The sequence below is a fragment of the Oncorhynchus mykiss genome, chromosome 16 (genome assembly GCF_013265735.2).
Source record: "Oncorhynchus mykiss isolate Arlee chromosome 16, USDA_OmykA_1.1, whole genome shotgun sequence".
Classification (NCBI taxonomy): Eukaryota; Metazoa; Chordata; class Actinopteri; order Salmoniformes; family Salmonidae; genus Oncorhynchus; species Oncorhynchus mykiss.
In genome coordinates this window covers 72,963,485-73,035,573 of record NC_048580.1, presented here as the reverse complement: position 1 = coordinate 73,035,573, position 72,089 = coordinate 72,963,485, and the positions used below count along the sequence as shown (strand labels likewise).

At 43.9% G+C, this 72,089-nt stretch overlaps 2 protein-coding genes across 2 annotated transcripts; both read right to left on the bottom strand.

Moving 5' to 3' along the window:
* Window positions 1–3,824: 3,824 nt before the first annotated feature.
* Window positions 3,825–8,680, bottom strand: LOC110492601 (glutathione S-transferase Mu 3). The gene is made up of 8 exons (XM_021567028.2): window positions 8,309–8,680; window positions 7,687–7,762; window positions 7,534–7,598; window positions 7,365–7,446; window positions 7,066–7,163; window positions 4,790–4,885; window positions 4,541–4,651; window positions 3,825–4,347 (listed from the first exon to the last, which is right to left on the bottom strand). The coding sequence occupies exons 1-8, from the start codon at window positions 8,342–8,344 to the stop codon at window positions 4,252–4,254; spliced, it is 660 nt and encodes a 219-aa protein (XP_021422703.1). The 5' UTR covers window positions 8,345–8,680; the 3' UTR covers window positions 3,825–4,251.
* Window positions 8,681–15,723: 7,043 nt separating this feature from the next.
* On the bottom strand, window positions 15,724–68,447 carry LOC110491160 (AMP deaminase 2-like). Its single transcript, XM_036947747.1, has 18 exons — window positions 68,167–68,447; window positions 38,676–38,800; window positions 38,376–38,506; window positions 37,963–38,031; window positions 35,857–35,968; window positions 35,390–35,576; window positions 33,719–33,866; window positions 33,429–33,518; window positions 32,948–33,077; window positions 32,390–32,584; window positions 31,806–31,937; window positions 22,974–23,137; window positions 22,464–22,590; window positions 21,532–21,695; window positions 20,303–20,423; window positions 19,830–20,003; window positions 17,605–17,715; window positions 15,724–16,026 (listed from the first exon to the last, which is right to left on the bottom strand). The coding sequence occupies exons 1-18, from the start codon at window positions 68,270–68,272 to the stop codon at window positions 15,820–15,822; spliced, it is 2,493 nt and encodes an 830-aa protein (XP_036803642.1). The 5' UTR covers window positions 68,273–68,447; the 3' UTR covers window positions 15,724–15,819.
* Window positions 68,448–72,089: the final 3,642 nt, after the last annotated feature.

Sequence of the window (72,089 nt, the reverse complement as noted above, 5' to 3'; positions counted from 1 at the left end):
TGATATTAAATAGTTATAACATTGTAATTATATAACTATTCTATTGCCATTACATATCTACTACATTGTGTTTCTCTGTCTAATTTGCATTGATATTGCATTGTTACTACATTGTTATAGCATTGTTAATCTTCTTTCCTGCCCCAGTAAGGATGCATGTGATCTATGACTTCATGGCCAGGAACCACCAGGAGCTGAGCATTATGAAGAGAGAGGTGGTCCAGGTGGGTTGGGGTTGAACCACCAGGAGCTGAGTATTATGAAGAGAGAGGTGGTCCAGGTGGGTTGGGGTTGAACCCCCAGGAGCTGAGCATTATGAAGAGAGAGGTGGTCCAGGTGGGTTGGGGTTGAACCACCAGGAGCTGAGCATTATGAAGAGAGAGGTGGTCCAGGTGGGTTGGGGTTGAACCACCAGGAGCTGAGCATTATGAAGAGAGAGGTGGTCCAGGTGGGTTGGGGTTGAACCACCAGGAGCTGAGCATTATGAAGAGAGAGGTGGTACAGGTGGGTTGGGGTTGAACCACCAGGAGCTGAGCATTATGAAGGGAGAGGTGGTCCAGGTGGGTTGGGGTTGAACCACCAGGAGCTGAGCATTATGAAGAGAGAGGTGGTACAGGTGGGTTGGGGTTGAACCACCAGGAGCTGAGCATTATGAAGAGAGAGGTGGTCCAGGTGGGTTGGGGTTGAAATACCAGGAGCTGAGCATTATGAAGGGAGAGGTGGTACAGGTGGGTTGGGGTTGAACCACCAGGAGCTGAGCATTATGAAGGGAGAGGTGGTCCAGGTGGGTTGGGGTTGAACCACCAGGAGCTGAGCATTATGAAGAGAGAGGTGGTCCAGGTGGGTTGGGGTTGAACCACCAGGAGCTGAGCATTATGAAGAGAGAGGTGGTACAGGTGGGTTGGGGTTGAACCACCAGGAGCTGAGCATTATGAAGGGAGAGGTGGTCCAGGTGGGTTGGGGTTGAACCACCAGGAGCTGAGCATTATGAAGAGAGAGGTGGTACAGGTGGGTTGGGGTTGAACCACCAGGAGCTGAGCATTATGAAGAGAGAGGTGGTCCAGGTGGGTTGGGGTTGAAATACCAGGAGCTGAGCATTATGAAGGGAGAGGTGGTACAGGTGGGTTGGGGTTGAACCACCAGGAGCTGAGCATTATGAAGGGAGAGGTGGTACAGGTGGGTTGGGGTTGAACCACCAGGAGCTGAGCATTATGAAGGGAGAGGTGGTCCAGGTGGGTTGGGGTTGAACCACCCGGAGCTGAGCATTATGAAGGGAGAGGTGGTACAGGTGGGTTGGGTTTGAACCACCAGGAGCTGAGCATTATGAAGAGAGAGGTGGTCCAGGTGGGTTGGGGTTGAACCACCAGGAGCTGAGCATTATGAAGAGAGAGGTGGTCCAGGGGAACAGTCATAGCAGTGAATGTCCAATCCAAACCAGAATCAAAACAACAAAATTGATGGGTGGTTTTCAATACTAGAAAAACATGTCAGTGAAAAAAAGTATCTTGTTGACAGACATAGCTGGCCAGAGGACAGTCATCATGTAGGATTAGGTTATGGCTGCTGCAATTAGTGGAAAATAAACTCTTAGTGGTTAATAGAAGAGAAAAAATGCATTATAGTCATGTTTGGTATGTGTATTCAGGTGTAACTGTTGAGCGTGAAAAGCCCAGCAGCATTGCAGTGCTTGACACACCCAAACAGGTTCTCTGGGCATCTACTACCATACCTCGTTCAATGTTTGGTCTTGTCCATTCAACCTCTGAATGGCACACACACAATCCATGTCTCAATGTTTAAAAATCCCTCTTTAGCCTGTCTCCGCTCCTTCATTTACACTGATTGACGTGGATTTTCTAGGAAGGTTTTCCACTAGATGTTGGAACATTGCTGCTATAACAGCCTCCAGTCTTCTGGGAAGGCTTTCCACTAGATGTTGGAACATTGCTGCTATAACAGCCTCCAGTCTTCTGGGAAGGCTTTCCACTAGCTGTTGGAACATTGCTGCTATAACAGCCTCCAGTTTTCTGGGAAGGCTTTCCACTAGATGTTGGAACATTGCTGCGGGGACTTGCTTCCATTCAGCCACAAGAGCATTAGCGAGGTCGGGCACTGATGTTGGGTTGATGAGGCCTGGCTCGCAGTCGGCGTTCATAAGGTGTTCGATGGGGTTGAGGTCAGGGCTCTGTGCAGGCCAATCAATTTATTCCACACTGATCTTGACAAACCCTTTCTCTATGGACCTCGCTTTGTGCACGGGGGCATTGTCATCCTGAAACAGGAAAGGGCCTTCCCCAAAACTGTTGCCACAAGATTGTGAGCACAGAATTGTCTACAATGTCATTGTTTGCTGTAGCGTTAAGATCTCCCTTCACTGGAACTAAGGGGCCTAGCTTGAACCATGAAAAACAGCCCCAGACCATTATTCCCCTTCCACCAAACTTTACAGTTAGTGCTATGTATTCTCCTGGCATCCGCCAAACCCAGATTTGTCCGTCGGACTGCCAAGCAACATCAATAAGGTATCATAGCATTCACCTGGTCAGTCTGTCAATGAAAGGTGTTCCTAATATTGCATGCACCGAGTATGATTTCTTCTTCTTCTTCTTCTAGGTAATGGACAAGTCGGGGGCAGTGGTGGAGAGTCCGTAATGAACGTGGTGAGGAGGGTCATGTTGCCAAGAATGTTCTGGAGACTTCTGGATGGAAGGGAACTCTGGGACGAGGGCTGAGGAGGTGTGATTCCCACCAGTCCAGATCTCCAGACGGTAAAGAATGGCTGGAGTACAAGTCCTTCTCCAAAATGTAAGACATCACATGCACTCTTTTTAACCACACAAGCAAGCAACTGACAAATGAGGGAGCAGTAAGGTATGGCGTTTTCTCCTTGGGAGGACTGCTTACATTGAAACTAGTCTCAAGGAGCAGGGACATGGACTAGAACAAGTCTACAGACCAGAGGTAGAGGAGGACTCCTAAATAACCTGTAATGTTGTCTATTGCTATGGATGACCAGAGATGACATGTTCCGTGCTGAACGGTGCGGTTCGTAGCCTGGCCGTGCTGAACGGTGCGGTTCGTAGCCTGGCCGTGCTGAACGGTGCGGTTCGTAGCCTGGCCGTGCTGAACGGTGCTCTCCTCCTAGGGATGACCAGAGATGAGGACGATGTGTTCAGAAGTGTTCGTTCAGCTGCAGGCCATCAAGTCCCCCATAGCATACAGGCCCACACATAGTAAAACTGTACAACACGGATCGAGCAAGCTACATTTATCTAAGGGTTTGGGTGTGTTTCGGGTCATTTCTACTTCTGACAAATTCAAGATAAACAAAATACATCTGTGAGGGAGATAATGACAGCCTGGTCTTTCCCCCGTCTTCGTTTGCAGCTTGCCAGTGAATCCAACAGCTATGGCCCTTATAATGGTCGTCAGACTGACTCGTCATAAAGAACCAAGAGTCTACGGAGGGAGAACCATTTAAACCTCATAATTTTGTACACTTACACTTATTTTGTCAGTGCAGTCCGTAGAATGGAGTGATGACTAAGCAAAATAAACGGAGTAGCCAAATAGAGAACTACTTTGTTAGTACTCCTAGCCACCTGTGAGCCCATGTTAGAGCATACAGTTTGAGTAATTCTGAATATCCACATTTCCAAGAATCAAATTGACAAGCTTCAAAGTGTCGTCAGTGTTCACACAGTGGTCAGATATGCAACAGTTTCCCTTTTGCACTTGAACGAATGTATTGTACTCATCATCAAAACAATATCCTTTGCATAGTCGGGTAACATTATCCTGAAAATAAAGTGATGACACTGACATTTAATGAAATCATTTTTTATTAACTCAAGGTTCTAATTATCACTTTAAAAACATTTCTGCTTTTAGTTTCCAAAAAAAAAAAACCAAAAAGATACAAAACAAAAATCTTAAGTCAGGACAGTAAATTATTTTAGCCATTCAAACATCTAACATTAGTTGCTCACTCAATTCCAAAGATTATACATTTTCCTCCATGCCAATACTCAACCACAGGCAGCCAGATTCTGATATTTTGCCACTAAAAATAGGATTAAAGAACAGAATTGGGCTGCCTGTGTAAAAACCTTAGAGTAGCTAGTCTATTAAATGGTTAATTCAGCAGACTCCTAGATGTCTTATCGGGTCCCATGACCCCAGTGGGTGCAGAACTAACTCTCCTAATATCTAAAAATCATACGATTTATGTTTTTCCAGTCATTGGTTTCTTTACTCTTTCTTGTTGCCCCACTTGGCCATCTTGTTATTGACAGGAGTCTTTATGAAGAGGCTCGACTTCATGTAGGCTGCAATCTTCTCCAGAGCCTGTTGAGACAGACAATACAGCGTCAAGTCAATGGAGTCAACAACTAAAGTTTAAAGCCGGCGGGTGTCATCTTATTCTGTGTAGATAACATTTTTTATCCTTCAAATTGAAAAGGGAACCCTGTCAGTTACAATGGGCTTTAATAAACAGGGAATCATAATAATCCCCAATATACAAAATGACAATCCTGACCTCGAAGCGGTCTACAAGTTCCTGTAGGTTCTTGAAGTCGTCCAGGCACTTGGAGTCAAACATTATATGTTGATCCAAAAGCTCATACATGATGAAGTCCACAAAGGTGATCTGGTTGAGGGGGAGCAACAGAGCAATTATTTATTCTCCAGAGAGGTGGTGAGTATTTTATCCTGGCCGGCACCATTGGTGCGTTTCGTGTCTCACTACTTAACAGTGCAGTGACTAGCCAATAGAAGTGCATCCTACCTTGTCACCAGCAAACCACTTCCTGGTTCCTAGGAACTCTGAGAATTGCTTCAGTGTTCCGGGCAGTCTCTCTGTGTAGCCTGGCTTCATCTTGTCCTGAGGGAGAATAGAGACGGGGACTTATACTCCAAACGATCTAGGGTCACTCAGTATCAAGATGAGTCTTGGGAAATGAAAATTAGAACATAGGAAGGTATTGTACTGCTATGAAAATTGGGTGAGTAGCACGAGGTCCTTATAGCGGGCTGCAAACCCAGATCACATCGAAACAGCAAAATCCATAATCACGAGAGATCCATAGACGGGTTGGTTGTTTAAACAAAACAGACGTGAGAAACTATGGGGCAAAAAAAAAAAAGACTGGGTTGGTTTAGACTGTTGACCCTTGTCTCAAATACATGGTTACCAGTTGTTGGTTAGCTAGCTAGTGAATTTGCCACAGTAGCATGGACATGAAGTCACTCAAAACAAAACTCTCAAAAAAAGAGCCACAATATCCCACACGGCAGTTTCTTCTCATGCTTGGTGGCCATCCAGAATCACAACACAAACTTCTGCCCCATTTAAGCGTGCGCATTGTCTGTGACGTTGTCAGCTAACTGTTATGGGATTTTTTTAATGAATAATGACTAAATGAGGTGTGTTCATTAGGAAGGGGTTATATGGCATGTACCTAGGAAGAAAGGAATGTATGTGGGGGTCGAAGGAGAACGGAGAATGGCATTAACCGGTTTGAACAGGCCTGGCTGTAAATCTGTTGAGAGAATAGGACAGGGAGAGCCCCTCCAGAGCTCTGGTATCTGGGGGAGCCTGGAACTGTCAGCTGAGTGGTTATAAACTGTGGTGAGACTCAAGAGAAAATCCCTGTGTTGGTGTGTAAGTTAGGATGGTATAAAAGGAATGTATTTGTGTAACAGTATAATTTTTAAACCGTCCCCTCGCCCATACCCGGGCGCGAACCAGGGACCTTCTGCACACATCAACAACTGACGCCTACGAAGCGTCGTTACCCATCGCTCCACAAAAGCCGCGGCCCTTGCAGAGCAAGGGGAACTACTACTTCAAGGTCTCAGAGCAAGTGACGTCACTGATTGAAACGCTATTTAGCGCCCACGCTAACTAAGCTAGCCGTTTCACATCCGTTACACTCACCCCCCTTTTGACCTTCCTCCTTTTTCCGCAGCAACCAGTAATCCGGGTCAACAGCATCAATGTAACAGTACAAGTTTAGACCGTCCCCTCGCCCATACCCGGGCGCGAACTAGGGACCTTCTGCACACATCAACAGTCACCCTCGAAGCATCGTTACCCATCGCTCCACAAAAGCCGCGGCCCTTGCAGAGCAAGGGGAACTACTACTTCAAGGTCTCAGAGCAAGTGACGTCACTGATTGAAACGCTATTTAGCGCCCACGCTAACTAAGCTAGCCGTTTCACATCCGTTACATTTGTGTAAACTGCAGAACTCTCGCAAATAAATCTGGATCTGATCAATTGTGAGCTGGGAATTCTGTCTGTTTTATTGAAGACCAGAACTTCACAACCTCTGGGTATCAGACAGATAAAGATAATTGGAGTTTATGAACATCAATTACAAAAATTACTGAACACTACCCCATCTATATCGTATGCAATATATTTTAATGCCACTCTTGGCATTCTCTCAACCAGCTTCATGATGTAGTCACCTGGAATGCATTTCAATTAACAGGTGTGCCTTGTTAAAAGTTAATTTGTGGAATTTCTTTCCTTCTTAATGCATTTGAGCCAATCAGTTGTGTTGTGACAAGGTAGGTGTGGTCTACAGAAGATAGCCCTATTTGGTAAAAGACCAAGTCCATATTATGTGGTTCCCACCATGAAGCACGGAGGTGTGTGGTTCCCACCATATATATATATATAATATAATATATAAATAATAATAATAATATATATAAATAATATATATATATAAATAAATATATATATAAATAAATAAATATATATAAATAAATAAATAAATATATAAATAAATAAATATATATAAATAAATATAAATAAATAAATAAATAAATAAATAAATATATATATATATATATATATATATAGTCAATGGTAAGTGCAAACTAAAATTCCATAATGATGAAAAGTTTAATTTAGAAAGTGAGTTGAAATAAGTCTTGAGTGATGGGTCAATGTCCAAGGCTGTGACTTACAAAGTCTATTGGTCGCCAATTATCAAGCGAGTATTCGGAATGATATTAAAGAAGCCAGTCGAAGTGTAAGGTTGTCACTTACAAAGTCTGTGTAGCACAGAATCACAAAGCCGTTCCGGAAGTCCATCGCCTGATTCTCAAGAATGTCCACACGAACCTTCTCGTCGTCACTCTCTCCACCTACCAATTTTTTTTTTTTTAATCACAAAAAGACAATATAACATTTATATTCTCAACTAAAAACTTACAGAATAGAGATATGGCAACTCTGTGGTCTTGTCATAGCTTAGCTGTGTGTGTGTGTGTGTAAAGTACTGTGTTGTAGAACTACAGCAATAATGCCACCCTGAATGGCCTGATTGCAGTTTTATCACACAGTACAGAGGTTGTGCTTGCGTGCGATGTATCTCATGATGGCATTGCTCTGGACAATCTTCCTGTCTCCGTCCTCCAGATAGGGCAGCTAGGGGAAAACACAGCAACAGTCACAGGTGGTATGGTAGCAGCGGGTGTGTGTATGTGTTCAGCATATTATACGTAGGCTACTTACGTTGGGGAAGTCCATGCCCAGTTTGTGCTTCTCATCAAACCAGCAACTTTTGTCATAGTTTGGGGCTACAGGAGACAGAAAGTTAGAACTTGAATGTTCTCAACTTTATATTTTCTTCCCTTTAGGAATATTCAACAAATTAAAAAAATGTACCTTCTCCGCAGGTGTAGAATTTGTCCTCATATTTAGTGTCAGTGTACTCCAGGAGCAGACGAATGGGCTGAGCAAGCTATTTAGAAAGAAAAATATGGCACGTAAACTTTTCTGCCAGAGGTCCTCACAAATAAAAGGTGAAATAAAAATAAAATATAATGGATGAGACAGTGCGACTATACTATGAACATTTAAAATAGCAGGTGTGTGTGTGTGTGCTAAATCTAAAATATTTCATATTGACAATCTGATATACTGACGCGTGGCGATTCCGTTTGAACACATTTCAGATTAACTGACAACTTTTTTTCCCCCTCTGGCAAGCAATTTCTAACAAAGTAAACACGTGTTGCAAGTCGGCAATTTATAGTTACATAACACACATTTATCTTCGAGTCTTTGAAATGTATAACACAATAGAAAATGTCTCGATTCAAACAATTAGACTGCATGACAATAATTGTATCCAACTATTATGAACAGTTTGAAATCACGCCCGAATATTGGAAACAAAGTACCGTGACTATAACCTACCACTGCAGGCACACAAATTAATGGGAAACCGCTGTTCATACCAACTGTGCAACTTGCGTGCAGAAAAACAAATAATTGTATTCCTTACCCCGCGAATATCCCAATAAGCCAATTTCATTGCCATGTTGTATCTTTTCACGACAAAGGTAGCACAGACTACAGCACCGAGTTTATTGCAAACACAGACGAACAACGGCGTTAAAATGAGTCGTCTGCAGCAGCCTGTCGAGGCTTTATACGCGAACCTTCACTGTGTGGAATGAGAAAAAAGTACTGCTGTTCTGCCAGCAGCACAAACTATGACGTCACTTTCGTATGGTAATATTAACCTTCAAAAATAAAAGCCCGCATTTCAAAACAAATAAAAACAACAAATAACAAATGTAAATAAGCTTCCAACAATGAAAAAAATACAACGTCGACACTGGTATGTTGAGAATATTGTTCTGTAGAGAGAAAATACACAACAGGGTGTCTACTAAGCAATTAGGAAGGGTGCTGGGTTGCACAGCATGCTGCTGGTTTTTGTATCCCATGTACAGTCTATTACTGTATTTTGAAAGGGGCAGAAAACGAAGTGCTGCTGGATATGTACAACACAGTCCCCCTCCAAAACTACACATATTTGGTTAGTAGAGACCCTACTGAGTCTTTCCCACCCCACTTTAGCTGAGACAGATAGAAATAACAGTTTTCTCTCTACAAGCCAATAACCATCCCAAATGTATTGGTGGAGTAAGGACTCACCAGTACTCTGTATTAAACCCCGTTGCCCAGCAAAAGAGACACATTTAAGTTCTGCAGACTATTGAGTCATTCCAATTTGATATATTTTGCATTTTATTAAAAGTGTATTTCTTTAAATATAGCCTACACAATAGCTTTCAACATTCCAGTATTTTCTGAGGTGGTTACAATGCTGTGAAAAACAGTTGTCATGGACTACTACTAAATAGATATTCCCGAAGTTTAGCATGTCTTTGCAGGGGGACTCTTATTTTGAGAAGAAAAATCCGCGATGCTACCAGCATAATATTCTGCTGCTAGGAGAACGTTAATCGAAAGGTTCATGTAGGCAGCCTACCGTTACTCCTTAAGGTTCAAGGACCTTGTATGTTATTTTCAGAGGTAGACTGGCTCTGGCAGCCAAAACAGCTAAATACTCCATCTAAACGTGAATCCATTCTCAATTGTGATACGATTCTAGAAACATAAAGCCCTTTACTTTCCTATCACATCAAAAATAATAATAATAAAAGCTAGATATACACTTACTGTACACTGTTTTAACCTGCTTTATCACAGTTGCAGAAGACAGTGTTTTTCAGTGACATCACATTTCTGGCGGCCATTCTTCCATTCCACACAGACACACAGTTCCCTCTGTCTTCCATCTGTCTTCCACAAGCATTCACTGTAACATTGAGATATGGCATTGTGGGAACACTAACCCAAACCCTATAAAGCTGTGTATCAATTGAAAATGTTTTCTCGCTAATATCGAAGATAAGGTCCTTATGCTGCATGTTATAATGTCCAGACCGAGCACCGGGGCTTTAAACAAAACTCCCCCATTCCCGAAGACACCTTCGTCCAAATGACTCTTATGTGTTTTTAATTTAATTGAATTTCACCTTTATTTTACCAGATAGGCTAGTTGAGAACACGTTCTCATTTGTAACTGCGACCTGGCCAAGATAAAGCAAGGCAGTTCGACACATACAACAACACAGAGTTACACATGGAATAAACAAACATAAAATCAATAATACAGTAGAACAAATCTATATACAGCATGTGCAAATGAGGTAAGATAAGAGAGGTAAGGCAATAAATAGGCCATGGTGGCGAAGTAATTACAATATAGCAATTAAACACTGGAATGATAGAATGTGCAGAAGATGAATGTGCAAGTAGAGATACTGGGGTGCAAAGGAGCAAGATAAATAAATAAATACAGTATGGGGATGAGGTAGATTTGATGGGCTATTTACAGATGGGCTATGTAGAGGTGCAGTGATCTGTGAGCTGCTCTGACAGCTGGTGCTTAAAGCTAGTGAGGGAGGTAAGAGTCTCCATCTTTTGTGATTTTTGCAGTTCGTCACTGTGATAGACTGCATCCAATTTGTTGAGTAGAGTGTTGAAGGCTATTTTCTAAATGACATCGCCGAAGTCGAGGATTGGTAGGATGGTCAGTTTTACGAGGCTATGTTTGGCAGCATGAGTGAAGGGATTTGAGATGTTTGATGTGAGTCTGGAAGGAGAGTTTACAGTCTAACCAGACACCTAGGTATTTGTAGTTGTCCACATATTCTAAGTCAGAGCCGTCCAGAGTAGTGATGCTGGATGGGCGGGCAGGTGCGGGCAGCGATCGGTTGAAGAGCATACGTTTAGTTTTACTTGTATTTAAGAGCAGTTGGAGGCCACAGAAGTGTGATGTAACGGAATGCAGAGATGATCAAGGGCTCCATGTAAACTACCCATTGCAGTTGCCTTTCTACATTTCTAAAGTCTTTATTAGTTGGGAAAAAATTGGACAATTTTGTAATAGTTTTTTTTATTCACGTAAATGTCTATTTATTGTCCTCAGAGCACCTGGCTGTCTTGTTTACATACAGAATGCGAGTGCACCTGCTGACTGGACACAATCAAGGCAAAATCTATGAATTAAAAAAAGCTAATCTGAGAGTAATCCTCGATATAATGTGGCATTACCATATAGCCTCAGGCCCCCAGTGCTGTATTATGGGTAACTGCATACCATAACCCAGCGTCGTCCGGGTTAAGAATTTGTTCTTAACTGACTTGCCTAATTAAATAAAGGGTCAATAAAAAACATAAATCGATACATGGAGTGTGTCTGAAAGTGGGTGTGTCAACAGCAGTGGGAGGATCAACAGAAGTGGGCGTGTCAACAGCAGTGGGAGGATCAACAGAAGTGGGCGTGTCAACAGCAGTGGGAGGATCAACAGAAGTGGGCCTGTCAACAGCAGTGGGAGGATCAACAGAAGTGGGCATGTCAACAGCAGTGGGAGGATCAACAGAAGTGGGCGTGTCAACAGCAGTGGGAGGATCAACAGAAGTGGGCATGTCAACAGCAGTGGGAGGATCAACAGAAGTGGGCGTGTCAACAGCAGTGGGAGGATCAACAGAAGTGGCCGTGTCAACAGCAGTGGGAGGATCAACAGAAGTGGGCATGTCAACAGCAGTGGGAGGATCAACATAAGTGGGCGTGTCAACAGCAGTGGGAGGATCAACAGAAGTGGGTGTATGGTAAGCATATCAGGTAATTAAGCAGATTTGGCCAGTCTAACCAATAATGGAGAGCTGATGTTACACCCACTGATACACACGTCGCTGATGAGCCACCAACTTCTTGTGCAACGCCCACTTTCAGACACTCCAAGGATGCAGTTTCCCATACTTGGAGCATACGGGTCAAAGTTGGTGTCGTTTGATGTCATTGGGAGGAAGGAAGCCTAGTGGTTAGAGCGTTTGGCCAGTAACTGAAAGGTTGCTAGATTGAATCCTCGAGCTGACAAGGTAAAAATCTGTCGTTCTGACCCTGAACAAGGCAGTTAACCCACTGTTCCTAGGCCGTCATTGTAAATAAGAATTTATTCTTAACTGACTTGCCTCGTTAAATAAATAACAATTTCCTCAAACAGTCTGAGGAAGAGGCGAAGCGAGAGACTTTACTTCCACAAAAATGAGACCACGAAGTGAGTGATTTTTTTATGGAGGTCAATGAGAGTGTAGGTCAGTATGGTCAACAAAAAATGTAATTGCTAATTTGCTACGCGAGGCTCATTTGATGGAATAGAAGTTTCGAAATGAATCACACACTTCAACAACTGCAATGAATTCCTGTGTCTTAGAGAAATTTATTTACGAGATAAAACAAACAAACAAACAAACACCAACTATAAATCAACAACAAATATTGAACCAAGTCAGACGGTTTTTCAGTCCACAGTTATTGGGAAAGTAAATGCAGATAACAGTCATCCATACAGTCTGAGGTGTGACGCTAGTTTACCTTGGGCACGCAAGTCTGAAAAGAGACCATTACGAAGCTACTGTTGATACAAAACTATGATGAGTGTGATCACCCTTCATTTTGGGACATGTCCATAAGTTTTATGGAAACACAGACAAATATATCAGGTATTATGGATTGTAAAACAGATATGAAACGTGATGCCGTATCTCCATCTAGTAGATGATTCCAATCTTGTAGCTTTATTTTGTATTGTAGGCTACGCAGGACACTGATCCGAGATCAGATAGAGAGTTGACATTGTAATGCAATGAAATGACATGATGAGATATGATACAGTCACTATAATGAAAGACTATTGTCAGGATGAATCTGAGACGAAAGATGAGTTACCACAGCACCCGCTCCAGTAAAAGGTCTTTACGCCACCCTGATGTAAAACTAGCCTGAAATCCAGAACCTGTTTTGTGCTAACGTTCCACTCATTTGTACATGTTGTTTGGTATGACAATAAGTGGCAATGAATGGAATGTTAGCACAAAAAGACTGGAATTCACCAGGCTAGTATAAAACCATAAAAGGCTTAACAAATATTGCCAGAAATATGTAGTTGTTTTTTAAATACCGGCAGACATTTTTTACATTCTAAATTCATATGTAGCCTATATTCACTTGCAAATAAATACATTCAGAAATTATATCACAGTAGTGACAAGGAAAGGTTTGACAGTAAGAATGATGAAATCAAAGATACAAAGGAAAGTCACAATATCAGATAGCGCAAAAACAATCTTAATCAAAAACAGGTAATTTTGACAGACAGAAATGGGTTTGTTCTCTAATATTGCATTGCCCAGATCTCTTCCATGTCGCACACCACACAATTATTTATATCAAACCATATCTGCCAGTAAAGTCTCTGCAAAGATTTTCCTTAAAAAAAAAAAAAAATGGTATTCTCTACTCTGTCCTGTGAATGATAGCGTCTCTTGCAACCGTCTTGGTTCCTCAGGACTGAGGTCTGTCCTCCTCCCTGCTTCTCCTTCCTCTTCCCTGTGCCTCCTCCTCCCTCCTCTTCCCCCCACTCTTCCCTGCTCCTCCCCCTCCCTCCACTTCCCTCCTCCTCCTCCCACTCTTCCCTGCTCCTCCTCCTCCCTCCTCTTCCCTGCTTCTCCTCCTCTTCCCTCCTCTTCTTCCCACTCTTCCCTCCTCCTCCTCCTCTCCCCTGCTCCCCCTCCTCTCTCCTCTTCCCTGCTCCTCCTCCTCTCTCCTCTTCCCTGCTCCTCCTCCTCTTCCCTGCTCCTCCTCCCAGGGCCGTAACCAGGGTTTAAGCTCTAGAGAGGTCGGGAAGGGCCCCCCCCCCACCCGGGAAATAAAACCCTTTGCCTTGATGACAGCTTTGCACACACTTGGCATTCCCTCAACCAGCTTCGCCCGGAATGCTTTTCCAAAAGTCTTGGAGGAGTTCCCACATATGCTGAGTATTTGTTGGCTGCTTTTCTTTCCAGGTCATTTGATGCAGCACTCCGTTACTCTCCTTCTTGGTAGAAGCTGGTTGAGAGAATGCCAAGAGTGTGCAAAGCTGTCATCAAGGCAAAGTGTGGCTACTTTGAAGAATCTGAAATATAAAATACATTTTGATTTGTTTAAACACTTTTTTGGTTACTACATGATTCCATATGTGTTATTTCATAGTGTTGATGACTTCACTATTATTCTACAATGAAGAAAATAGTACAAAATAAAGAAAAACCCTTGAATGAGTAGGTGTGTCCAAACTTTTGACTGGTACTGTAAATATAATATACTGTAAATATACTGTAAATATAATATACTATAAATATACTGTAAATATAATATACTGTAAATATAATATACTATAAATATACTGTAAATATAATATACTATAAATATACTGTAAATATAATATACTGTAAATATAATATACTGTAAATATAATATACTATAAATATACTGTAAATATAATATACTATAAATATACTGTAAATATAATATACTATAAATATACTGTAAATATAATATACTGTAAATATAATATACTATAAATATACTGTAAATATAATATACTATAAATATACTGTAAATATAATATACTGTAAATATAATATACTATAAATATACTGTAAATATAATATACTGTAAATATAATATACTGTAAATATAATATACTATAAATATACTGTAAATATAATATACTATAAATATACTGTAAATATAATATACTATAAATATACTGTAAATATAATATACTGTAAATATAATATACTATAAATATACTGTAAATATAATATACTATAAATATACTGTAAATATAATATACTGTAAATATAATATACTATAAATATACTGTAAATATAATATACTGTAAATATAATATACAGTAAATGTACTGTAAATATAATATACTGTAAATATACTGTAAATATAATATACTGTAAATATACTGTAAATATAATATACAGTAAATGTACTGTAAATTTAATATACTGTAAATAGACTGTATATATTTTTTTTGTTGAAAAAAATGACCTGCGTCCGGACCTCTCTGTCCTCATTTGTAGTTACGACCCTGCCTCCTCCTTCCTGTTACTCCTCCTTCCGCTTCCTTCCTACACCTGTCCCATATGAAGGTTGCCCTCCTCCTCCCTGTTACTCCTCCTCTGCTCTTCCTCCTCCCTCATCTCTCCCAGTAGACAGACTCCATACACAGACTCCCCTCCTCTCTGTCCCTCCTTTCCTCCCCCTAGACAGGCCCCATGTTTGTTTGTCAATTGGGGTGTGTAGGGTGAATACGTGGTCTGTCGTACGGTAATTTGATAAAAGCCAATTTGACATTTGCTCAGTACATTGTTTTCACTGAGGAAATGAACTAGTCTGCTGTTAATGATAATGCTGGGGATTTTCCCAAGGTTGCTGTGGACGCATATCCCGCATATAGTTATTGGGGTCAAATTTGTCTCCACTTTTTTGGATTGGGGTGATTAATCCTTGGTTCCAAATACTGTGGAAGATGCCAGAGCCAAGGATGAGCCCATATATAGACTCACCTCCTCTCTGTCCCTCCTCTCTCCCCCTAGACAGGCCCCATAGACAGACCTCCCTCCTCTCTGTCCCTCCTCTCTCCCCCTAGACAGGCCCCATAGAAAGACCTCCCTCCTCTCTGCCCCTCCTCTCTCCCTCTAGACAGGCCCCATAGACAGACATCCCTCCTCTCTGCCCCTCCTCTCTCCCCCTAGACAGGCCCCATAGACAGACCTCCCTCCTCTCTGCTCCTCCTCTCTCCCCCTAGACAGGCCCCATAGACAGACCTCCCTCCTCTCTCCCCCTAGACAGGCCCCATAGACCTCCCTCCTCTCTGCCCCTCCTCTCTCCCCCTAGACAGGCCCCATAGACCTCCCTCCTCTCTGCTCCTCTTCTCTCCCCCTAGACAGGCCCCATAGACAGACCTCCCTCCTCTCTGCCCTTCCTCTCTCCCCCTAGACAGGCCCCATAGACCTCCCTCCTCTCTGCCCCTCCTCTCTCCCCCTAGACAGGCCCCATAGACAGACCTTCCTCCGCTCTGCCCCTCCTCTCTCCCCCTAGACAGGCCCCATACACAGAGTCCCTTCCTCTTCTGTGATGGCCTCCAGCTCGTCTGTGCGGATGGCCTGGGTGATGAGGTTGAGTTCTTCACACATGGTCTCGTAACGGTACGCCACACGGATGTCAGGGACGTTGGTGCGTCGGATATCGTTTCCTTCCTGCCCCTCCTTGATGTAGTGAGGGCCCAGCCAGTAACTCTTCACCTAAGGACAGAAAGTGGATTGAGGAAAAGTACTGTAACTTGTCAGGTGATTAAACGAGGTTTCCTCCAAACAGATCGTGTATGACCGTGGGAAATAGTATTAGTGTGTGTTAGAGATGCATTGATTGGTTGCAGGCTGTTCCAGGCATTACGAAGAGCTGTTGATCTGAACAGACCTAAGCAAAGTCTGTCAATCTCAAACATACACATAGCCTTAGGAACAGGCTAACTAACAGTAGGAACAGGCTAACAGTAAGAACAGGATTACAGTAGAAACAGGATAACAGTAGGAACAGGCTAACAGTAGGAAAAGGATAACAGTAGGAACAGGCTAACAGTAGGAACAGGCGAACAGTAGGAACAGGATAACAGTAGGAACAGGCTAACAGTAGGAACAGGCTAACAGTAGGAACAGGCTAACAGTAGGAACAGACTAACAGTAGGAACAGGCTAACAGTAGGAAAAGGCTAACAGTAGGAACAGACTAACAGTAGGAACAGGATAACAGTAGGAACATGATTACAATTGGAACAGGCTAACAGTAGGAACAGGATAACAGTAGGAACAGGATTACAATAGGAACAGGCTAACAGTAACAACAGGATTACAATAGGAACAGGCTAACAGTAACAACAGGATTACAATAGGAACAGGCTAACACTAGGAACAGGCTAACAGTAACAACAGGATTACAATAGGAACAGGCTAACAGTAGGAACAGGCTAACAGTAACAACAGGATTACAATAGGAACAGGCTAACAGTAACAACAGGATTACAATAGGAACAGGCTAACAGTAACAACAGGATTACAATAGGAACAGGCTAACAGTAGGTACAGGCTAACAGTAGGAAAAAGCTAACAGTAACAACAGGATAACAGTAGGAACAGGCTAACAGTAGGAACAGGCTAACAGTAGGAACAGGCTAACAGCAGGAACAGGCTAACAGTAGGAACAGGCTAACAGTAGGAACAGGATTACAGTAGAAACAGGATAACAGTAGGAACAGGCTAACAGTAGGAACAGGCTAACAGTAGGAACAGGCTAACAGTAGGAACAGGATTACAATAGGAACAGGCTAACAGTAACAACAGGATTACAATAGGAACAGGCTAACAGTAGGAACAGGCTAACAGTAGGAACAGGCTAACAGTAACAACAGGCTAACAGTAACAGAAGGCTAACAGTAGGAACAGGCTAACAGTAGGAACAGGCTAACAGTAGGAACAGACTAACAGTAGGAACAGGCTAACAGTAGGAACAAGCTAACAGTAGGAACAGGCTAACAGTAGGAACAGGCTAACAGTAGGAAAAGGATAACAGTAGGAACAGGCTAACAATAGGAACAGGCTAACAATAGGAACAGGCTAACAGTAGGAACAGGCTAACAGTAGGAACAGACTAACAGTAGGAACAGGCTAACAGTAGGAACAGGATAACAGTAGGAACAGGCTAACAGTAGGAACAGGCTAACAGTAGGAACAGGCTAACAATAGGTAAATAATGTAGTAGGGAATAGATGCTCAAGTAAATAATGTAGAAACTTGATAATGCAGTGGTTAATGATAAAAGTAGTACCTTATGGGAGAAACCGCTCATCAGAACACTGTTCCTGGCCAGCTCACACATGTCACAGGAGCTGAGCTTCCACACCTGAGCAGCGATGCTGTACTCCTCCATCAGAGGCTCCTGGAACGGGACAGCGTACAGTAACAGTAATATGTCATACGTTCCATCCTGATAATGACATTCAGCCTGAGGAAGGCCCGGAACACCCAGCTCTTGGAGTCAGGGATAGGAGGGCCCCAGCATTAAGGGCCCCAAGCATGGAATCATGAATATGTAGTCTGTTCACTTCCATATACTTATTTATTTACTTTATTTATTCTCTCTTAGAACACGGTCTATTCTCCACAGCTACTTATCTACTCATCAGAACACGGTCTATTCTCCACAGCCACTTATCTACCCATCAGAACACGGTCTAGTCTCCACAGCCACTTATCTACCCATCAGAACACGGTCTATTCTCCACAGCCACTTATCTACCCATCAGAACACGGTCTATTCTCCACAGCCACTTATCTACCCATCAGAACACGGTCTATTTTCCACAGCCACTTATCTACCCATCAGAACACGGTCTATTCTACACAACTACTTATCTACCCATCAGAACACGGTCTATTCTCCACAGCTACTTATCTACCCATCAGAACACGGTCTATTTTCCACAGCCACTTATCTACCCATCAGAACACGGTCTATTCTACACAACTACTTATCTACCCATCAGAACACGGTCTATTCTCCACAGCTACTTATCTACCCATCAGAACATGGTCTATTCTCCACAGCTACTTATCTACCCATCAGAACATGGTCTATTCTCCACAGCTACTTATCTACCCATCAGAACATGGTCTATTCTCCACAGCTACTTATCTACCCATCAGAACATGGTCTATTCTCCACAGCTACTTATCTACCCATCAGAACATGGTCTATTCTCCACAGCTACTTATCTACCCTCCAGAACATGGTCTATTCTCCACAGCTACTTATCTACTCTCCAGAACATGGTCTATTCTCCACAGCTACTTATCTACCCTCCAGAACATGGTCTATTCTCCACAGCTACTTATCTACTCTCCAGAACATGGTCTATTCTCCACAGCTACTTATCTACCCTCCAGAACATGGTCTATTCTCCACAGCTACTTATCTACCCTCCAGAACATGGTCTATTCTCCACAGCTACTTATCTACCCTCCAGAACATGGTCTATTCTCCACAGCTAATTATCTATTCTCCACAGCTAATTATCTACCCTCCAGAACTTGGTCTATTCTCCACAGCTACTTATCTACCCATCAGAACATGGTCTATTCTCCACAGCTACTTATCTACCCATCAGAACTTGGTCTATTCTCCACAGCTACTTATCTACCCATCAGAACACAGTCTATTCTCCACAGCTACTTATCTACCCATCAGAACATGGTCTATTCTCCACAGCTACTTATCTACCCATCAGAACATGGTCTATTCTCCACAGCTACTTATCTACTCTCCAGAACATGGTCTATTCTCCACAGCTACTTATCTATCCATCAGAACATGGTCTATTCTACACAGCTACTTATCTATCCATCAGAACACGGTCTATTCTCCACAGCTACTTATCTATCCATCAGAACACGGTCTATTCTCCACAGCTACTTATCTACTCTCCAGAACTTGGTCTTTGCACAAATACAGATGATGCTCCTTTCCAATAAATATTGCGGTTCTTATTCTGATGATCGATGCTTTATTGCCATTTTGACAAATACCAATATTCTCTCTCTTATCCATAATAATGTCATCATGTAGCCTAACCTAGCCGCCCTGTATCTGAGAGCTGTTGTCTGGAGCTCAGGCGCCAAGACCCGTGTAGAAACGTTTGCTGTGTAACATCAGTTTTTTTAAATCAGTAGAGATGAAAATGCGATGGAAACATTATTGAACATATATTTTTATTCGGTACATGAAAACTGAAGAGAAAAAGTACATTGTTTGCACTACGTCATTACTGATTTATATCAGAAACAAGTCAGTGTGGTGGAAACACCTCCGCCGGTGGAAAAATGCGCATGTTTTCTTTATGTAAATTTTTTAAGAATATTTTCATGAAAATCAGTTGCCAATTGGATGGAAGTATTTCTAGCTAGTGACATGACACCATAGACATGTAATATAGCATATATTTGCATACCGGTATTCGTAGCGTTTATTTATATACATCGTTGGGGTTCACCAACCTTAGTGAAGTGGAACTGCAGAGGATCGTCAGTGGACAGGGACACCATGAGTCCTCTGGACAGATATTCAGGCAGAGGGTTACGGTGGTAGCTGAGGAACAGGCTGTTGTTGCTGAGAGGAGACATGGCGATGCCGATCTGAGCCAGGTAGTACAGGTACTGCAGCACAGGGGCCTGGAGGGGACAGGGGGGAAAGACATGGTGATACACTATGTGTTCTTGTTGTGGGGCCGTTGTCCCCATGGAAACGTTGTTGATAGAAAAGAACAACCAACCCATGAACCATATGCTTTGGAACATTTACAGTAGCCGCCATGTTTGAAAGGCACCAGATGGTCACAAGCTCGTACTGTACTTGACCGAGGCCTTGTCCCCATTGGAGTGTGGGAAATAGAGAGGATTGTGGCGGCTGACAAGTGTGCGTGTGCGTGTGAGTGTGAGTGTGCTCGGGGGATTGAAAGGAGCAGCAGTACCTTCCTAAGCAGTAGTCCGTGGGAGATGTTTTCTGACAGCATGAAACCTGACACCAGGTGATGGATAGGCCCCGCCTCCCCACAGTGAGGACGCAGCACCAGGGTGTTGAAACCTCTCTGCCTAGGACACACACAGAGAGCTGGTTCATTGAGATAGATAGATAGGCCTCCCGGGTGGCGCAGTGGTTAAGGGCGCTGTACTGCAGCGCCAGCTGTGCCATCAGAGACTCTGGGTTTGCGCCCTGGCTCTGTCGTAACCGGCCGCGACTGGGAGGTCCGTGGGGCGACGCACAATTGGCCTAGCGTTGTCCGGGTTAGGGAGGGTTTGGTCGGTAGGGGTGTCCTTGTCTCATCGCGCACCAGCGACTCCTGTGGCGGGCCGGGCGCAGTGCGCGCTAACCAAGGTTGCCAGGTACACGGTGTTTCCTCCGACACATTGGTGCGGCTGGCTTCCGGGTTGGATGCGGGCTGTGTTAAGAAGCAGTGCGGCTTGATTGGGTTGTGTATCGGAGGACGCATGACTTTCAAACTTTGTCTCTCCCGAGCCCGTACGGGAGTTGTAGCGATGAGACAAGATAGTAGCTACTACAACAATTGGATACCACGAAATTGGGGAGAAAAAGGGGTAATTATTATTATTTTTTTTTATAAAATAAAAAAAGATAGATAGATACCCTCATGTAGGTTTACACCAGGGGTCTCCAACCCTGTTCCTTTCAACCCCAGTTTGAACTAACCTGATTCAGCTTATCAACCAGCTAATTATTAGAGTCAGGTGTGCTGGATTAGTGTTGGACTGAAAACCTACAGGAACATGGTTAGACTCAACCTCCAGGAACAGGGTTGGAATGAAAACCTACAGGAACAGGGTTGGAATGAAAACCTACAGCAACAGGGTTAGACTCAACCTACAGGAACAAGGTTGGAATGAAAACCTACAGGAACAGGTTTGGAATGAAAACCTACAGGAACAGGGTTGGAATGAAAACCTACAGCAACAGGGTTGGAATGAAAACCTACAGGAACAAGGTTGGAATGAAAACCTACAGCAACAGGGTTGGAATGAAAACCTACAGGAACAGGGTGGTAATGAAAACCTACAGGAACAGGGTTGGAGAGCCCGGATAGAGAGTCCTAGCTACCGTTCCCACATATAGCCAGGTGTTTACAGTGATAATGCTAGAATCAGTGTAAATGGTACAGTGCTGCGTTGTCATGTAGTCCCCTACCTGCGCAGGTGGTTGAGCACGGTCATGTTAGCGTACATATAGTACAGGTAGTAGGCATAAGGAGGGTTGTCTTCTTCAGTCCAGTTGACTGGCAGAGGACTCTCCATGTTGAAGCAGTGATGCTCTGGTTTAGACTCGTCGTCGACACTGTCGAAGCCCACCACCTGAACACACACACACACACACACACACACACACACACAACATCGTCATCGTAATCATCATTGTCGACGTTATCATCTTCGTGTTGATCATGGTCGTGTTTGAGAGCATCAGTTTAGGTCAGTCGCTGGTGACGGACTGAGCTGACTGACTGATATTGTGAAGTGCAGATCTGTCGGAAATTGATGTTCTCAAACGCGACCAGTGTCTCAGAGAGGTTTTCTGCTCGACTACCCTCCGTGGAGTCGGAAAACAACCGGAAATTACAGATTTTTCTGCTGCAGAGTAGCCTAGTGGTTAGAGCGTTGGACTAGTAACTGAAAGGTTGAAAGTTCAAATCCCCGAGCTGACAAGGTACAAATCTGTCGTTCTGCCCCTGAACAAGACAGTTAACCCACCGTTCCTAGGCCGTCATTGAAAATAAAGTATTTGTTCTTAACTGACTTGCCTAGTTAAATAAAGGTAAAATAAATTTCAGGGGAAATGGAATGAGAGCCTGTGATGTCACTTCCTCTTTTGAACGTTAACAAGGCGGCACTCCATCTTAACTCCTCCCCCCACATGAACTGGATTGGTTGAACAGTGCAGAAGACAACCTCCCCCACACACAGTTTTTTCCCCCCCTCCTCCGTCAGGACCAGAAAGATAACCAAGCTCAGGCATTTCTTTAAAAACCTGCTACGTTAGCTTACTGCTAGACAAAAGCCGTAATAAACCGATCCAAAACACACGTTTCTCTGAACCCACTAAACCAACGGTTGTTTACTCACGTGCTGTAGGAAGAGGTGCAGCTCACGGTGATTGGTGGGGTCGATGGTGACCTCAAACAGAGGCATGAAGATGTTCTCCAGCAGCTCTTGGAAGTTGGACAGCTGCTTCTTTGTGTGGTACACATCACTGTGGAGAGAGATAGAGAGCATGCAGGTCTGGTCACCTTTGTGTGGTACACATCACTGTGGAGAGAGATAGAGAGCATGCAGGTCTGGTCACCTTTTTTTCAGATTTGTATTGGGTTTTCAGGTCAAATTAAAAAGAATGACGGTTCAGTAACAATAATTAGGTACTTTCACAGTAATTCAATGTTATCTGGCAGCTGGCTTGACTATAGCTGTGTGGAAGGACTGAAGCACTCTAACCTCTGTCTATTACGAACATGAAAATATGTTGTTTCATTCAGAACAGTGTGGAAGAAGTGGGAACACCAGACAATTGTTGAATGGATGAAAGCAGTAGTAACAGAGATGGTATATAATGTTGTAAGAGGCTTTGGTGGTACTCACAAGAGTCGTGGCACCTGCAACAGCCAGCGTACGTTGTTAGAGTAGACTTGGTGTTTGACGGCCCACTGGGCCAGCTTGTCCCATTCGTCCCTCTGTCGGCCGTAGATGGACAGACGCAGCTCCACGTTCTGGTATTTACTCTCCTCCAGGTCAGCCATCACTTCCTGACGGGGTGCAGAGGCATACAATAGTCAGCAGGGGGCACTAAAAACTAGTATAGAACATTACTACTAAAATACAACATAAAATACAATACAACATAACCACAATACAGCAGGACTACAATACAGCATTACTACAATACAGCATTACTACAATACAACATACAAAACAGCATTACTACAATACAGCATTACTACAATACAGGATTTCTACAATACAACATACAAAACAGCATTACTACAATACAGCATTAATACAATACAGCAGGACTACAAAACAGCATTACTACAAAACAGCATTACTACAATACAGCATTACTACAATACAGCAGGACTACAATACAAGATAACTACAATACAGCATTACTACAATACAACATACAAAACAGCATTACTACAATACAGCATTAATACAATACAGCATTACTACAATACAGCATGACTACAATACAGCATTACTACAATACAGCATGACTACAATACAACATACAAAACAGCATTACTACAATACAGCATTACTACAATACAACATACAAAACAGCATTACTACAATACAGCATTAATACAATACAGCATTACTACAATACAGCATGACTACAATACAGCATTACTACAATACAGCATGACTACAATACAACATACAAAACAGCATTACTACAATACAGCATTACTACAATACAGCATTACTACAATACAACATACAAAACAGCATTACTACAATACAACATTACTACAATACAGCATGACTACAATACAGCATTACTACAATACAGCATGACTACAATACAACATACAAAACAGCATTACTACAATACAGCATTATTACAAAACAGCATTACTACAATGCAGCATTACTACAATACAAAATACAATACAACAGTATTACAATACAGCATCAGTACAAAACAGCATTACTACAATACAGCATTACTACAATACAAAATACAATTCAACAGTACTACAATACAGCATTATTACAAAACAGCATTACTACAATACAGCATTACTACAATACAACATTACTACAATACAACAGTACTACAATACAGCATTACTACAATACAGCATTACTACAATACAGCATGACTACAATACAGTATGACTACAATACAGCATGACTACAATACAGCATTACTACAATACAACATTACTACAATACAGCATGGCTACAATACAACAGTACTACAATACAGCATGACTACAATACAGCATTACTACAATACAGCATTACTACAATACAGCATTACTACAATACAACATTACTACAATACAGCATTACTACAATACAACATTACTACAATACAGCATGACTACAATACAACATTACTACAATACAGCATGACTACAATACAACAGTACTACAATACAGCATGACTACAATACAGCATTACTACAATACAGCATTACTACAATACAGCATTAATACAATACAGCATGACTACAATACTGTCACGACTTCCGTCGAAGTCGGCTCCTCTCCTTGTTCGTTCGGCGTTCGACGTCACCGGCCTTCTAGCCATCACCGCTCCATTTTTCATGTATCCATTTGTTTTGTCTTGTTCTCTGCACACCTGGTTTTCATTCCCCAATCAATTCATATGTATTTATTCCTCTGTTCCCCATCATGTCTTTGTGTAGGATTGTTTGTGTTACGTGTATTATTTTGATATTGTGGATATTATTACTTGCGTAATTGTTGGTCTATGTTCTGTGTTTTGGGCACATTTTATGCTACTTTGTGCTGTCATTTGGACCGGAATAAAAAAGTGCGCCTATTCACTACACTCTGCTCTCCTGCACCTGACTTCGCCTCCGACACACCCCTAACAAATACAACATACAAAAAAGCATTACTACAATACAGCATTATTACAATACAGCATTACTACAATACAGCATTACTACAATACAGCATTACTACAATACAGCATTACTACAATACAGCATTACTACAATACAGCATTACTACAATACAGCATTACTACAATACAGCATTACTACAATACAGCATTACTACAATACAGCATTATTACAATACAGCATTACTACAATACAGCATTATTACAATACAGCATTACTACAATACAGCATTATTACAATACAGCATTACTACAATACAGCATTATTACAATACTACATTACTACAATACAGCATTACTACAATACAGCATTACTACAATACAGCATTACTACAATACAGCATTACTACAATACAGCATTACTACAATACAGCATTACTACAATACAGCATTACTACAATACAGCATTATTACAATACAGCATTACTACAATACAGCATTATTACAATACAGCATTACTACAATACAGCATTATTACAATACTACATTACTACAATACAGCATTATTACAATACTACATTACTACAATACAGCATTATTACAATACTACATTACTACAATACAGCATTACTACAATACAGCATTACTACAATACAGCATTATTACAATACTACATTACTACAATACAGCATTACTACAATACAGCATTACTACAATACAGCATTATTACAATACTACATTACTACAATACAGCATTATTACAATACTACATTACTACAATACAGCATTACTACAATACAGCATTACTACAATACAGCATTATTACAATACTACATTACTACAATACAGCATTATTACAATACTACATTACTACAATACAGCATGACTACAATACAGCATTACTACAATACAGCATTATTACAATACTACATTACTACAATACAACAGTACTACAATACAACATTACTACCAAGGACTCCTGATATATCCAGGAGTTATAAGTATAATTTGTTGTCTTTATCAGTTGTGGTCTAGTACTGTCTCTTTGCTAGCTAGGTCCATCTACTTCAAGCGCTGTCTGTCTTCCCAGCAGCCTACTTGTGTGAACTGCTGACTGCTCATAACTTGCAGATGATTGTTGACACATCAACCAGACATTAAGGGACAGGGTAAATTATGACTGTTGTTGTTTTGGTAATCAGTGTCAACAGATGATTGTTGACACATCAGCCACACATTAATGGACAGGGTAAATTATGACTGTTGTTGTTTTGGTAATCAGTGTCAACAGATGATTGTTGACACATCAGCCACACATTAATGGACAGGGTAAATTATGACTGTTGTTGTTTTGGTAATCAGTGTCAACAGATGATTGTTGACACATCAGCCACACATTAATGGACAGGGTAAATTATGACTGTTGTTGTTTTGGTAATCAGTGTCAACAGATGATTGTTGACACATCAGCCACACATTAATGGACAGGGTAAATTATGACTGTTGTTGTTTTGGTAATCAGTGTCAACAGATGATTGTTGACACATCAGCCACACATTAATGGACAGGGTAAATTATGACTGTTGTTGTTTTGGTAATCAGTGTCAACAGATGATTGTTGACACATCAGCCACACATTAAGGGACAGGGTAAATTATGACTGTTGTTATTTTGGTAATCAGTGTCAACAGATGATTGTTGACACATCAGCCAGACATTAATGGACAGGGTAAATTATGACTGTTGTTGTTTTGGTAATCAGTGTCAACAGATGATTGTTGACACATCAGCCACACATTAATGGACAGGGTAAATTATGACTGTTGTTGTTTTGGTAATCAGTGTCAACAGATGATTGTTGACACATCAGCCACACATTAATGGACAGGGTAAATTATGACTGTTGTTGTTTTGGTAATCAGTGTCAATGGCGGTCTCGTTGTCAAAACTAAGACCTTCGCCCGAAACAAAGACGGTTTTGCAGAGAGTTGTTCGAGAAGGGAAAGAGAGAGTTGTTCGAGAAGGGAAAGAGAGAGTTGTTCGAGAAGGGAAAGAGAGAGTTGTTCGAGAAGGGAAAGAGAGAGTTGTTCGAGAAGGGAAAGAGAAGGAATGCTCCGACACCACTCTATCAGTATCTTACCTAATTATTTTCAGATTCTCTAATTTTGCTATTTTGAAGCTTTGGCATCTATGTATGTGTTTTCAGTCTCAGCTCGTTCCTCACCCTGTAGGCTGTGAAGAACCTCCCACCATGTTGGCTGCAACCCTTCTAATTTAATGCACACAACCCATGTTCAATTCCTGGTCTCCGGGCAGGGTTTGGAATTGCTGATCTGCGGTCAAGAACGCCAAGTTCGTCTCAGCCCATGTTGCCCTTCAGTCCCTAGACTTTTTTGGCCCTGAAGGAGACATGTCTTCATGACATCTATGTATGTATCTTCATGACATCTATGTATGTGTTTTCAGTCTCAGCTCGTTCCTCACCCTGTAGGCTGTGAAGAACCTCCCACCATGTTGGCTGCAACCCTTCTAATTTAATGCACACAACCCATGTTCAATTCCTGGTCTCCGGGCAGGGTTTGGAATTGCTGATCTGCGGTCAAGAACGCCAAGTTCGTCTCAGCCCATGTTGCCCTTCAGTCCCTAGACTTTTTTGGCCCTGAAGGAGACATGGACCAAGCCAGAGAACATTGCTCTTTCTTCAGCTGCTCTCTCTTCATCTGACCCCACAGAGGGTGGTGGAACAGGCCTGCTCATTTCTCCTAAGTGGGACATGTTTCTCTGTTCTCCCTCACTCACCTGTCCATCATTGAAATTCCATTCTGTCACTATCCCTTGTCCACTCAAGATTAACATTATTTTCATCTATCACCCACCAGGTGCCCTTGGAGAGTTAATAAATGAGCTTTACACCTGGATAAACTAATTTCCTGATTATGACTTACCGCTCTTCGTACTGGTCGAGTTCAACCTCCCAACGTCTGCCTTCGATGAATTTCTTTCCAACTCTCTCTTCCCCTCCTTGCCTCTTTTCACCTCTCCTTTTCCCAGTCCCCTCCCACTTTCCCAGTCCCCTCCCACTTTCCCTGTCCCACTCCCACAAGGCAGCAATACGCTTGACCTCATCTTTACTAGAGGCTGTTCTCCTACTAATCTCACTGTAACCCCCTCCAGGTCTCTGTTCTCCTACTAATCTCACTGTAACCCCCTCCAGGTCTCTGTTCTCCTACTAATCTCACTGTAACCCCCTCCAGGTCTCTGTTCTCCTACTAATCTCACTGTAACCCCCTCCAGGTCTCTGTTCTCCTACTAATCTCACTGTAACCCCCTCCAGGTCTCTGTTCTCCTACTAATCTCACTGTAACCCCCTTCTAGGTCTCTGATCCTGATCACTACTTTGTTTCCTTTTCTTATTCCCTTTCCTCCAAACCTAACCACTCAGCCCCTACCCAGATGGTCATGTGCCGTCAAAATCTTCTCTCTCCCACTACTCTCTCCTCTTCTAACCTATCATCTCTCCCTTCTGCTAAATCCTTCTACGTCCTGTCTCTTGAATCTGCCTCTTCAACCCTACTCTCCTCCCTTTCCGCATCCTATGACTCGCACGGCCCCCTTTCCTCCAGGCCGGCTCGGCCCTCCCCTCTTGCTCCGTGGCTGTGACACATTACGAGCTTACAGAACAGGGCTACGGGCAGCTAAGCGAAAATGGAGGAAAATTAAACTTCCTATCATCCAATCAAACCCTCCTCTCTACCTTCTCTTCCTCTTTCTATCCTCTTCCTCTTTCTATCCTCTTCCTCATTCTATCCTCTTCCTCGTTCTATCCTCCTTCTCTTTCTCGCCTCTTCCCCTTTCTAACCTCTTCCTCTTTCTCGCCTCTTCCCCTTTCTAACCTCTTCCTCTTTCTATCCTCTTCCTCTTTCTCTCCTCTTCCTCTTTCTATCCTCTTTCTCGTTCTATCCTCTTCCTCGTTCTATCCTCCTCCTCTTTCTCGCCTCTTCCCCTTTCTAACCTCTTCCTCTTTCTCTCCTCTTCCTCGTTCTATCCTCTTCCTCTCTCTCTCCTCTTCCTCTTTCTATCCTCTTCCTCTTCCTATCCTCTTCCCCGTTCTATCCTCTTCCTCGTTCTATCCTCTTCCTCTTTCTATCCTCGTCCTCATTCTATCCCTACATGTCAAGCCTCTAACCCTAGGAAACTCTTTTCTACCTTCTCCTCCCTCCTTAATCCTCCCCACCATGTACTCTCACTACTGGTGTCCCCGAGGGCTTAGTTCTAGGCCCTCTCCTCTTCTCTCTATACACCAAGTCACTCTGCTCTGTCATATCCTCACATGGTCTCTCCTATCATTGCTATGCAGATGACACTCAACTACGTTTCTCCTTCCCCCCTTCTGACACGCAGCTGGCGACAGTCATCTCTGCGTGCCTGGCAGATATCTCAGCTTGGATGTTGGCACACCACCTCAAGCTCAAACTCAACAAGACGGAACTGCTTTTGCTCCTGGGGAAGGCCTGCCCACTCAAAGACTTTCCATCACGGTGGACAATGTCTCGCTCCTGTAGGTTTATGCTCTACAACATCCGTAGATGTCACGCCTGCTCCCGATTCCCCCCCCCCCCCCCCCCGGCGCTCGATGGCGCCAGGCTCCCCAGCATTGCGCACTCCTGCCATCATAATTAGGCACACCTGACTTCCCCCCTCTGTCACGCGCATCAGCGATTATTGGACTCACCTGGACTCAATCACCTCTGTCATTACCTTCCCAATATAGGTCTGGTTCCCTGAGATGGCTGACGTTTTACATTCTCCTAACCAATTGTGCAATTTTGTGTAAATTCTTTTTTTTACTTATTGTGTACATAATGTTGCTTCTACTGTCTCTAATGACTGAAACGAAGGTGAACTACTCACCGCAGATCGGAAGAAACGTTTTCCTTTAGCGAGTCTGACGAGAAGGATATCCTGCTTTCACTGGAACAGATTATTTCCTTTTTACATTGAACCTTCACTGACTTGCCGAGTTAAATAGAGAACAAATTCTTATTTAAAATGACGGCCTACTGGTGAACAGTGGGTTAACTGCCTTGTTTAGGGGCAGAACTACATATTTTTACCTTGTCAGCTCGGAGATTCGATCCAGCAACCTTTCAGTTACTGGCCTAATGCTCTAACCACTAGGATACCTGCCGCCCCATAAGGTCCACGCCTTCTGCGTGAAGAAAAGACGCCGGAAAAGGGGACGCAGATCGGGGATCCTTCTGAGAATCTGTAGGCGAGCGAGTAAACTACTAATGTCTTCCATTCTCCTTGCTAACTTACAATCATTGGAAAAATAAAATTGATGACCTACTATTAAGATTATCCTACCAACGGGACATTAAAAACTGTAACATCTTATGTTTCACCGAGACGTGGCAGAACAAAGAAACAGACAATGTAGTGCTAGCGGGATTTTCCGGCAGAACAGAGACGCTACCTCCGGTAAGACGAGGGGTGAGTGTCTTTTTGTCAATAACAGCTGGTGTCTAATATTAAAGAAGTCTCGAGGTATTGCTCACCTGAGGTAGAGTACCTTATGATAAGCTGTTGACCACACTATCTACCAAGAGAGTTTTTATCTGTATTATTCGTAGCTGTCTATTTACCACCACATAGCAAAGCTTACACTAAGACCACACTTAATGAGCTGTATACGGCCTTAAGCCAACTCTATAAGGCCATCAGCAAAGAAGAAAATGCTCAGAAGCGAAACTCCTAGTGGCCGGGGACTTTAATGCAGGCAAACTTAAATCAGTTTTACCTAATTTCTACCAGAATTTCACGTGCAACCAGGGGGAAAAAAATTATAGCACAGACTGGAATATGTCCTGGGATTCATCCAATGGCATTTAGGAATACACCACCTCAGTCCGCATCAAGCTAAAGGCTAGAGCTGCCGCTTTCAAGGAGCGGGAGACTAATTCGGACGCCTATAAGAAATCTAGCTATGCCCTCTGACGAACCATCAAACAAGCAAAGCGTCAATGCAGGATTAAGATTGAATCCTACTACACCGGCTCTGACGCTTGTCAGATGTGGCAGGGTTTGAAAACTATTACGGACTACCAAGGGAAACCCAGCCGCGAGCTGCCCAGTGAAGAGCCTACCAGACGAGATAAAAATATTTTATGCTCGCTTCGATGCAAGCAACACTGAAGCATGTACGAGAGCACCAGCTGTTCTGGATGACTGTGTGATAACGGTCTCGGTAGACGATGTGAACAAAACCTTTAAACAGGTCAACATTCACAAAGCCGCTGGGCCAGATGTATTACCAGAATGTGTACTCAAAGCATGCGCGGACCAACTGTCAAGTTTCTTCACGGACATTTTCAAAACTCTCCCTAACCGAGTCTGTAATACACCTACATGTTTCAAGCAGACCACCATAGTCCCTGTGCCCAAGGAAGCAAAGGTAACCTGCCTGAATGATTACGGCCCCGTGGCACTCACGTCGGCAGCCATGAAGTGCTTTGAAAGGCTGGTCATGGCTCACATCAACACCATCATCCTCCCGGAAACCCCAGACCCGCTCCAATTCGCACACCGCCCCAACAGATCCACAGATGACACAATCTCGATCTCCAATCACAATCTCACACCGCCCTTTATGTTGTTTTAAGCTCCATCGCGATTCTCTACTCTTCTTATGATTTGAACACTCGGAACACTCTTTCTCTTGTGGAAACTCCCTCCAACACAAATCACCAAACGCTTTTCATTTCAGATGGGGATTGTGAAAGTTTACACATGAGGAGAAAGGGTTGAGAATTGTGACGCAACTATTGTTTACTAGGTTAAGGTAGAGGGCATGTACAGTATGCTGATTATACCTTGATGATGTGTCCGAAGTATTTCCCTTCTACGTGGTTGTCTGTCTTGATGAAGATCTCTCTCAGGATGGACTCGCCGATGGGGTTGTATTTGGCGTTGAACTTGTCAAAGCGATGGAAAGTGTTACGGTCCTGTGAGGAGAAAGGGGACAGTTCTCAGTCAATGTCTCACTCTTTGATGTCGCTGCCAAGCTGTCACGTCAGAGAGTCATCTGTCTTTAAAGTACAATTGTCAAAAAAAAAAAAAAAAAAAAATTAACGACTGTTAATCCATCCTTTTCCTGAGATCTCTTCATTGATCTTCCTGTCTCCTCTATGCTTCCTCTCTTAATATAGGAACCAAAACCAATATAGTATAAACAGAGAGGATGAAGGAGAGGTAGCTACAGAAGACTATCGACATGCACCCTCTCCCTCTCCCTCTTCTTCTCCTTCTCCCTCTCCCTCCTTCTCCCTTCTTCTTCCTCCTTCTTCCTCTCCCTCTCCCTCCTTCTTCCTCCTTCTCCCTCTCCTTCTCCTTCTCCCTCTCCCTCTCCTTCTCATTCTCCCTCTCCCTCTCCCTCTCCCTCTCCAGCACTACTCACAGCGTGCATGTCCAGTGTATCCACACTCAGGTCGAAGGCTGTGAGGTTCATGGTTTGGAACACCTCCATGAGCGTCTGTCCCTTGCCTCTCTCCACATGGACGATCTCCCCTGGATACTTCTTCATGGCCCTCTTGATGAACCTCAGCAGGTGTTTCTGGTTCATACAGGACGAGGCGTGGATGTGGGTGTCCACCTGGGTGTGCAACAAGAAACCAGACACAGACACAGATGAAGCTGTTATGTGGCACTTTATCAATCAAAATGAAGATAGAATATTCTATGCATGTATTTTATTTAAGTCAGTTAAGAACAAATTCTTATTTACGATGACGGCCTAGCGTCAGACCGAACCTCTGTCATGAGGCTCAAGAAATATGCAACATTTCGAGGGCTTCGGCCTGAGCATCTGAGCATCTGTGCATATTTGAAAATCTTGGTCACATAATTATTAGGGTGCAAGATGATATGTAGATCACTGATTCTGCGTAGCGGTATAGACAGTAGAGGACAGTATAGCTCTCGCTGGTCCTCTCCAACACACTAATTGAGGACTCACCTTGCGTATGTTATAGAAATCTCTGTGAGGAACTTTCTTCTGAGCTGCCAGTTCCTTCATCTCATTCAGCAGGATGTGCATCTGGAACTTAGAACTCAGGTACTGTAACCGACGGTAACAGAACGACTTCCTGTGAAGGCAGGAAGTGAACACGGACACAACGTCAGTTGGTCCACTGATGACAGACAGCACACCGTCAGGAGTAACTGACAGACGGTTCTGTCATCATGATCTGGAGAAAATGTGTTTCTTGACAGAATGGCCATTACAGAAACCTTAGGTTTGGTTCAATCTGTAGCACGATTTAAATTGAAAGTTAACCTGCAATTGAGCCCACATATGCCGTGTCTACCGTAAATACAGTCTCTGCTAATGCGGGAACATTGCCTTTAAATATCTGTCACGCTGCAGCGCAAGTCTTCAGCGCTACGGATTGAATCAACACTACCACATGTATACCATCAGAGGTACGTTAACTCACACAGGTCCGTTGATGATGAGGGCCGTCATGACGTTCATATCAGCGATGTACTCCGATAGGTCTGGGTAGGGCAGCTCCAACTCTGTAGACCTGACATGGCAGTACACAGGCCTTTAATTAACACCGTCTCGATAGCATACAGCCGGCACACTAAAAGGCACTGTCACAAATAGTGTTTTCATAATGATGAACTCATAACAACCTACGATGTACGGTTGCTAGGCATTGGCATGTTTATAACCACGGTAACAATTCTTCTAAAGCCAATAGGTGTATTGCTTGCGTCTCACGTGTCCATGCTGTCCTTCTTTGTGTAGATGTGGACAACACCGTTGACCATCTTGCAGCCGTAGCCTATATCAGGAGGCATACAGGCAGGGTCCTGGTTTTCATAGGGGTGTGTGGCGGAGACAGGAGGATGGACCGTCTGGTCTAAGTCTAGAATAGAATATAGTACAATAGAATAGAATATAGTACAATAGAATATAATATAGTACAATATAATGGAATATAGTACAATAGAATAGAATATAGGACAATAGAATAGAATATAGTACAATAGAATGGAATATAGTACAATATAATGGAATATAGTACAATAGAATAGAATATAGGACAATAGAATAGAATATAGTACAATAGAATGGAATATAGTACAATAGAATAGAATCAAATAGAATAGAATCAAATAGAATAGAATCAAATAGAATAGAATCAAATAGAATAGAATCAAATAGAATAGAATAGAATCAAATAGAACGTTACTAAAGTTTGTGTCCCTCAGACACAGACATTCTATATACCCAAACATTTGGGATGGAACTGGAATGCACAGAGCCAAACTAAATATTTATTTTCACGCTGAATTTCAGTGATGAAAATTCTCCTACACTGAGTGATAGTCTGTTCTAGCAGGAGGCAGATGGGGAATAGCACATGTGAAACCACCTCTTCATCTGTAGCTGGCTTGCTTTACCTACCACCTGTTAGTGTATGCAGGTAGGTAGGTAGGTAGGTATTTTCATTTTATTTTTTAAAACCTTTATTTAACTTAGGCAAGTCAGTTTTAAAAAATTTTAACTAGGCAAGTCACCTCTTAAGGATCTCTACAGATCGGTGTCCCAAACCTCTTGATGGTTGAGCAAATGTGCGCTAAAGTGATAAGCATGACGTTGCAAATAACAAGAACATTTCCCAGGACATAGACATGTCTGATATGGGCAGAAAGATTCATTTTTTGTTAATCTAACTGCACTGTCCAATTCACAGTAGCTATTACAGTGAAGGAATACCACGCTATTGTTTGAGGAGAGTGCACAATTATGAACTTGAAAATGTATGAATAAAACAATCAGGCACATTTGGGCAGTCTTGATACAACGTTTTGTATAGATATGCAATTGCACATTGCACATGCACTGCTGCCATCTAGTGGCCAAAGTGTAAATTGCGCCTGGGATAGAATAATTCATTATGGTCTTTCTCTTGCATTTCAATGATGATAGTTCAAAAAAAATCCAACAAAAAACGCCTGTTTTTTTCTTTGTATTATCTTTTACCAGATGTAATGTGTTATATTCTCTTACATTCCTTTCACATTTCCACAAACTTCAAAGTGTTTCCTTTCAAATGGTATCAAGAATATGCATATCCTTGATTCAGGGCCTGAGCTACAGGCAGTTAGATTTGGGTATGTCATTTTAGGTGATAATTGAAAAGAAGAGGCGGATCCTTAAGAGGTTTTTAAGAACAAATTCCCCGGCCAAACCCCCGGCCAAACCCCCGGCCAAACCCCCGGCCAAACCCAGACGGCGCTGAGGCCAATTGTGCGCCACCCTATGGGACTCCCAATCAGGCTGGATGTGATGCATTCTGGATGTATGTAGGTAGGTAGGTAGGTATGTAGGTAGGTAGGTGTGTACGTATGTATGTAGGTAATTACGTATGTGTGTGTACTCTACCTGCAGTAACAGAAGTCTCAGGTATCTCCTCATAGATACCCATATCTAGAGGTCTGTCACTGAGCTCCTCCAGGTAGCTGGCTGTGGTCCGACAGAAGCTCTGCATGGACAGGCCGATGTACTTCTCCCTGATGAACAAGGCCTTCACTACACACTTAGCAGCATCCAGCAGGTCTGTGAAGGGAACCTGGAGAGAAGGGGGCGGGGAGAGAGGGCACAAGTTAGTTCTGCCAGTCCTACTTCTAGCCTCCTACTTCCGGAGACGAATCCGCTTCGAAGAAACACGTAACATGTCGGAAGGTTGGCTGCTTGTGGTGAAATCCAAGTGGAGAGAAATACACGTTTTTACATAAGACCTGTATTCAATATCATTAATCAAAGCCAGGGAACCTTACTGAATAAAAACTCAAGGTGTTGTCCGTGGTGAAAGCGGTAATGGCTGTTTGGGGGATATTTCTGTGACCTACCCCACATTTCTCCTCTCCGGAGATGGAGACCCGCTGGTACTCCTTCTCTCCTTCCCGCTCCATCTCCTTGGGATACAGGTCCATGAATGCCTGGCTCTGCTCCTTCAGGTATCTAACACACCATAATAATGTTTATTCTATAACGTTTGTTCTATTCTACTGAGCCATTTATTTTATGTTTCCTGTTCTTATCTTTTATTGTTTCTTATTGTTGTTTCATTGTCCAGACGGAATCTGCAAGTAAGCGTTTCATTGGACGGTATATATCATGTGATTCCTAAAACCTATAGATACAGTGGGGCAAAAAAGTATTTAGTCAGCCACCATTTGTGCAAGTTCTCCAGCTTAAAAAGATGAGCGAGGCCTGTAATTTCCATCATAGGTACACTTCAACTATGACAGACAGAATGAGAAAAAAAATCCAGAAAATCACATTGTAGGATTTTTTATGAATTTATTTGCAAATTATGGTGGAAAATAAGTATTTGGTCACCTACAAACAAGCAAGATTTCTGGCTCTCACAGACCTGTAACTTCTTCTTTAAGAGGCTCCTCTGTCCTCCACTCGTTACCTGTATTAATGGCACCTGTTTGAACTTGTTATCAGTATAAAATACACCTGTCCACAACCTCAAACAGTTACACTCCAAACTCCACTATGGCCAAGACCAAAGAGCTGTCAAAGGACACCAGAAACAAAATTGTAGACCTGCACCAGGCTGGGAAGACTGAATCTGCAATAGGTAAGCAGCTTGGTTTGAAGAAATCAACTGTGGGAGCAATTATTAGGAAATGGAAGACATACAAGACCACTGATAATCTCCCTCGATCTGGGGCTCTATGCAAGATCTCACCCCGTGGGGTCAAAATGATAACAAGAGCGGTGAGCAAAAATCCCAGAACCACACGGGGGGACCTAGTGAATGACCTGCAGAGAGCTGGGACCAAAGTAACAAAGCCTACCATCAGTAACACACTACGCCGCCAGGGACTCAAATCCTGCAGTGCCAGACGTGTCCCCCTGCTTAAGCCAGTACATGTCAAGGCCCGTCTGAAGTTTGCTAGAGAGCATTTGGATGATCCAGCAGAAGATTGGAAGAATGTCATATGGTCAGATGAAACCAAAATATAACTTTTTGGTAAAAACTCAACTCGTCGTGTTTGGAGGACAAAGAATGCTGAGTTGCATCCAAAGAACACCATACCTACTGTGAAGCATGGGGGTGGAAACATCATGCTTTGGGGCTGTTTTTCTGCAAAGGGACCAGGACGACTGATCCGTGTAAAGGAAAGAATGAATGGGGCCATGTATCGTGAGATTTTGAGTGAAAACCTCATTCCATCAGCAAGTGCATTGAAGATGAAACGTGGCTGGGTCTTTCAGCATGACAATGATCCCAAACACACAACGAAGGAGTGGCTTCGTAAGAAGCATTTCAAGGTCCTGGAGTGGCCTAGCCAGTCTCCAGATCTCAACCCCATAGAAAATCTTTGGAGGGACTGCCCCAAAACATCACTGCTCTAGAGGAGATCTGCATGGAGGAATGGGCCAAAATACCAGAAACAGTGTGTGAAAACCTTGTGAAGACTTACAGAAAACATTTGACCTCTGTCATTGCCCACAAAGGGTATATAACAAAGTATTGAGATAAACTTTTGTTATTGACCAAATACTTATTTTCCACCATAATTTGCAAATAAATTCATAAAAAATCCTACAATGTGATTTTCTGGATTTTTTTGTCTCATTTTGTCTGTCATCGTTGAAGTGTACCTATGATGAAAATTACAGGCCTCTCTCATCTTTTTAAGTGGGAGAACTTGCACAATTGGTGGCTGATTAAATACTTTTTTGCCCCACTGTATAAGCTTAGGGAGCTAATGTGAGTCTCCTTACTGTTCTCACTCTAGGTCAGTAGCTAGCAGAGCTAATGTGAGTCTCCTTACTGTACTCACTCTAGGTAAGTAACTAGCAGAGATAATGTGAGTCTCCTTACTGTACTCACTCTAGGTAAGTAGCTAGCAGAGCTAATGTGAGTCTCCTTACTGTTCTCACTCTAGGTCAGTAGCTAGCAGAGCTAATGTGAGTCTCCTTACTGTACTCACTCTAGGTCAGTAGCGCTGTCAGTCTTCATTAACTCCTGTTTGGCTCGCAGAAGGATATCTGGCTCAAACCTGAAGAAGACACAATAAAAAGCTTTTTTAGAGACATCAACATGATCCCATTGGGATTCATGAGGACTGAATATTAACTCCCTCCCTCCCTCTGTCCCTCCCACTATCCCTCCCTCCCACTATCCTTCCTTCCTTCCCTCCTTCCCTCCCTCCCACTATCTCTCCCCCTCCCTCCCTCCCTCCCTCCCTCCCTCCCTCCCTCCCTCCCTCCCTCCCTCCCTCCCTCCCTCCCTCCCTCCCTCCCTCCCTCCCTCCCTCTATTACTCCCTTCCTCCCACTATATCTCCCTCCCTCCCTCCCTCCCTCCCTCCCTCCCTCCCTCCCTCCCTCCCTCCCTCCCATACTTGACATCCTGGCTGATCTGTCTCTGTAGTCGTTGTTGTCTCTCCTCCAGCTGTTCTATGGGACTGTCTTCAGGGAACTCATAAGGGGTGCTGAGCATATCACGCTCTGCTAAGCTGCGAGAGAACAGCTCCTACATGGGCACACAGACACACAGAGAGATTAGCTTGTTTAGAGCTTGTTTGGAAATAAACCGTTTTTTGTTGTTGTTGTATTATCCTCAGTTGTTTTAAATGCAGTTTATCCACTTGTGTGGCTGAAATCGTAAATGTTTTTAAAGTCCATCTTTCTATCTTACTCACCTCAGCAATCTCCTTGTACTTGCCGTCCATGGAGGTGCGTAGGTCAATGGTCTGTTTCAGCGCTACGGGGATCCCTGGCAAGGAATGCTGGGAAGTCAGGAGGTGGCGGGCACCACGGGGGTCAACTAGAGAGGGCGGGAGGGAGGGACAGTGGGAGGGAGGGAGAGGGAGAGGGAGAGAGAGAGAGAGAGAGAGAGACAGACAGACAGACAGACAGAGAGAGAGGGAGAGAGAGAGAGAGAGAGGGGGAGAGAGAGAGAGAGAGAGAGAGAGACGGGGAGAGAGAGAGAGAGAGAGAGAGAGAGAGAGAGAGAGAGAGACGGGGAGAGAGAGAGAGAGAGAGAGAGAGAGAGAGAGAGAGAGAGAGAGAGAGACGTGTAAAGTGTTATGTTCAGTCGTCCTGCACCTTGCCAAATCAGATCTACGTTTTCTAATGTCTGCTCTGCTCTTAGCCAACTCCACAGTTTCATCCAGATGGTTGTTGTTCCCCAGCCTGACGGTCACTACAGTACACTGAGCAGTGAAGAAACAGTAACCCAGCCCAGTGCTTGAGGTCTGAGCTCAGCAGCTGTTTCTACTTCCCGAGTCCAAACAGACAAAGGACCAATCAGGTGCAGCAGCCATGTTCCAAGCCTACCTTTTTCACCCCATTCTGGGAACATTGAGAGTTTATGAAATAGCCCCTCTGGTAATTTAATAGGATCTCCATGGGCCCTTCATTGTTGCCAGGCTGCCAGCACAATATTCAATGTCTCTATACTGATCTGAGCTAGCCTGGCTATCACTGAACTCGTAGTTTTTGATGGGTGAAGTTTGCGACTACAGTAACCAGACCTGGGCCGAATGGGGACAGATCGTGGAAGCTAGGATGGAAGGAAATGAGATGAGAGACGCTAACATTAACATAAAGTGAATACAAAATGATTGAAAACAATTCAGACAAGCAAACAGGGAGCCAGCCAGACAGACAGACAGACAGACAGACAGACAGACAGACAGCCAGACAGCCAGACAGACAGCCAGACAGCCAGCCAGACAGCCAGCCAGCCAGCCAGACAGACAGACAGACAGACAGACAGACAGACAGACAGACAGACAGACAGACAGACAGACAGACAGACAGACAGACAGACAGACAGACAGGGATATAGTTCACCCTCATGTCCCCCAGAGTGTATTTAGTATTTAGTGGTCTGTGTGTGTAACAATATAATTCTCCCCTCCCAAACAGAGGACTAGGATCTAAATGATTAATGTTCCTGTTGAATATTTAATCCCTGGCATCCAGCCGCTGAAGTGGTAGGATGTCTGAGGGACTGCTGCCCGCCAGTATACTCACACAGTGCATATAGTACCCAGGTACTTACAGTTGTAGGATTTCTAGCTACATTATAACTTTCCTTCATCTACTCTGCTGTGTTTCATGTAAACATGTAAATGGTAAGACTAGAGCGGGAATGTGTTTTGACAGGAGTGGTCAGCCAGAGGTCAGTGGTGGGTATGACAGTAGAGCTGAGCTCACCGGGTTTCTCTGTATCTAATCCAGCCGTGTGTGTGTGCGTGTGTGTATGTGTGTGTGTGTGTGTGTGTGTGTGTGTGTGTGTGTGTGTGTGTGTGTGTGTGTGTGTGTGTGTGTGTGTATGTGTGTGTGTGTGTGTGTGTGTGTGTGTGTGTGTGTGTGTGTGTGTGTGCGTGCGTGCGTGTGTGTGTGTGTGTCCAGCAGCAAAGACAGCAGATCTCTCCTCCACTGGAACTGTCCTGCATGTATCTAATCCCCTAATGGCTGCTATATTTAGATCATCAAACGGTTACATAACTCCCCATCCACACAACACACACCAGGGAGAAACTAACCCCAGCAGGAAGGTTTCACATGCAGAAACAAACTGTAATGGACAACAAGGGGCTCTGCGAGTTCTATGGAAATAATCCATCGACATGTGGTGTGATGCTGAACCATTACTGTGGTGTGATGCTGAACCATTACTGTGGTGTGATGCTGAACCATTACTGTGGTGTGATGCTGAACCATTACTGTGGTGTGATGCTGAAACATTACTGTGGTGTGATGCTGAACCATTACTGTGGTGTGATGCTGAACCATTACTGTGGTGTGATGCTGAACCATTACTGTGGTGTGATGCTGAACCATTACTGTGGTGTGATGCTGTACCATTACTGTGGTGTGATGCTGAACCATTACTGTGGTGTGATGCTGAAACATTACTGTGGTGTGATGCTGAAACATTACTGTGGTGTGATGCTGAACCATTACTGTGGTGTGATGCTGAAACATTACTGTGGTGTGATGCTGAACCATTACTGTGGTGTGATGCTGAACCATTACTGTTGTGTGATGCTGAACCATTACTGTGGTGTGATGCTGTACCATTACTGTGGTGTGATGCTGAACCATTACTGTGGTGTGATGCTGAAACATTACTGTGGTGTGATGCTGAACCATTACTGTGGTGTGATGCTGAAACATTACTGTGGTGTGATGCTGAACTGTTACTGTGGTGTGATGCTGAACCATTACTGTGGTGTGATGCTGAACCATTACTGTGGTGTGATGCTGAACCATTACTGTGGTGTGATGCTGAACCATTACTGTGGTGTGATGCTGAAACATTACTGTGGTGTGATGCTGAACCGTTACTGTGGTGTGATGCTGAACCATTACTGTGGTGTGATGCTGAACCGTTACTGTGGTGTGATGCTGAACCGTTACTGTGGTGTGATGCTGAACCATTACTGTGGTGTGATGCTGAACCATTACTGTGGTGTGATGCTGAACCATTACTGTGGTGTGATGCTGAACCATTACTGTGGTGTGATGCTGAACCATTACTGTGGTGTGATGCTGAACCATTACTGTGGTGTGATGCTGAACCATTACTGTGGTGTGATGCTGAACCATTACTGTGGTGTGATGCTGAACCATTACTGTGGTGTGATGCTGTACCATTACTGTGGTGTGATGCTGAACCATTACTGTGGTGTGATGCTGAACCATTACTGTGGTGTGATGCTGAACCATTTGTATTGTATTTATTATGGATCCCCATTAGCTGTTGCCATGGCAGCAACTACTATTCCTGGGGTCCAGCAAAATTGAGGCAGTTTATACAATTATTAAAACAGTCACATATTTTACAGCACACTGTGTGCCCTCAGGCCCCTACTCCACCACTACCACATATCTACAACACACTGTGTGCCCTCAGGCCCCTACTCCACCACTACCACATATCTACAACACACTGTGTGCCCTCAGGCCCCTACTCCACCACTACCACATATCTACAACACACTGTGTGCCCTCAGGCCCCTACTCCACCACTACCACATATCTACAACACACTGTGTGCCCTCAGGCCCCTACTCCACCACTACCACATATCTACAACACACTGTGTGCCCTCAGGCCCCTACTCCACCACTACCACATATCTACAACACACTGTGTGCCCTCAGGCCCCTACTCCACCACTACCACATATCTACAACACACTGTGTGCCCTCAGGCCCCTACTCCACCACTACCACATATCTACAACACACTGTGTGCCCTCAGGCCCCTACTCCACCACTACCACATATCTACAACACACTGTGTGCCCTCAGGCCCCTACTCCACCACTACCACATATCTACAACACACTGTGTGCCCTCAGGCCCCTACTCCACCACTACCACATATCTACAACACACTGTGTGCCCTCAGGCCCCTACTCCACCACTACCACATATCTACAACACACTGTGTGCCCTCAGGCCCCTACTCCACCACTACCACATATCTACAACACACTGTGTGCCCTCAGGCCCCTACTCCACCACTACCACATATCTACAACACACTGTGTGCCCTCAGGCCCCTACTCCACCACTACCACATATCTACAACACACTGTGTGCCCTCAGGCCCCTACTCCACCACTACCACATATCTACAACACACTGTGTGCCCTCAGGCCCCTACTCCACCACTACCACATATCTACAACACACTGTGTGCCCTCAGGCCCCTACTCCACCACTACCACATATCTACAATACTAAATCCATGTGTATGTGTGTGTATAGAGTGTATGTTATTGTGTGTGTGTGTATGCGTGTGTCTGTGTCTATGTTTATGTTACTTCACAGTCCCCGCTGTACTATAAGGTGTATTTAATTTTTTAAATCTAATTTTACTGTTTGTGTCAGTTGCTTGATGTGGAATAGAGTTCCATGTAGTCATGGCTCTATGTAGTACTGTGGAATAGAGTTCCATGTAGTCATGGCTCTATGTAGTACTGTGGAATAGAGTTCCATGTAGTCATGGCTCTATGTAGTACTGTGGAATAGAGTTCCCTGTAGTCATGGCTCTATGTAGTACTGTGGAATAGAGTTCCCTGTAGTCATGGCTCTATGTAGTACTTGTGCGCCTCCCATAGTCTGTTCTGGACTTGGGGACTCTGAAGAGACCTCTGGTGGCATGTCTTGTGGGGGTATGCATGGGCGTCTGAGCTGTGTGCCAGTAGTTCAAACAAACAGCTCGGTGCATTCAACATGGAGGATTATCCTCAGGACATAACACTGCTTCATTCAGTACTAGATTTTGGTTGGCAGAAGTTCAGCATCACACCACATCCTGCTGGTTAAAAGAGAGTGAGAGAGAGAGAGAGAGAGAGAGAGAGAGAGAGAGAGAGATGACCCTCAGGGGTCATCAGGGGTCATCATGGGTAATCAGGGGTCACCAGGGGTCACCATAGATTCTGCTTGTATGGAACTCCAGGTGTACGTTATAAATGGCACGCTGTACCCTTTATAGTGCACTAACCTTTGAGGGCTCTGGTGTGTGGTGCCCTTTACAGTGCGCTACATTTGAGGGCTCAGGTCTGCACTATAAAAGGAATAGGGTGTAATTTGGGATGTACACCTGGAGTTCCATACAAGCATAATCTATGATGACCCCTGATGTTCGGGAGCTACCAGGGCTATCAGTTACTATCTGTTGACCTAGATCTGACCTGGAAACACAACGTGCCCCAGCTAAATGAAATAGGATGTACACCTGGAGTTCCATACAAGCAGAATCTATGATGACCCCTGATGTTCGGGAGCTACCAGGGCTATCAGTTACTATCTGTTGACCTAGATCTGACCTGGAAACACAACGTGCCCCAGCTAAATGAAATAGGATAATGTTATCACCTTGATATTTGACTTCCACTCCATTAATATTTCAGCAGCTAAACAGAACTGAACTGAGGGTTGGTAACAGGCTGATTAGTTGGCCATTTGAACTGAACTGCGTATACAGCACACTCCCTTTTCAATCTCCATCCGCTGGTGTTGTTGTTGCCAACAGACGTCAGGGATGAAGGGTTAAGGTCAATATCAAATCACATTTTATTGGGCACACACACAAATGTTATTGCGGGTGTAGCGAAATTCTTGTGTTCCTAGCTCCAACAGTGCAGCAGTATCTAACAATTCACAACAATACACACAAATCTAAGTAAAGAATGGAATTAAGAAATATATAAATATTAGGACGAGCAATGTCAGAGTGTGATGGCCTTGAGATAGAAGCTGTTTTTCAGTCCCAGCTTTGATGCACCTGTACTGACCTCGCCTTCTGGATGATAGCGGGGTGAATAGGCAGTGGCTCAGTGGTTGATGTCCTTGATGATCTTTCTGGCCTTCCTGTGACGGGTGCTGGGTGCTGTAGGAGTCCTGGAGGGCAGGCAGTGTACCCTGGTGACGCATTGGGCAGACCGAACCACCCTCTGGAGAGCCTTGCGGTTGCGAAGGGTGCAGTTGTCGTACCAGGCGGTGATACAGCCCGACAGGACTCTCAATTGTGCATCTGTAAAAACTTCTGAGGGTCTTAGGGGCCAAGACACATTTCTTCAGCATCCTGAGATGGAAGAGTTGTGTAGGTGGACCATTTCAGTTTGTCAGTGATGTGTACGCTGAGGAACTTGAAGCTTTCCACCTTCTCCACTACGGTCCCATCGATTTAGGTCATTTACCTTTGCTTTCTTGGTTACAGGAACAATGGTGGACATCATGAAGCATGTGGGGACAGCAGACTGGGATAGGGAGAGATTGAATATGTCCGTAAACACTCCAGCCAGCTGGTCTGCACATGCTCTGAGGACGCGGTTCAGGATGCCGTTTGGGCTGGCAGCCTTGCAAGGGTTAACACGCATAAATGTCATACTCACGTTAGCCAAGGAGAAGGAGAGCCCACTGTCCTTGGGAGCGGGCCACGTCAGGTGCACTGTCTTGTTCTCAAAGTGGGTGAAGAAGGTGTTTAGTTTGTCCTTTAAGGAGGGAATAACTACGCTGTTTGTACTCAACCATATTCCCAGTCACCTTGCCATGGTTAAATGTATTGTTTTGCTCTTTCAGTTTTGCGTGAATGCTGCCATCTATACACTATCTATACATCTATACACGGTTTCTGGTTTGGGTAGGTTTTAATAGTCACCGTGGGAACAACCTCCCCTATACACTTGCTAATGAACTCAGTCACTGTGTCAGTGTAAACGTCAATGTTATTCTCAGACGCTACCCGGAACATATCCCAGTCCGAGTAATTAAAACAATCTTGAAGCATGGATTCCAATTGGTCGTTGAATAGACCTTCCTGTTTGGGTACTTCCTGTTTGAGTTTCTGTCACTAGGAAGGGAGGATAATTTTTGTTGTTGTGATCTTATTTGCCGTAGGGAGGGCGGGGGAGGGCCTTGTATGCAACTCGAAATGGGGAGTAACAGTGGTCTAGTGTTTTTCCTAAGCGAGTACCACAGTCAATGTGTTGGTAGAACTTCGGTAGCATTTTCCTCAAATTTGTTTAGTTAAAATCCCCAGCTACAATAAATGCGGCCTCAGGATATATGGTTTCCAGTTTGCATAAAGTCCAGTGTAGTTCCTTGAGGGCCGTCGTGGCATGGGCTTCAGGGGGAATAGACACGGCTGTGACTTTAACCAAAGATAATTCTCTTGGGAAGTTATACGGTCAGTATTTGATTGCGAGGTATTCTAGAAAAGGACTTGAGTTTCTGTATGTTATCACAATAACATCATGAGTAGTTGATCATGAAACATACATCCCCGCCTTTCTTCATCCCGGAGAGTTCTTTATTCCTGTCTGCGCGATGAACTGAGAACCCAGCTGGCTGTATGGACGGGGACAGTATATCCCGAGAGAGCCATGATTCCATGAAACATAGTATAATACAGTCCCTGATGTCTCGCTGGAAGGAGAAGGAGCAGCCTCTGTGATAAGTTCAATTGTTCTGGGGGCTACGAACGAAGGATCCATTTCAGGAAAGTCGTATTCCTGGTCGTAATGCTGGTGAGTTACCATCGCTCTGATATCCAAAAGTTATTTCCGGGTCTATGTAATAACACAAAATATGTTCTGGGCTAATAATGTAAGAAATAACACACAAGAAAACTAAATACTGCAAAGTTGCTTAGGAGCTAGAAGCAGAGCTGCCATGTCTGTCGGTGCCACCTTGCCATCAAGTGGAAACCATCTGATACTGACTGAGAAGAGGAGGAACAAAGGTCAAAGGTTACAACTTCCTGTGTTATTAACCTCCTACATTGCACTGTAGTTTTAGATGTCCCCTTACAAACTTCAGATTGTTGTCAAATATGTTAGGCACACACATTGATTATAGTCCGCAGAGAAGCTACCCGATGTCTTCAGTTCTCGTAGTCTCCAGAGCTAATGTCAGGGAAGCTACCTGATGTCATCAATTCTTATAGTCTACAGAGCTAATGCCAGAGAAGCTACCTGATGTCATCAGTTCTTATAGTCTACAGAGCTAATGCCAGAGAAGCTACCTGATGTCTTCAGTTCTCGTTGTCTCCACAGCTAATGTCAGAGAAGCTACCTGATGTCATCAGTTCTTATAGTCTACAGAGCTAATGCCAGAGAAGCTACCTGATGTCTTCCGTTCTCATAGTCTACAGAGCTAATGCCAGAGAAGCTACCTGATGTCTTCCGTTCTCATAGTCTACAGAGCTAATGCCAGAGAAGCTACCTGATGTCTTCCGTTCTCATAGTCTACAGAGCTAATGTCAGAAACAGAAACCTACAGCATGTACATCTTCAGCCCACACTTTCAGCCCTTATCTTCAGCCCTTACCTTCAGCCCTTATTTTCAGCCCAGAACTTCAGCCCACACCTTCAGCCCTGATCTTCAGCCCACCTCTTCAGCCCACACTTTCAGCCCACCTCTTCAGCCCACCGCTTCAGCCCACACATACAGCCCAGTACTTCAGCCCACACCTTCAGCCCAACCCTTCAGCCCTTATTTTCAGCCCACCTCTTCCGCTCACACTTTCAGCCCAAACCTTCACTGCACACCTTCAGCCCACACCTTCAGCCCACACCTTTAGCCCACACTTTCAGCCCACACCTTTACCGCACACCTTCAGCCCACACCTTCAGCCCAGGACTTCAGCCCACAACTTCAGCCCTTATCTTCAGCCCACCTCTTCAGCCCACACTTTCAGCCCACCTCTTCAGCCCACACTTTCAGCCCACACCTTCACCGCACAACTTCAGCCCACACCTTCAGCCCAGAACTTCAGCCCACACCTTCAGCCCACACCTTCACCACACACCTTCAGCCCACACCTTCAGCCCAGAACTTCAGCCCATACCTTCAGCCCTTATCTTCAGCCCACCTCTTCAGCCCACACTTTCAGCCCACACTTTCAGCCCATCTCTTCAGCCCACACTTTCAGCCCACACCTTCACCGCACACCTTCAGCCCACACCTTCAGCCCAGAACTTCAGCCCACACCTTCAGCCCACACCTTCACCGCACACCTTCAGCCCACACATTCAGCCCTTATCTTAAGCACACCTCTTCAGCCCACACTTTCAGCCCACCTCTTCACCGCACACCTTCAGCCCACACCTTCAGCCCAGAACTTCAGCCCACCCCTTCAGCCCACACCTTCACCGCACACCTTCAGCCCACACCTTCAACCCAGAACTTCAACCCACACGTTCAGCCCTTATCTTCAGCCCACCTCTTCAGCCCACACTTTCAGCCCACCTCTTCAGCCCACACTTTCAGCCCACACTTTCACCGCACACCTTCAGCCCACACCTTCAGCCCAGAACTTCAGCCCACACCTTCAGCCCTTATCTTCAGCCCACCTCTTCAGCCCACACTTTCAGCCCACCTCTTCAGCCCACACTTTCAGCCCACACTTTCAGCCCACCTCTTCAGCCCACACTTTCAGCCCACACTTTCACCGCACACCTTCAGCCCACACCTTCAACCCAGAACTTCAACCCACACGTTCAGCCCTTATCTCCAGCCCACCTCTTCAGCCCACACTTTCAGCCCACCTCTTCAGCCCACACTTTCAGCCCAAACCTTCACCGCACACCTTCAGCCTACACCTTCAGCCCAGAACTTCAGCCCACACCTTCAGCCCTTATCTTCAGCCCACACTTTCAGCCCACCTCTTCAGCCCACACTTTCAGCCCACCTCTTCAGCCCACAGTTTCAGCCCACACCTTCACCGCACACCTTCAGCCCAGAACTTCAGCCCACACCTTCAGCCCACACCTTCACCGCACACCTTCAGCCCACATCTTCACTGCACATCTTCACACACAGAGGCTGTCACCTCCACACCTCCAGCACCCAACACTGACTGTATACATCTTACATCATCACACACTGTGCAGTAAAATGCTCTCCTTTTCTCTCTCTCTCTCTCTCTCTCTCTCTCTCTCTCTGTCTCTGTCTCTGTCTCTCTCTGTCTCTCAGCTACTTGTCAGCGTTTTATGATCCCCTGTCCCTGTACTCCGATACACCTCCATACACACACATGTCTATTATCCTCTTTAATCTGTCATGTCATACATACACAGAGCTGGTCTTGTAGATCCATTCAGTCTCTGTCCCAGTGTGTCTGCCCCCCTGCTCCTGGTTGGCTGTTCTAGTGTGTGTGTCTGCCCCCCGCTTGCTCCTGGTTGGCTGTTCTAGTGTGTGTGTCTGCCCCCCGCTTGCTCCTGGTTGGCTGTTCTAGTGTGTGTGTCTGCCCCCCTGCTCCTGTTTGGCTGTTCTAGTGTGTGTGTCTGCCCCCCGCTTGCTCCTGGTTGGCTGTTCTAGTGTGTGTGTCTGCCCCCCGCTTGCTCCTGGTTGGCTGTTCTAGTGTGTGTGTCTGCCCCCCTGCTCCTGGTTGGCTGTTCTAGTGTGTGTGTGTCTGCCCCCCGCCTGCTCCTGGTTGGCTGTTCTAGTGTGTGTCTGCCCCCCGCCTGCTCCTGGTTGGCTGTTCTAGTGTGTGTGTGTCTGCCCCCCGCCTGGTCCTGGTTGGCTGCTCTAGTGCCTGTGTCTCCCCCCCCCCCCTCCTGGTTGTGGTGCAGAGGGGCAGTGGGGTGAGAAGATGCACCACTCAGGAAAGAGGCTGGATCCTGGTCTGTTTCTCTCTCATCACCCCTGTCTATGTTTGTTTTGCTCTGGTTTAGGTCTGTATGTGTCTCTGTGTGTCTCTATGTGTCTCTATGTGTCTCTATGTGTCTCTGTGTGTCTCTGTGTGTCTCTATGTGTCTCTATGTGTCTCTGTGTGTCTCTATGTGTCTCTATGTGTCTCTATGTGTCTCTGTGTGTCTCTGTGTGTCTCTGTGTGTCTCTATGTGTCTATATGTCTCTCTGTGTCTCTATGTGTCTCTGTGTGTCTCTGTGTGTCTCTATGTGTCTCTGTGTGTCTCTGTGTGTCTCTATGTGTCTCTATGTGTCTCTGTGTCTCTATGTGTCTCTGTGTGTCTCTGTGTGTCTCTGTGTGTCTCTGAGTGTCTCTATGTGTCTCTATGTGTCTCTATATGTCTCTGAGTGTCTCTGAGTGTCTCTGAGTGTCTCTATGTGTCTCTATGTGTGTCTGTGTCTCTATGTGTCTCTGAGTGTCTCTATGTGTCTCTGTGTGTCTCTGTGTGTCTCTATGTGTCTCTGTGTGTCTCTATGTGTCTCTATGTGTCTCTGTGTGTCTCTGTGTGTCTCTATGTGTCTCTGAGTGTCTCTATGTGTCTCTGTGTGTCTCTATGTGTCTCTGTGTGTCTCTATGTGTCTCTATGTGTCTCTATGTGTGTCTGTGTGTCTCTGTGTGTCTCTGTGTGTCTCTGTGTTTCTATGTGTCTCTGTGTGTCTCTATGTGTCTCTGTGTGTCTCTATGTGTCTCTATGTGTCTCTATGTGTCTCTGTGTGTCTCTATGTGTCTCTGTGTGTCTCTATGTGTCTATATGTCTCTCTGTGTCTCTATGTGTCTCTGTGTGTCTCTATGTGTCTCTATGTGTCTCTATGTGTCTCTATGTGTCTCTGTGTGTCTCTGTGTGTCTCTATGTGTCTATATGTCTCTTTGTGTCTCTATGTGTCTCTGTGTGTCTCTGTGTGTCTCTGTGTGTCTCTGTGTGTCTCTGTGTGTCTCTATGTGTCTCTGTGTGTCTCTATGTGTCTCTATGTGTCTCTATGTGTCTATGTGTCTCTGTGTGTCTCTGTGTGTCTCTGTGTGTCTCTGAGTGTCTCTATGTGTCTCTATGTGTCTCTATATGTCTCTGAGTGTCTCTGAGTGTCTCTGAGTGTCTCTATGTGTGTCTGTGTCTCTATGTGTCTCTATGTGTCTCTGAGTGTCTCTATGTGTCTCTGTGTGTCTCTGTGTGTCTCTATGTGTCTCTGTGTGTCTCTGTGTGTCTCTGTGTGTCTCTGAGTGTCTCTATGCGTCTATGTGTCTCTGTGTGTCTCTGTGTGTCTCTGTGTGTCTTTATGTGTCTTTGTGTGTCTCTGTGTGTCTCTGTGTGTCTCTATGTGTCTCTATGTGTCGCTGAGTGTCTCTGAGTGTCTCTGAGTGTCTCTATGTGTCTCTATGTCTCTATGTGTCTCTATGTGTCTCTATGTGTCTCTATGTGTCTCTGAGTGTCTCTGAGTGTCTCTGAGTGTCTCTATGTGTCTCTATGTGTCTCTGTGTGTCTCTGTGTGTCTCTGTGTGTCTCCGAGTGTCTCCGAGTGTCTCTGAGTGTGGTTTGAACCAGATGATTGTGTAATAAAAAAAGAAGACCACCCCCCTCCTTCCCCCTGCCCCTCCCCCTGCCCCTCCCCCACCTCCTTCTCTCTCACATTAATACAATTAAAGGGCCAGTGTGTGTATATATTTCACCTCCTGTCATTGGTGGGGTTGTATTCTCTCGGAACATGCAGGGATGCGTTGTTGTGATGTGAAAACAATGTCTCTATGTCTAAAATATTTTCCCAATTTCCCAACCAAGTTGATAATGTTAGAAATAGCCAGAAAAAAATGGATAAATAAGAAAAGGGAATTTTTCTCATCTGCACTTTCAAGACACAGAATAACACTGTCAAGGCAAAAACGTAAACACAATGTTAACGTAGTCTTTTTAACACACCATTATCTGAAAGTGAAGAGAAAAGGGTCACCCCTTTAAGGCATTCAGATCAAATGTGGTGAATTGTGACATTGTGCTTGAAAAGAGAGGAGAAGAGGGGATACAGAGGAGGGGATACAGAAGAGGGGATACAGACGAGGGGATACAGAAGAGGGGATACAGAAGAGGGGATACAGAAGAGGGGATACAGAAGAGAGGGGATACAGAAGAGGGGATACAGAATAGGGGATACAGAAGAGGGGATACAGAAGAGGGGATACAGAAGAGAGGGGATACAGAAGAGGGGATACAGAAGAGAGGGGATACAGAAGAGGGGATACAGAAGAGAGGGGATACAGAAGAGAGGGGATACAGAAGAGGGGATACAGACGAGGGGATACAGAAGAGGGGATACAGAAGAGGGGATACAGAGGAGGGGATACAGAAGAGGGGATACAGAAGAGAGGGATACAGGAGAGGGGATACAGAAGAGGGGATACAGAAGAGGGGATACAGAGGAGGGGATACAGACGAGGGGATACAGACGAGGGGATACAGAATAGGGGATACAGACGAGGGGATACAGACGAGGGGATACAGACGAGGGATACAGAATAGGGGATACAGACGAGGGGATACAGACGAGGGGATACAGACGAGGGGAAACAGAAGAGGGGATACAGAAGAGGGGATACAGAGGAGGGGATACAGCTGATCTGACTGAGGTCTGAATGCTCTCCATGTGATTTGATGTCAAAACTTTCCCTCTCAACGTAGACGAGTGAAGAAGGAATACGGTTTCGTTCTTATCAATCAGCCAATCAGGAGCTTTTGACAAGATCACGAGAGGACAATGGTTCCTTAGACAATGGCCACTGTCATTGTTATCAGATGGGACCTCTGAAGTTTAGTTAGCTATTTATTCTATCTCCTTGCACAGATTAAGCAACACGCGTCACATCATGCATGTATGTAACAGGTACACATGGAAGAGAGGTCAGCGCTCCTCGGGGACATTGTGTGTAATAATCATGCCATTCCTTCTGACTGGACGCGTTCCAGTTTCAATTAGCAGCCATGTTGAGAAGAACGAAGCCAGGAAGCTCTCTCAAGCATCAGAGGTTAATCAGTTCTTTAACAAGTATCCCACAGCTGCGCACAGTAGCGCACTATATATAGGGAATTAGGGTGAAATTTGGAACGCAACCTGTGTCTATGGTAAGAGTAGTGCACTATATATAGGGAATTACCCTGTGTCTATGGTAAGAGTAGTGCACTATATATAGGGAATTACCCTGTGTCTATGGTAAGAGTAGTGCACTACATATAGGGAATTACCCTGTGTCTATGGTAAGAGTAGTGCACTATATATAGGGAATTACCCTGTGTCTATGGTAAGAGTAGTGCACTATATATAGGGAATTAGGGTGAAATTTGGAACGCAACCTGTGTCTATGGTAAGAGTAGTGCACTACATATAGGGAATTACCCTGTGTCTATGGTAAGAGTAGTGCACTATATATAGGGAATTACCCTGTGTCTATGGTAAGAGTAGTGCACTATATATAGGGAATTAGGGTGAAATTTGGAACGCAACCTGTGTCTATGGTAAGAGTAGTGCACTACATATAGGGAATTACCCTGTGTCTATGGTAAGAGTAGTGCACTATATATAGGGAATTAGGGTGAAATTTGGAACGCAACCTGTGTCTATGGTAAGAGTAGTGCACTATATATAGGGAATTACCCTGTGTCTATGGTAAGAGTAGTGCACTATATATAGGGAATTACCCTGTGTCTATGGTAAGAGTAGTGCACTATATATAGGGAATTAGGGTGAAATTTGGGACTCTTTAGGTTGCATTGCTGCTGCATCTGCTCCAAAAAAAACCTCTAAGGCCAATTTTCATCTCGCTGAGTCGCGCTCTCTGTATCGTAACCACGTTAACTTAACACCTAGCAACCTCGTCGAGAGGTCCAGATCCCTTTGAGTAACAGCTTAATGTTTAATCAATAGACACGGGTAACATTTTACTCAACACTGACAGGTCTATAAGGCACTACGATGCAGTTATAATGCCTTTATATACGATTTGTTCTAAGCTCGTATGCCAATATTATAATGCATTAGTAGCATCTTATAATGCCCCTCTAGACGGTTAAACAGCTCCTTTATGATCTGACCCCTGACGCTGCTCGTGATGGGATCTGACTGCATTTGTGTCCGTCACACTCCACCTAGAGTCTACAACGTTGTATTACACAGACTACACAAGCAGGTCCAATACATAACATCACATAGACTACGGTGTACAAAACATCACACAGACTACGGTGTACATGACATCACACAGACTACGGTGTACATAACATCACACAGACTACGGTGTACATAACATCACACAGACTACGGTGTACATAACATCACACAGACTACGGTGTACATAACATCACACAGACTACGGTGTACATGACATCACACAGACTACGATGTACATAACATCACACAGACTACGATGTACATAACATCACACAGACTACGATGTACATAACATCACACAGACTACGGTGTACATAACATCACACAGACTACGGTGTACATGACATCACACAGACTACGGTGTACATAACATCACACAGACTACGGTGTACATAACATCACACAGACTACGATGTACATAACATCACACAGACTACGATGTACATAACATCACACAGACTACGATGTACATAACATCACACAGACTACGGTGTACATAACATCACACAGACTACGGTGTACATGACATCACACAGACTACGGTGTACATAACATCACACAGACTACGGTGTACATAACATCACACAGACTACGATGTACATAACATCACACAGACTACGATGTACATAACATCACACAGACTACGATGTACATAACATCACACAGACTACGGTGTACATAACATCACACAGACTACGGTGTACATAACATCACACAGCGTGTTCAAACACAAAAACCAAACTGCTATTAAGGCATTTTTTTTTTAAAGCAGCAAGAATACTCATCATATTCACAAACCCCCCCCCCCCCCCTCTCAACCCAACCACATAAAGAAATTTTTTGACCTATCAAAACACAACAAAAGTGAGAAGTTATGATTAATATTTCTACAGTACCTCTTCAACTGTTTCCTCTTTTCCCCCCCAAAAAAAAAAATCAGGTACTTGGCTGTCTTGAGACATGAGGTGGAGTGAAGTAAAATGAGGGAACTAAAACCCATCAGGGGATCCTTATATCTCTACACCCAGTCCTCTATCAACTACTGTATGAGTGATAGCAGCAGGGAGCCTACAATATGGGTCCACAGGTTAGTCACATGCCATTGACATAGGTAATCTCGAGGGTGAGCCTGGACAGAGAGACAGAGAGACAGAGAGACAGAGAGAGAGAGAGAGAGAGACTGATAGAGAGAGACAGAGAGACAGAGAGAGACAGAGAGACTGAGAGATCCATGAAGCTGTTGTGTCAATGGAGGGGTGTCTGGGTATTATGGGTCATTCTGCATATAAACATTTGAATCATCTGGTGGTGGGAGCTATTTAAGTGATAATGCCCGAGAAGCCGGTGTTTGGAGGATGTATTGGGCATGGATGTTGTTAGGCCCTAGACAAAGTCGAAACTGTGCCAATATATTCTCCAAACACGCCGGCTTCAAGGGCACTTTTAGACAATGGGTTACCAACATATTAAAATAATGATTGACATACTTTCATAAAATTTGTTTTTAAAATGTTATTGTGATAAATGTATTCGTACTGTTTCATCCTTCCACAAGATATAGTCCCGACACAAATCTAGGGTTGCTAGCCAAGCCGGCTGGTTGTTTCGTTCTATCGATTCGGTTTCCAGAGATGAGACACAGTTGTTCGCTCTAAATGTTCCATTGCCATACTGGCTGGCAACATTCTTATCCCTTACTAGCTAGCTAGCCAACTACGGCAGACTTTCAGTCACGTTAAAAAGAGCAGCTAAAATAACAGCAAAGTAGCTGCATTCGCATTTGTTAAAGCTGTTTTCTAGTGACATTTATTTGGATACATCCATAGCAATGAGCTAACGAGGCGTGATTTCACCTGGCATAGAAAATGTGCTCTCTCATCAGGACACTATTGTTCAGAGGAGCTAGCCAACAACACAGCTAACACATTCACTTCAATTGACATTTCTTTGTATATAGCCATAAAAATGATGCCTGCTGATTCATGATTTCGACCGGCTGATTAAAGCTGTCTGCCTCTCTCTCTCGTCCCGACTCCCAACATGTTCATTACTATGGGTCAGCTGGAGATCAAATTTCAATATTGAAACAATGCTGCAAATGTCGGAGACAGAGAGAAAGGTTTATTACAAATCTCTGCTGTTGAAAACCAAATGTTAGTCTAAAAGAAATGTGAGATAATGTCTAGATGCTTTTTATAGTGGAGATCAAGTTTATAAATTGCCTGGCTGGGCTGATGAGACAGTGTATTGCATAGTTATTGATCCCATAGTTATTGATCCCATAGTCATTGATCCATAGTCATTGATCCATAGTCATTAATCCTATAGTTATTGATCCATAGTCATTAATCCCATAGTTATTGATCCCATAGTTATTGATCCATAGTTATTAATCCCATAGTTATTGATCCATAGTTATTAATCCTATAGTTATTGATCCATAGTCATTAATCCCATAGTTATTGATCCCATAGTTATTGATCCATAGTTATTAATCCCATAGTTATTGATCCATAGTTATTAATCCTATAGTTATTGATCCATAATTATTAATCCCACATTTATTGATCCATAATTATTAATCCCATAGTTATTGATCCATAGTTATTAATCCTATAGTTATTGATCCATAGTTATTGATCCATAGTTATTGATCCATAGTTATTAATCCCATAGTTATTAATCCCATAGTTATTAATCTCATAGTTATTAATCCCATAGTTATTAATCCTATAGTTATTGATCCATAGTCATTAATCCCATAGTTATTGATCCCATAGTTATTGGTCCATAGTTATTAATCCCATAGTTATTGATCCATAGTTATTAATCCCATAGTTATTGATCCAAATTATTAATCCCATATTTATTGATCCATAATTATTAATCCAATTTTTATTGATCCATAATTATTAATCCCATAGTTATTGATCCATAGTTATTAATCCTATAGTTATTAATCCCATAGTTATTGATCCATAGTTATTAATCCTATAATTATTAATCCCATATTTATTGATCCATAATTATTAATCCCATAGTTATTAATCCTATAGTTATTGATCCATAATTATTAATCCCATATTTATTGATCCATAGTTATTAATCCCATTTTTATTGATCCATAATTATTAATCCCATAGTTATTGATCCATAATTATTAATCCTATAATTATTGATCCATAATTATTAATCCCATTTTTATTGATCCATAATTATTAATCCCATAGTTATTGATCCATAATTATTAATCCTATAGTTATTGATCCATAATTATTAATCCCATTTTTATTGATCCATAATTATTAATCCCATAGTTATTGATACATAGTTATTATCCTATAGTTATTAATCCCATAGTTATTGATCCATAGTAATTAATCCTATACTTATTAATCCCATAGTTATTGATCCATAGTTATTAATCCCATAGTTATTGATCCATAGTCATTAATCCCATAGTTATTGATCCATAGTTATTGGGGAAAAACGCCTCTGAGCTGTCATACATAAACACACCGAAACCAATAGTGGGAATGATCAATAATTATTATCAATAATTATTAGGTAATCCTCAGATTAAACCTAATCTAAGGTTACAATACTCACCCCCCCATTATGGCCACCACAGTGTTAGCCGTAAGCTCCCAGGTTCTGTGGGGCCCACTCTACACCACTATTCATTTACTCTGATACAACCTCAAGTGGAAAGGGGAGTGTCTACACTCTTTGACCTCAACACAAGGCCTACATTATATAAGGGACCGTGAGGCCCTTTGCTCCATAGAAATATGATCTCTAGAAAGGGCTTGGAAACTTTAACCCTGGCAATTTGACTGATAAACTGAATTGATTCTATTTCTATGCTTTGCTCCACTAGGAATACGTCAAGTCTACTGTGACCAGACACATATCCATCCCTCTCTCTCTCTCTCTCTCTCTCTCTCTCTCTCTCTCTCTCTCTCTCTCTCTGTCTCTCTCTCTCTCTCTCTCTCTGTCTCTCTCTCTCTCTCTCTCTCTCTCTCTCTCTCTCTCTCTCTCCCTCTCCCCCCCCCTCTCTCTCTCTCTCTCTCTCTCTCTCTCTCTCTCCACCTCCCCTCCCTCCCCTGTTTAAATTGACCAGATGGTGACATATTTGAAATGAATCATCTCTTTTTAGAACATTCTCTCTCTGGGTCTATCCAATATAATGTACCAGGTTCACCACCAGGACACATGGTGCGTGGAGAGGTGTTAATACCAAGCCAACCGTTTCTCTGCTTAAACTGTTATGATTCATCCTAACAGTTCATCCATTCCAGGCTCACTACCACAGCTCTTCCAGTTCCAACCTGTTGCCTCATTCAATCCAAAGACAACTTCCACACCGAATGGACAATAAAGTTGTTCAAAGGACTTTTTGTTGTTGTTGTTGTACTTTACCTGTTTTCCCATCATGTCTCATCGCTGCTGCAACTCCCCAACAGGCTCGGGAGGCAAAGATCGAGTCATGCGTCCTCCGAAACATGACCCGCCAAACCGCGCTTCTTAACATTCGCACTCTTAACTTCTCTAGGGTAGGGGGCAGCATTGGGAATTTTGGATGAAAAGCGTGCCCAAATTAAACTGCCTGCTACTCAGCCATAAAAGCTATAATATGCATATAATTAGTAGATTTAGTAGATTAGTAAACTCTGAAGTTTCTAGAACTGTTTGAATGATGTTTGTGAGTATAACAGAACTCATATGGCAGACAAAAACCTGAGAAAAAATCCAACCAGGAAGTGGGAAATCTGAGGTTTGTAGTTTTTCAACTCTTTGCCTATTGAATATGCAGTGTCTATGGGGTCATATTGCACTTCCTAAGGCTTCCACTAGATGTCAACAGTCTTTAGAGCTTTGTTTGATGCTTCTTGTTATGGTGAGTGAATGAGGACCCAAAAGCGAACTAACTTAAACAGAGCTTCTTTAATAACCAAACATAGGTAGGCTCAGATAGACCGGCAGATTCCGACAGGACAGGACAAGGTTACAGCAAACATGACGATAGTCTGGCTCAGGCATGAAACACAACAAACAAGAATCCGACAAGGACAGGAACAGAAACAGAGAGAGATATAGGGACCTAATCAGAGGGAAAAAGGGAACAGGTGGGAAACGAGGTGAATGGGTAGTTAGAGGAGACAAGGAACAGCTGGGGGAAAGCGGGGGAGAAAAGGTAACCTAACAACGACCAGCAGAGGGAGACAGGGTGAAGGGAAAGGACAGAGACAAGACACAACATGACGGCGAACTGAGATGAGAACAGCGGAGGCTGGTACCCGAGGCTACTCTGAAAAGGAGATAGCCCGGTCGCAGACGAAGGAAGCGAGTTGTGGGCGTATTCTGCCCAGGGGAGCTGTTCTGACCAAGACGCAGGGTTACGAAAAGAAAGACTGCGTAAGATGCGACCAATAGTCTGATTGGCCCGTTCTGCTTGACCGTTAGACTGGGGGTGAAAGCCGGAAGAGAGACTGACGGAAGCCCCAATCAAACGGCAAAACTCCCTCCAAAATTGAGACGTGAATTGCGGACCTCTGTCCGAAACGACGTCTGACGGAAGGCCATGAATTCTGAAAACATTCTCGATGATGATTTGTGCCGTCTCTTTAGCAGAAGGAAGCTTAGCAAGGGGAATGAAATGAGCCGCCTTAGAGAACCTATCGACAACCGTAAGAATAACAGTCTTCCCCGCTGACGAAGGCAGTCCGGTGACAAAATCTAAGGCGATGTGAGACCACGGTCGAGAGGGAACAGGAAGCGGCCTGAGACGGCCGGCAGGAGGAGAGTTACCGGACTTAGTCTGCGCGCAGACCGAACAAGCAGCCACGAAACGACGCGTGTCATGCTCCCGGGTGGGCCACCAAAAACGCTGGCGAATGGAAGCAAGCGTACCCCGAACGCCAGGGTGGCCGGCTAACTTGGCAGAGTGAGCCCACTTAAGAACGGCCAGACGAGTAGGAACGGGAACGAAAAGAAGGTTCCTAGGACAAGCGCGCGGCGACGGAGTGTGAGTGAGCGCTTGTTTTACCTGCCTCTCAATTCCCCAGACAGTCAACCCGACAACACGCCCCTCAGGGAGAATCCCCTCGGGGTCAGTGGAGGCTACTGAAGAACTGAAGAGACGAGACAAAGCATCAGGCTTGGTGTTCTTAGAGCCCGGACGATAAGAAATCACGAACTCGAAACGAGCGAAAAACAGCGCCCAACGCGCCTGACGCGCATTAAGTCGTTTGGCAGAACGGATGTACTCAAGGTTCCTATGGTCAGTCCAAACGACAAAAGGAACGGTCGCCCCCTCCAACCACTGTCGCCATTCGCCTAGGGCTAACCGGATGGCGAGCAGTTCGCGGTTACCCACATCATAGTTACGTTCCGACGGCGACAGGCGATGAGAAAAATACGCGCATGGGTGGACCTTGTCGTCAGAGAGGGAGCGCTGAGAAAGGATGGCTCCCACGCCCACCTCTGACGCGTCAACCTCGACAACGAACTGTCTAGAGACGTCAGGTGTAACAAGGATAGGAGCGGATGTAAAACGATTCTTGAGGAGATCAAAAGCTCCCTGGGCGGAAACGGACCACTTAAAGCACGTCTTGACAGAAGTAAGGGCTGTGAGAGGAGCTGCCACCTGACCGAAATTACGGATGAAACGACGATAGAAGTTCGCGAAGCCGAGAAAGCGCTGCAGCTCGACGCGTGACTTAGGGACGGGCCAATCAATGACAGCTTGGACCTTAGCGGGATCCATCTTAATGCCTTCAGCGGAAATAACAGAACCGAGAAATGTGACGGAGGAGGCATGAAAAGTGCACTTCTCAGCCTTCACAAAAAGACAATTCTCTAAAAGGCGCTGGAGGACACGTCGAACGTGCTGAACATGAATCTGGAGTGACGGTGAAAAAATCAGGATATCGTCAAGGTAAACGAAAACAAAGATGTTCAGCATGTCTCTCAGGACATCATTGACTAATGCCTGAAAGACAGCTGGAGCGTTAGCGAGGCCGAAAGGAAGAACCCGGTATTCAAAGTGCCCTAACGGAGTGTTAAACGCCGTCTTCCACTCGTCCCCCTCCCTGATGCGCACGAGATGGTAAGCGTTACGAAGGTCCAACTTAGTGAAAAACCTGGCTCCCTGCAGGATCTCGAAGGCTGAAGACATAAGAGGAAGCGGATAACGATTCTTCACTGTTATGTCATTCAGCCCTCGATAATCTATGCAGGGGCGCAGAGACCCGTCCTTCTTCTTGACAAAAAAAAACCCCGCTCCGGCGGGAGAGGAGGAGGGGACTATGGTACCGGCGTCAAGAGCTACAGACAAATAATCTTCGAGAGCCTTACGTTCGGGAGCCGACAGAGAGTATAGTCTACCCCGGGGGGGGGTGGTTCCCGGAAGGAGATCAATACTACAATCATACGACCGGTGTGGAGGAAGAGAGGTGGCCCTGGACCGACTGAACACCGTGCGCAGATCGTGATATTCCTCCGGCACCCCTGTCAAATCACCAGGCTCCTCCTGTGAAGAAGAGACAGAGGAAACAGGAGGGATAGCAGACATTAAACATTTCACATGACAAGAGACGTTCCAGGAGAGGATAGAATTACTAGACCAATTAATGGAAGGATTATGACAAACTAGCCAGGGATGGCCCAAAACAACAGGTGTAAAAGGTGAACGAAAAATTAAAAAAGAAATGGTTTCACTATGATTACCAGAAACAGTGAGGGTTAAAGGTAGCGTCTCACGCTGAATCCTGGGGAGAGGACTACCATCCAGGGCGAACAAGGCCGTGGGCTCCTTTAACTGTCTGAGAGGAATGTCATGTTCCCGAGCCCAGGTCTCGTCCATAAAACAGCCCTCCGCCCCAGAGTCTATTAAGGCACTGCAGGAAGCTGACGAACCGGTCCAGCGTAGATGGACCGACAAGGTAGTGCAGGATCTTGAAGGAGAGACAGGAGTAGTAGCGCTCACCAGTAGCCCTCCGCTTACTGACGAGCTCTGGCCTTTTACTGGACATGAAGTGACAAAATGACCAGCGGAACCGCAATAGAGACAGAGGCGGTTGGTGATTCTCCGTTCCCTCTCCTTAGTCGAGATGCGGATACCTCCCAGCTGCATGGGCTCAGCACCCGAGCCGGCAGAGGAAGATGGTAGTGATGCGGAGAGGGAGGCAACGGAGAGCGCGAGCTCCTTTCCACGAGCTCGGTGACGAAGATCAACCCGTCGCTCAATGCGAATAGCGAGTTCAATCAAGGAATCCACGCTGGAAGGAACCTCCCGGGAGAGAATCTCATCCTTTACCTCTGCGCGGAAACCCTCCAGAAGACGAGCGAGCAAGGCCGGCTCGTTCCAGCCACTGGAGACAGCAAGAGTGCGAAACTCAATAGAGTAGTCTGTTATGGATCGATTGCCTTGACATAGGGAAGACAGGGCCCTGGAAGCCTCCTCCCCAAAAACAGATCGATCAAAAACCCGTATCATCTCCTCCTTAAAGTCTTGATACTGGTTAGTACACTCAGCCCTTGCCTCCCAGATTGCCGTGCCCCACTCACGAGCCCGTCCAATAAGGAGAGATATGACGTAGGCGACACGAGCAGTGCTCCTGGAGTAAGTGTTGGGCTGGAGAGAAAACACAATATCACACTGGGTGAGGAACGAGCGGCATTCAGTGGGCTCCCCAGAGTAACACGGCGGGTTATTGATTCTGGGCTCCGGAGATTCGAAAGCCCTGGAAGTGGCCGGTGGATCGAGGCGGAGATGGTGAACCTGTTCTGTGAGGTTGGAGACTTGGGTGGCCAGGGTCTCAACGGCATGTCGAGCAGCAGACACTTCCTGCTCGTGTCTGCCTAGCATCGCTCCCTGGATCCCGACGGCTGAGTGGAGAGGATCCGAAGTCGCTGGGTCCATTCTTGGTCGGATTCTTCTGTTATGGTGAGTGAATGAGGACCCAAAAGCGAACTAACTTAAACAGAGCTTCTTTAATAACCAAACATAGGTAGGCTCAGATAGACCGGCAGATTCCGACAGGACAGGACAAGGTTACAGCAAACATGACGATAGTCTGGCTCAGGCATGAAACACAACAAACAAGAATCCGACAAGGACAGGAACAGAAACAGAGAGAGATATAGGGACCTAATCAGAGGGAAAAAGGGAACAGGTGGGAAACGAGGTGAATGGGTAGTTAGAGGAGACAAGGAACAGCTGGGGGAAAGCGGGGGAGAAAAGGTAACCTAACAACGACCAGCAGAGGGAGACAGGGTGAAGGGAAAGGACAGAGACAAGACACAACATGACATTACATGACACTTCTACTGTGAAGTGGGGGCGAATGAGAGGGGATTGAGTCAGAGGTCTGCCAGAGAGTCATGAGCTGACCACGCGCGTTCAAGTGAGAGTTAGCTTGCGTTCCATTGCAATTCTAAAGACAAAGGAATTCTCTGGTTGGAACATGATTGAAGATTTATGTTAAAAACATCCTAAAGATTGAATCTTTACATTGTTTGACATGTTTGTACGGACTGCAACGGAAACTTTTCGTCTGCACCTAGTGAACACGCCTCATGAATTTTGATTGCTGGGCTAAACGCGCAAACAAAAAGGAGGTATTTGGACATAAATTATGGACATTATCGAACAAAACAAACATTTCTTGTGGAACTGGGATTCCTGGGAGTGCATTCTGATGAAGATCATCAAAGGTAAGTGAATATTTATGATGCTATTTCTGACTTCTGTTGACTACACAACATGGCAGATATCTGTTTGGGTTGTTTTGGTCTCTGAGCGCTGTACTCAGATTATTGCATGGTGTGCTTTTTTCATAAAGTTTTTTTGAAATCTGACACAGCGGTTGCATTAAGGAGAAGTGGATCTAAAATTCCATGCATAACACTTGTATCTTTTAGCAATGTTTATTATGAGTATTTCTGTAAATTGATGTGGCTCTCTGCAAAATCACCGGATGTTTTGGAACTACTAAAAATAACTCGCCAATGTAAACTGAGATTTTTGGATATAAATATGAACTTTACCAAACAAAACATACATGTATTGTGTAACATGAAGTCCTATGAGTGTCATCTGATGAAGATCATCAGAGGTTAGTGATTAATTTTATCTCTATTTCTGCTTTTTATGACTCCTCTCTTTGGCTGGAAAAATGGCTGTGTTTTTCTGTGACTTGGCTCTGACCTAACATGATCGTTTGCTGTGCTTTCGTCATAAAGCCTTTTTGAAATCGGACACTTTGGCTGGATTTACAACAAGTGTATCTTTAAAATGGTGTAAATTATTTGTATGTTTGAGGAATTTTAATTATGGGATTTCTGTTGTTTTAAATTTGCCGCCCTGCAGTTTCACTGGCTGGTGACGAGGTGGGATGCTAGTTCAACTGACGACTGAGGTCAGCCTGCAGGCATCCGCCCGCCACAAGGAGTTGCTAGAGAGCGATGAGCCAAGTAAAGCACCACTGGCCAAACCCTCCCCTGACCATTTTGCACTCCTGATCACAGCTGGTTGTGATACAACCCGGGATCGATCCTGGGTTTGTAGTGACACCTCTAGCACTTCAATGCAGTGCCTTAGATCGCTGCGACACTCAGGAGGCCTAAAACAGGTACTTTTAGACTTTTACTCAAGTAGTATTTTACTTGAATCATTTTCTATTAAGGTATCTTTACTTATACTCAAAAATGACAATTTAGTACTTTCTCCAAGACTAGTGACAAGAGACTACTGAAGAGGCTTGTGTGACAGACAGACAGACAGACAGACAGACAGACAGACCGACAACTTTACTCTCCTTTTCTCCCCTTTCTTTCCAAGCTGCGTCTTGACAACACAGGAAGTGATGCTGCATATTGACAATACAGGAAGTGATGCTGTATATTGACAACACAGGAAGTGATGCTGTATATTGACAATACAGGAAGTGATGCTGCATATTGACAATACAGGAAGTGATGCTGTATATTGACAACACAGGAAGTGATGCTGCATATTGACAACACAGGAAGTGATGCTGCATCTTGACAACACAGGGAGTGAAGCTGCATCTTGACAACACAGGGAGTGAATCTGTGTCTTGACAACACAGGGAGTGAATCTGTGTCTTGACAACACAGGGAGTGAAGCTGCATCTTGACAACACAGGAAGTGAAAAAAGAAAAATAATAAAAGCCATTGTACATTTGAAGTTGACTGTTATAAGGAATAGGCTGGCTTGCTGGGTCCTCCACATTACGTCACACGCCAGCAAAATAGTTTTTTTTTTCCGGCAGGATTTCGGCATTCTTCGGAATTCTGATCAGTTTGAATGTAATTACTCTAAAAATTGAAAAAGTGAGATGTAATTTTGCGTTGGGACTTTTAATGCGTATTCTAGTGCAAGTCCATATGTTACGTGTGATTACGTTTATTCTACCTACCCTTTAAGCAAATGAATTCTTGCACAGACGTAAATGCTCTGCTTTTTTTTAAAATTATAAATGTGTTTATTTCATAACACGTTATGTAAACAGATCACAAAATTCCAATTATCTAAACGGTAGTGACGTTTTGACATCTGATGTGTTGTCGGCTACTGGGCTAGGTGTTAATAATAACACATGGCCTGGGACTGGAGAGGCACACGGCCCACTCAGTTGAGTTATTGACACAGCATTGTTCTGTTCAATGTTCTCTACCTATATAGAAATCTAAATGTCCCAATTCATGTTCAAAAGAACACAAGAAAAATAATAAATGTTGCCGACACTATTAAAACACTATTCAAACCAATGAGGGTTCACAACTTTAAAGCCTACTGTGTCAGAATGGTCTTGTTGCAGATAGAACCTTATAGTCACCAGCTCTTGAGTTGCATGTTGAACATAATGAAAATATTGTGTTTTTTAAAATGTTTTTTTTTTTACCCAGAATTCAAAATGGCCATCAGTGCATGTCAGCCTCTGTCAGCTACCTTCCTCCTGACACATTCACAACAGGAATGTGCTATTCCTCATTTGCATAACATTTTCAAGAAATAACTGAACTGTGTTTTTTCCCCACTGAAACTGCAGGAAGAATATGCAGGAATTAAGCAGATTGCAGATTGTTGCATCTTTCACCAAGTAATAGTCTAAGACACCATTCTATGTTCTATCTATTATATACTGTTCTATCATTTTATTTTATATATATTTTTTTTAAACCTTTATTTAACCAGGCAAGTCAGTTAAGAACAAATTCTTATTTTCAATGACTGCCTACCAGGGAACAGTGGGTTAAATGCCTGTTCAGGGGCAGAACGACAGATTTGTACCTTGTCAGCTCGGGGGTTTGAACTTTCAACCTTCAGGTTACTAGTCCAACGCTCTAACCACTAACCGCTCTGATCATTCTACCTTTCCATTCTAGATCTTCTATTTAATAACGGCCTGGAACGGAGCGAATATAGACCAGGTGGTAACCAGGTGGAAACTAGGTGGAAACCAAGTGGTAACCAGGTGGAAACTAGGTGGAAACCAAGTGGTAATCGGGTGGTAACTTGGTGGAAACCAAGTGGTAACCAGGTGGAAACTAGGTGGAAATCAAGTGGTAACCAGGTGGAAACTAGGTGGAAACCAAGTGGTAACCAGGTGGAAACTGGGTGGAAACCAAGTGGTAACCAGGTGGTAACCAGGTGGAAACTAGGTGGAAATCAAGTGGTAACCGGGTGGTAACTGGGTGGAAACCAAGTGGTAACCAGGTGGAAACTAGGCGGAAATCAAGTGGTAACCAGGTGGAAACTAGGTGGAAACCAAGTGGTAACCAGGTGGAAACTAGGTGGAAATCAAGTGGTAACCAGGTGGAAACTCGGTGGAAACCAAGTGGTAACCAGGTGGTAACCAGGTGGAAACTAGGTGGAAATCAAGTGGTAACCAGGTGGAAACTAGGTGGAAATCAAGTGGTAACCAGGTGGAAACTAGGTGGAAACCAAGTGGTAACCAGGTGGAAACTAGGTGGAAATCAAGTGGTAACCAGGTGGAAACGAGGTGGAAACCAAGTGGTAACCAGGTGGAAACTGGGTGGAAACCAAGTGGTAACCAGGTGGAAACTAAGTGGAAATCAAGTGGTAACCAGGTGGAAACTAGGTGGAAACCAAGTGGTAACCAGGTGGAAACCAAGTGGTAACCAGGTGGAAACTAGGTGGAAATCAAGTGGTAACCAGGTGGAAACTAGGTGGAAACCAAGTGGTAACCAGGTGGAAACTAGGTGGAAACCAAGTGGTAACCAAGTGGAGACTAGGTGGAAATCAAGTGGTAACCAGGTGGAAACTAGGTGGAAACCAAGTGGTAACCAGGTGGAAACTGGGTGGAAACCAAGTGGTAACCAGGTGGAAACTAGGTGGAAATCAAGTGGTAACCAGGTGGAAAATAGGTGGAAACCAAGTGGTAACCAGGTGGAAACTAGGTGGAAATCAAGTGGTAACCAGGTGGAAACTAAGTGGAAATCAAGTGGTAACCAGGTGGAAACTAGGTGGAAACCAAGTGGTAACCAGGTGGAAACCAAGTGGTAACCAGGTGGAAACTAGGTGGAAATCAAGTGGTAACCAGGTGGAAACTAGGTGGAAACCAAGTGGTAACCAGGTGGAAACTAGGTGGAAACCAAGTGGTAACCAAGTGGAGACTAGGTGGAAATCAAGTGGTAACCAGGTGGAAACTAGGTGGAAACCAAGTGGTAACCAGGTGGAAACTGGGTGGAAACCAAGTGGTAACCAGGTGGAAACTAGGTGGAAATCAAGTGGTAACCAGGTGGAAACTAGGTGGAAACCAAGTGGTAACCAGGTGGAAACTAGGTGGAAATCAAGTGGTAACCAGGTGGAAACTAGGTGGAAACCAAGTGGTAACCAGGTGGAAACCAAGTGGTAACCAGGTGGAAACTAGGTGGAAACCAAGTGGTAACCGGGTGGAAACTAGGTGGAAACCAAGTGGTAACCAGGTGGAAACTAGGTGGAAACCAAGTGGTAACCGGGTGGTAACCAGGTGATGATTTAGATACCATTCCACTCATACCACAAACCCGTCCTCTCCAATTAAGGTGCCGCCAACCTCCTGTGATATCTAGGGTTCTAGATCTCAGAAGATGTCAGACATCCTCTGTTCTGTAGCGGTGATGCCGGTGTGATTGGCGTACAGTTGGCGTACTGTGCATATAGTGATACAGCACAGTTAATCCTCTCGTTCAGTTATAGGGATCAACGAGGATCACAGAATCACTGGTGCAGCAAGGTTACAGCATATTTCACTCCATCACAGAGAGACTGCCTCTGGGTCCACTGAATTATCCAAGCGTAGAATACGGATCGAGTCTGGCTTGAATCTCACCGTTTTGTGGAAAACTAACGATAAGCAAAAACGACAACAATTCTATATTTACTTCTAAAGAACCATCTAGCAAAAATGAAAATCACTGAACGCAAGGAATCCATGGTGCTTTTTTTTGGGATACTAAATATTTAGTTGAGAAAATTCTGCTCCTTTCCCCTCGATCAACAGGTCTCGAGCTCCCCAAACTATTCGAGGAAAAACGTCGTCATGGAAACTCTGCCTTCATCATATTCCCTACAACCAACTAAATGGACTGAACGCTTCGATGTAAGCAGGACATAATCCTGCAAGGTAATTAAGTAACTGACAACAGTAAAATAGATTTGATCTTAATGAGAATAACCTGCATCCTCTCATCAATCATACATACACAACACACTCAGTCACAGACAACATGGTATATAAACTACCCACTACCCCTCCATCCCCATCCCCTCTTCCCTCTCCTTACATGGGCTGGATGAGTACTGCAGGCTGCCCCTCTTCCTGAAGGGGGACTGGGATTTGGGTTTGGCCCCGGGTCCAGACCCTGCTCCTGGGGACGGGTTGGACGACATCTTCCCTGGCTGGTTCAGTCAAGAAAGAAGAGACCAGCACAGCACGGTGGAGCTGGAGCAGACTGCAGAGGTAGAGTCAGGGAGCCTCGAAGTAAGAGAGAGAGATAGAGCGAGAGGGAGAGATAGAGAGGAGAGAGATAGAGAGAGAGGGAGAGAGCGAGAGGGAGAGATAGAGAGGAGAGAGATAGAGAGAGACAGAGAGAGAGACAGAGAGAGAGACAGATAGATAGATAGATAGATAGATAGATAGATAGATAGATAGATAGATAGATAGATAGATAGATAGATAGATAGAAGCAGCACAGATGCTGAGAGAGGGAGCGAGCCGTGGGGGTGTGTGTGGGAGGGGGATGTTCAAGTGTGGACTGCTGTACTGTGCTGCTCCTGTTCTGCTCTCATGCTGCAGTAAGGCTGCCTCCTCCTACTGTTCATCCCACAGTACTCCATCCCATCCCTGTATGTGTAACACTGATTGTGTGTGTGTGCGTAACACTAATTGTGTGTGTGTTTGTGTGTGTGTGTGTGTGTGTGTGTGACACTAATTGTGTGTGTGAGTGTGTGTAACACTGATTGTGTGCGTGTGCGTGTGTGTGTGTGTGTCTGTGTGTGTGTGTGTGTGTGTGTGTGTGTGTGTGTGTGTGTGTGTAACACTAATTGTGTGTGTGAGTGTGTGTAACACTGATTGTGTGTGTGTTCTATGCCTGGATGCGGTGTTGACAGTGCTGCTGGGGGCGTGACAGAGCTACTCAACGTTACACACAACACGACTCCAGCCAGCTCCATTCTGCTCTGCTCTGTTCTGTTCTGTTGCCCCGGCAACCATCAGGTGGAGAAAGAGTCATCCAATGGGAAAATGAGAAGTAGACATGAATGACTCTGACTGATAGTCAAACAATAACAACAACAGCTATTTCATTGGAGGTCGTTGATTAAAGGTAATTTTGGGAGACACATCAGAAGAAAGATCTGGAGGCATGATAAGGATATGAGGAGGAGAGATAGTAAAAGAGAGAGAGGGGAAAGATAAGCAAAGAGAAAGAGAGAGATAGAGAGAGAGAGAGAGAGAGACAGAGAGAGAGACAGCGAGAGAGACAGAGAGAGAGAGGAGAGAGAAAGAGAGAGAGAGGAGAGAGAGAGAGAGGAGAGAGGAAAGAGAGAGGATAGAAGAGAGAGAGAGGCTGAGAGAGAGAGAGGAAAGAGAGAGAGGGAGAGAGAGAGAGAGAGAGAGAGAGAGAGACAGAAAGACAGAGGAATGAGAATGTTTACTATTAATTTTGCATTATTTATTTAACTTTGTTTATTATCTATTTCACTTGCTTTAGCAATGTAAACATGTGTTTCCCATGCCAATAAAGCCCATTGAATTGAATTAAATTGAGAGAGCGAGAGAGAGAAGGAGAGACCTCTCTTTTGAAGGAAAGCCAGAGTGGCAGGCCAGCTTGTAGAGAGGGGTTGAGCAGACCGTGAACACAAGCCACTGGACTGGAAGAACTCTCTCTCAGGGGAGGGTGGAGTGTGGATGACCCACTAGACTACCATAAACAGGGATTATAATTTGATTTTTTTATGGGGTAGATCAGCTTTAATACTGCAGATAGATTGTAGTGTCCATCAATGTAATAGTCTGAATCACTTCCAATTCCCAATTTATCTTTTTGCAAATACATACATACATACATACATACATACATACATACATACAATACATACATACAAGGTTACATACATACATACATACATACATACATACATACATACATACATACATACATACATACATACATACATACATACATACATACATACATACATACAATACATACATACATACATACATACATACATACAATACATACATACAAGGTTACATACATACATACATACATACATACATACATACATACATACATACATACATACATACATACATACATACATACATACATACATACATACATACATACATACATACATACATACATACATACATACATACATACAAGGTTACATACATACATACATACATACATACATACATACAATACATACATACATACATACATACATACAAGGTTACATACATACATACATACATACATACATACATACATACATACATACATACATACATACATACATACATACATACATACATACATACATACACACATACATACATACATACGTACATACATACGTACATACATACATACATACAAGGTTACATACATACATACATACATACATACATACATACATACATACATACATACATACGTACATACATACATACATACATACATACATACATACATACATACATACATACATACATACATACGTACATACATACATACATACATACATACATACATACATACATACATACATACGTACATACATACATACATACGTACATACATACATACATACATACATACAAGGTTACATACATACATACATACATACATACGTACGTACGTACATACATACATACATACATACATACATACATACATACATACATACATACATACATACATACATACATACATACATACATACATACATACATACATACATACATACATACATACATACATACATACGTACATACATACATACATACATACATACATCTTTATATATTTATATGTATATATATTTTTTTAAATATATATTTATATATATATATATCTTTGCTTTAAATATATTTTTATATATATATATCTTTGCTCTAAATATATTTTTGTCTATTACTTTCTAACCACCTGTAAGGATGTTCGGTGTCGGGAAGCAAGTTCAGGGAGTGAATACCTTTAACAAACAAACAAACAAATACAACAAGAACCACGAACAGCGCACCAACATGAAACAGAAACGGGAACAATGACGACTGGGGAAGGAACCAAAGGGAGGGACACATAAAGGGCAGCTCATCAAGGAGGTGATGGAGTCCAGGTGAGTGTCATTATGCGCGTAACGATGGTGACAGGTGTGCGCCAGAACGAGCAGCCTGGTGACCTAGAGGCCGGAGAGAGAGCACACGTGACACAACCCCTCCCCTAATTGGAGTAAACTAATGGAGAACAACACTTGGGCCTGTACGTCCAGCTTATACATACTATATACATTTTATGGACACAATCTATTTTACAATAGTTATATTTAGTTTGTTTTTACTCCTGTCCTTCCTCTATTACTGATGTCCTTCCTCAACCCTCAACCATCTATTACTGATGTCCTTCCTCTAACCTCAACCATCTATTACTGATGTCCTTCCTCTACCCTCAACCTCTCCCATCTATTACTGATGTCCTTCCTCTACCCTCAACCTCTCCCATCTATTACTGATGTCCTTCCTCTACCCTCAACCATCTATTACTGATGTCCTTCCTCTACCCTCAACCATCTATTACTGATGTCCTTCCTCTACCCTCTCCCATCTATTACTGATGTCCTTCCTCAACCCTCAACCATCTATTACTGATGTCCTCCTCTACCCTCAACCTCTCTCATCTATTACTGATGTCCTTCCTCTACCCTCAACCATCTATTACTGATGTCCTTCCTCTACCCTCAACCATCTATTACTGATGTCCTTCCTCTATCCTCAACCATCTATTACTGATGTCCTTCCTCTACCCTCAACCATCTATTACTGATGTCCTTCCTCTACCCTCAACCTCTCCCATCTATTACTGATGCCCTTCCTCAACCCTCAACCATCTATTACTGATGTCCTTCCTCTACCCTCAACCTCTCTCATCTATTACTGATGTCCTTCCTCTACCCTCAACCATCTATTACTGATGTC

What these genes read in the sequence shown, in the direction of transcription:
- LOC110492601 (XM_021567028.2), bottom strand. Translation starts at nt 8,344, where the DNA reads ATGGCAATGAAATTGGCTTATTGGGATATTCGCGGG. An exon ending in CGCACGCAAGCACAACCTCT is followed by an intron (nt 7,164 to 7,364) that starts GTACTGTGTGAT and finishes AAAAATTGGTAG; the next exon opens with GTGGAGAGAGTGACGACGAG. An exon ending in AACTTGTAGACCGCTTCGAG is followed by an intron (nt 4,348 to 4,540) that starts GTCAGGATTGTC and finishes CTGTCTCAACAG; the next exon opens with GCTCTGGAGAAGATTGCAGC.
- LOC110491160 (XM_036947747.1), bottom strand. Translation starts at nt 68,272, where the DNA reads ATGTCGTCCAACCCGTCCCCAGGAGCAGGGTCTGGACCCGGGGCCAAA. An exon ending in CCGGAGAGGAGAAATGTGGG is followed by an intron (nt 35,577 to 35,856) that starts GTAGGTCACAGA and finishes CCTTCTCTCCAG; the next exon opens with GTTCCCTTCACAGACCTGCT. An exon ending in GTGCTCAACCACCTGCGCAG is followed by an intron (nt 20,424 to 21,531) that starts GTAGGGGACTAC and finishes TGTGTGTCCTAG; the next exon opens with GCAGAGAGGTTTCAACACCC.